The 72,089-nt window shown below is 40.8% G+C and overlaps 3 protein-coding genes and 1 pseudogene across 3 annotated transcripts; 2 read left to right on the top strand and 2 right to left on the bottom strand.

The window, feature by feature from the left end:
• Positions 1-26,056: 26,056 nt before the first annotated feature.
• Positions 26,057-27,004, top strand: LOC127694886 (olfactory receptor 3A1). The gene has a single exon (XM_052196638.1). It carries the CDS (start codon positions 26,057-26,059, stop codon positions 27,002-27,004), a length of 948 nt encoding a protein of 315 aa, XP_052052598.1.
• Positions 27,005-48,930: 21,926 nt separating this feature from the next.
• On the bottom strand, positions 48,931-54,829 carry LOC127694379 (zinc finger protein 120-like; annotated as a pseudogene).
• Positions 54,830-59,896: 5,067 nt separating this feature from the next.
• LOC127695251 (olfactory receptor 1A1) lies at positions 59,897-60,835 on the top strand. Its single transcript, XM_052197258.1, has one exon. It carries the CDS (start codon positions 59,897-59,899, stop codon positions 60,833-60,835), a length of 939 nt encoding a protein of 312 aa, XP_052053218.1.
• Positions 60,836-70,282: 9,447 nt separating this feature from the next.
• On the bottom strand, positions 70,283-71,221 carry LOC127695167 (olfactory receptor 1A1-like). Its single transcript, XM_052197104.1, has one exon. The coding sequence runs from the start codon at positions 71,219-71,221 to the stop codon at positions 70,283-70,285; it is 939 nt and encodes a 312-aa protein (XP_052053064.1).
• Positions 71,222-72,089: the final 868 nt, after the last annotated feature.

Genomic DNA, 72,089 nt, shown 5'->3' with positions numbered 1-72,089 from the left:
GTGAGAATGGTCAGCATGCAAGTGTAGACTTTGAATACATAAAGGTACATGTGAATATAGACTGCACTGCAGGTTTCTGGAGAGAAGCATGAGGTTTGATGTGTAAGGGAAATGGCCCTGTCTGCCAAGTAGAAATTGTTTTACAGGTGTCTTAAGAGTGCTGTTCCCTCTATACTCTAACTTGAGCTGAAACAAGACTGTTAATTTGAGGTTATATACTCTCTTTGGGGAATTGGGTTAACTTTAGACAATCATCTAGCTTTGTGGGGAGTAAGGTGGCTGCCCTTTGATTCATTGTTTACCTTTTTAAATTTTACTAGCCAGAAGCTGGAAAGAACCCAGATGTCCCTCAACGGAGGCATGGATACAAAAAATGTGGTATATTAACACTATGAAATACTACTCAGCTATTAAAAACAATGAATGAAATTCTTAGGCAAGTAGGTAGAACTGGAGAATGTTATCCTGAGTGAGGTCACTCAGTCACAAAAGAACACTCCTGGTCTGCACTCACTGATAAGTGGATATTAACCAGAAGCTTGGAATACCCAAGAAACAATTCACATATCAAATGATGCCCAAGAAGAAGGAAGAAGAGGCCCCTGGTCCTGGCAAGGCTCAGTGCAACAGTGTAGGGGAATACCAGGACAGGGAAGTGGGAAGGAGTGAATTGGGGAACAGGGGGAAGGAAGAGGGCTTATGGGACTTTTCAGGAGGGGTGATCCAGGAAAGGGGAAATCATTTGAAATGTAAATAAAGAATATATCGAATAAAAAAATTACTTCCTTCATTATTAATTAAATGAAATTTATCTGGTAAGTAAAACGTACATATTCATGGGCCAGCATTCTTTAATACCTATACACATTGAATAACTTTGACAATGATTAAGAGACTGACAAACACAGAGGTGGATGCTCACAGCCAACCATTGGACTGAGCACGGGGTCCCCAGTGGAGGAGTGGGAGAAGGGACTGAAGGACCTGTGTGGGGAGAAACAGTGAGAACTGGCCAGACCCCCCAGGGTTCCCTGGGACTAGACCACCAACCAAAAAGAACACATGGAGGAACCCATGGCTCCAGCCATGTATGTGGCAGAGGATGGCCTTGTTGGACATCAGTGGGAGGAGCAGCCTTTGGTCCTGTGGAGGTTTGATGGCTCAGTGTAGGAGAATGCCAGGGAAGGAAGGAGGGAGTCGGTCAGGGAGTACCCTCATAGAGGCATGGGGTGGGGGCATGGGATAGGGGTTTTCCAGAGGGGACCTGGAGAGGGGATAACATTTACAATGTAAATAAAGAAAATATCCAATAAAAGAAAAAAATACCATTCATGTTTCAAGATGACATATCTGCCCTATACCACACACACATAATTTCCAATTCCCTACTGTGTTTAAATTTTAGAGCCCCCCACTACTCAAATGAAGTTTCACATTTTCAGGAAATTCATCTTGTTTTATGTCAAGTTCATAGTAAAAGAGATTTTCCATTTAAACATTGTATCAATATTGTATTAGTCAGTGCTATCTTTAATACTTTAGTATTCCCAGGTTTCTCTTCAAGCTAAGTAACTGGCATACTTGGTGCTTATTTGTATGTGTGCTCTAACTTTGATCTCCATTGATTACATCTCTTCCATCACAGAAAGAAAATTTACCCTTGTTCACCTAGAAAATGTGTGTGATGAACAGCAAAAGACAAAATACTAAGCAATATACAAGCTATCATCCCAGAGAGACTTTTAGTCAAAAGATATTTGCCTGATAATCAACATGTACTAGAAAAACAAACAAACCTTGTAGGAATTCTACAACTCAGTGGTGCCAGATGGAAACATTGTTCCTCTTACAATTCTAAAAGGAAGCCAAAACAGGGAGTTCAGATAGGCAAAAGAGGCCAACAGATACTTTACAGAGGAAGACATACAAATACAGGATAGATAAGTAACACAATCAGCCCTCAGAAGAAAGCAAACCAAAGCCACTCGGCCACTGGTGCTGAACATCTGGAAGATTCGGTTTCCTTCAGCTTTTAGTCCATTTCTTCACTTCATAGAAAACTTAAGCAATGATCCCTCTGGTTCCACATGAGCTCTCTGCTCCCGGAGCCTTCTGGTTCCTACCTGAGTGTTCCTCTAGTGGTCTACTGTCATCCTGCCTGAGCTTCTAAACATACTTCAGTGATTCATTTGGAACAACTCTTAGCATTTTTGCAAGGAGACCCAGTTCTGAAGTAGGAAAGTGCTCTCATATCAGGTAAATCTCTGTTATCACAACCATGCTCACTCCTTGGCCATAACTTGTTCTTGAAATCCTTCCAGGAAATAGAGGAATTCTCAAGTCTGGACAAAATAGCTAGAGAGTGAGGCACCTCCCTACTGCTACTGAAACACACTTCTATATATCAAATGCCTTAAAAACCACAGAAATCTATTATTTCATCTTTCTAGAGACCAAAAGTCTGAAATAAGTCCAATAAAACTAATGTAAAGGCATTAGCAGTTACACATCTTCCTTGAGGCTCTAAGGGAGAAACTATTCCGTGTCTGTAGTTCTGTTGGCTCCTGGCATCCCTTGACTTCCTGACACACACTTCCATCTCTCATTTCCAATTACGTCCATCAGCATGTTGCCTTCTCTTTCTACAATAATGTCTTTCAGGTAGTCAGACTGGTTACTGCTGGACCACACAAATCTTATTTTTTTTCAGACATAAAAGTTTTCCTTATTAAAATAATAATAAATAAAATAAATAAAGGAAATCCAATGCTTGTAAGCAAAGAAATATTGAACAATTTACAAAATGAAATACTACATTATTATTCTTTTAAATCTTAAGAAATTATTATCTGTTGGTGTTTTTTTACCACTTTTTAAAATCTATTTGTAACATTGAACATGATAGAAGTAGGAAAAAAATCTCTTGTGAAATCCTCTATGAAAGGAAATTGTGACAAGTTCCTGATTAGACAGAAACCATTCCAACTCTGAAGGGGAATACACAGAATTCCTATAGAATTCTGCACTAAACCCAACTGGTCCTGGACTTTTGGGGGGGGGGGGAGACTTTTAATAACTGCTTCAATTTCTTTAACTTTGGCACCTGGTTATCTGTCTAGAAAACTGTCCGTTTCATCCAGATTTTCCACTTTTATTGAATATAGGGTTTTTTAGTAGGATCTGATGATTCTTTTTAATTTTCTCAGTTTCTGTTGTTATATCTATTTTTCATTTCTAATTTTATTAGTTTGGATACTGTCTCTGTGCCCTCTGGTTAGTCTGGCTAAGGGTTTATCTATCTTGTTGATTTTTATCTATCTTGTTGATTTTTATCTATCTTGTTGATTTTCTAAAAAAAAAAAAAAAAAAAAAAAAAAAAACCCAGCTCCTGGTTTGGTTGATGCTTTGTATAGTTGTCTTTGTTTCTACTTGGTTGATTTCAGCTCTGAGTTTGATTATTTGCTGCCTTCTACTCCTTTTGGGGGTATTTGCTTCATTTTGTTCTAGAGCTTTCAGGTGTGCTGTTAAACTCTTTGGGTGTGCTCTTTCCAGTTTCTTTTTGGAGGCACTCAGAGCTGTGAGTTTTCCTCTTAGCACTGCTTAATTGTGTCCCATAAGTTTGGGTATGTTATGCCTTTATTTTCGTTCTAATTCAAATTTCTTTCTTTATTTCATCCTTGATCAAGTTGTCATTAAGTAGGGCTTTGTTCAGCTTCCACGTATATGTGGGCTTTCTGCTGTTTTTGTTGCTTTTGAAGACCAGCTTTAGTTCATGATGATCTAATAGGATGCATGGGATTATTTCCATCATCTTGTATCTGTTGAAGCCTGTTTTGTGACTGATTATAAGGTCAGTTTTGAAGAAGGTACCATGAGGTGCTGTGAAGAAGGTATATTCTTTTGCTTTAGGAAGAAATGTTCTATAGATATCTGTTAAATCCATTTGGTCCATAACTTATGTTAGTTTCAATGTGTGTCTGTTAGTTTGTGTTTACATAATCAGTACACTGATGAGCATGGGGTGTTGGGAAGTCTCCCAGTATCATTGTGGGAGTTGCAATGTGTGCTTTGAGCTTTAGTAACATTTTTTTTTAAATGTGGGTGCCCTTGCATTTGGAGCATAGAAATTCAGAATTTAGAGTTCTTGTTGGTAAATTTTTCCTTTGATGAGTATGAAGTGTCCTTCCTTATCTTTTCTGATAATTTCTGGTTGAAAGGTAATTTTATTTGCTATTAAAATGGCTACTCTGGCTTGTTTCTTGGAACCATTTGCTTGGAAAATTGTTTTCCAGCCCTTTAATCTGAGATAGTGTCTGTCTTTGTCACTGAGCTGCGTTTCCTGTATGCAGCAAAATTCTGGGTCCTGTTTAGATATCCAGTCTGTTATTCTATGTCTTTTTATTGGAGAATTGAGTCCATTGATGTTAAGAGATATTAAAGAAAAGTGATTGTAGCTTTCTGTTATTTTTTATGTTATTTTTATGTTTGTGTGGCTATGTTCATTTGGGTATAGTAGCCTCAGCTGGCATTTGTGTTCCCTTAAGGCCTGTATAATAGCTGCCCAATCTTCTACCTTTCTTTTTTTTAATTATATATTTTTATTTTCTATATTCTTTGTTTACATTCCAAATGATTTCCCCTTTCCCAGTTACCCCCTCCCCGTATGTCCCATAAACCTTCTCTCCACTCATTCTCCAATCACCTCTCTCCTTTTTCTCTGTCCTGATACTCCTGTCCAATGCTAGATCAAGACTTTCCAGGATCAGGACCCTCTCCTTACTTCTTCATGGGAGTCATTTGCTATGCTAATTGTGCCTTGGGTATTCAGAGCTTCTGGGCTAATTAATATCCACTTATCAGAAATTGCATTCTATGTGTATTCTTTTGTGATTGGGTTGCCTCACTTTGGATGATATTTTCCAGATCCAACCATTTGCCTAAAAATTTTGTGAATTCATTGTTTTTAATTGCTCAGTAGTATTCCATTGTGTAAATATACCACATTTTCTGTATCCATTCCTCCATTGAGGGACATCTGGGTTCTTTGCAGCTTCTGGCTATTATAAATAAGGCTGCTATGAACATAATGGAGCATGTGTCTTTATTGCATGCCGGGGAATCCTTTGGGTATATGCCCAGGAGAGGTATAGCAGGGTCCTCTGGAAGTGTCATGTCCAGTTTTCTGAGGAACTGCCAGACTGATTTCCAGAGTGGTTGTACCATCTTAAAACCCCACCAGCAGTGGAGGAGTGTTCCTCTTTCTCCACATCCTCGCCAACTCCTGCTGTCTCCTGAGTTTTTAATCTTAGCCATTCTGACTGGTGTGAGGTGAAATCTCAGGGTTGTTTTGATTTGCATTACACTAATGATTAATGATGTTGAGCATTTCTTCTCTGTACCCTATTTTTTAATAGGGTTATTTGGTTTTCTGGGGTGTAACTTCTTGAGTTCTTTGTATATATTGGATATTAGCCCTCTATCAGATGTAAGGTTGGTGAAAATCTTTTCCCAATTTGTTGGTTGCCGACTTGTCCTTTTGACAGTGTTCTTTGCCTTACAGAAACTTTGTAATTTTATGAGGTCCCATTTGTTAATTCTTGATCTTAGAGCATAAGCTATTGGTGTTCTGTTCAGGAACTTTCCCTCTGGGCCAATGTCCTCAAGGGTTTTCCCCAGTTTATTTTCTATTAGTTTCAGTGTGTCTGGTTTTATGTGGAGGTCCTTGATCCATTTGGAGTAGAGTTTAGTACAAGGAGATAAGAATGGATCAATTTGCATTCTTCTGCATGCTGACCTCCAGTTGAGCCAGCACCATTTGTTGAAAAGACTATCTTTTTTCCACTGGATGTTTTCAGCTCCTTTGTCAAAGATCAAGTGACCATAGGTGTGTGGATTCATTTCTGGGTCTTCAATTCTATTATATTGGTCCACTTGCCTGTCACTGTGCAAATACCATGCAGTTTTTAACACTACTGTTCTGTAGTATTGCTTGAGGTCTGGTATACTGAATCCCCCAGAATTTCTTTTACTGTTGAGAATAGTTTTAGCTATCCTGGGTTTTTTGTTATTCCAGATGAATTTGAGAATTGCTTTTTCTAACTCTGTGAAAAACTGAGTTGGGATTTTGATGGGAATTGCGTTGAATCTGTAGATTGCTTTTGGCAAGATGTCCATTTTAACTATATTAATCCTGCCAATCCACAAACATGGAAGATTTTTCCATTTCCTGAGGTCTTCTTCAATTTCCTTCTTCAGAGACCTGAAGTTCTTGTCATATAGATCTTTCACTTGTTTGGTTAGAGTCACACCAAGATACTTTATATTGTTTGTGCCTATTGTGAAGGGTGTCATTTCCCTAACTTCCTTCTCATCCTGCTTATCCTTTGAGTATAGGAAGGCAACTGATTTGCTTGAGTTGATTTTATAACCAGCCACTTTGCTGAAGTTGTTTATCAGCTGTAGGAGTTCTCTGGTGGAGTTTTTTGGGTCACTTAGGTATACTAGCATATCATCTGCAAATAGTGATAATTTGACTTCTTCCTTTCCAATTTGTATCCCTTAGACGTCCTTATGTTGTCTAATTGATCTAGCTAGAACTTCAAGTACTATATTGAAAAAGTATGGAGAGAGCAGCCTTGTCTAGTCCCTGATTTTAGTGGGATTGCTTCAAGTTTCTCTCCATTTAGTTTGATGTTGGCTACTGGTTTGCTGTATATTGCTTTAACTATGTTTAGGTATGGGCTTGAATTCCTGTTCTTTCTAAGACTTTTAGCATGAAAGGATGATGAATTTTGTCAAATGATTTTTCTGCATCTAATGAGATGATCATATGGTTTTTTACTTTGAGTTTGTTTATATAGTGGATTGCATTGATGGATTTCCATATTGAACCATCCCTGCATCCCTGGGATGAAGCCTACTTGATCATGGTGGATGATCGTTTTGATGTGTTCTTGGATTCAGTTGGCAAGAATTTTATTAAGTATTTTTGCATCGATATTCATAAGGGAAATTGGCCTGAAGTTCTCTTTCTTTGTTGGATCTTTGTGTGGTTTTGGTATCAGCGTAATTGTGGCTTCATGGAAGGAGTTGGGTAGTGTTCCTTCTGTTTCTATTTTGTGGAATACTTTGAAGAGTATTGGTGTTAGGTCTTCTATGAAGGTCTGATAGAATTCTGCACTGAAGCCATCTGGTCCCGTGCTTTTTTTGGTTGGGAGACTTTCTATGACCCCTTTTATTTCTTTAGGGGTTATGGGACTGTTTAGATGATCTATTTGATCCTGATTTAATTTTGGTGTCTGATATCTGTCTAGGAAACTGTCCATTTCCTCCAGATTCTCCAGTTGTGTTGAGTATAGGCTTTTGTAGTAGGATCTAATGATTTTTTGAATTTCTTCAGTTTCTGTTTTTATATCTCCCTTTTCATTTCTAAGTTTATTAATCTGTATACTGTCTCTGTGCCCTTTGGTTAGTCTAGCCAAAGAACCACCTCCTGGTTTTGTTGATTCTTTGTATTGTTCTCTTTGTTTCTACTTGATTGATTTCAGCCCTGAGTTTGATGATTTCCTGCGTTCTACTCCTCCTGGGTGAAATAGCTTCTTTTTGTTCCAGGGCTTTCAGGTATGCCATTAATCTGCTAGTGTATGCTCTCTCCATTTTCTTTTTGGAGGCACTCAGGGCTATAAGTTTTCCTCTTAGCACTGCTTTCATTGTGTCCTATAGATTTGGTTGTGTTGTGTCTTCATTTTCATTAAATTCTAAAAAGTCTTTGATTTCTTTCTTTATTTCTTCCTTGACCAAGGTATCATTGAGTAGAATATTGGTCAGTTTCCATGTGTATGTGGGCTTTCTGTTGTTTTTGTTGCTATTGAAGACCACTTTTACTCCATAGTGATCTGATAGGAGGCATGGGATTATTTCGATCTTTTTATATTTGTTGAGGTCTGTCTTGTGGCCAGTTATATGATTGATTTTGGAGAAGGTACCATGAGGTGCTGAGAAAAAGGTATATTCTTTTGCTTTAGAATAAAATGTTTTATATATATATATATATATATATATATATATATATATATATATATATATATATATATATATATATATATATATATATTAAATCTAATTGGTCTAAAGCTTCAATTAGTTTCATGGTGTCCCTGTTCAGTTTCTGTTTTCCTGATTGGTCCATTGAGGAAAGTGCAGTGTTGAAGTCACCCACATTATTGTGTTAGGTGCAATGTGTGCTTTGAGCTTTAGTAAAGTTTCTTTTATGAATGAGGGTGCCCTTGCAATTGGAACATAGATGTTCAGGATTGAGTGTCCTTCTTGGTGTATTTTTTCTTTGATCAGAAAGAAATGTCCCTCAGAGTCTCTTTTGATGACTTTAGGTTGAAAGTCAGTTTTATCTCATATTAGAATGGCTACTCCAGCTTGTTTCCTGAGACCATTTGCTTGTAAAATTGTTTTCTAGACTTTTACTCTAAGGTAGTGTTTGTCTTTGACACTGAGGTGTGTTTCCTGTATGCAGCAAAATGTAGAGTCCTGTTTACATATCCAGTCTGTTAGTCTATATCTTTTTATAGGGGCATGGAGCCCATTGATGTTAAGAGATATTAAAGAATAGTGTTTATTATTTCCTGACATTTTGATGTTATTTTTTAAATTTGATTGGTTATCTTCTTTTGGGTTTGGTGAAAGAAGGTTACTATCTTGCTTTTTCCAGGGTGAAGTTTCCCTCCTTGTATTGGTGTTTTCCTCCTATTATCCTTTGTAGGGCTGGGTTTGTGGAAAGATATTAGGTAAACTTTGTTTTGTCATGAAGTATCTTACTTTCTCCATCTATGGTGATTGAGAGCTTTGCTGGGTATAGTAGTTTTGGCTGGCATTTGTGTTCTCTTAGAGTCTGCATGAGATCTGCCCAGGATCTTCTAGCTTTCATAGTCTCTGGTGAGAAATCTGGTGTGATTCTGATAGGTCTTCCTTTATATGTTACTTGGCCTTTTTCTCTTACTGCCTTTAATATTCTTTCTTTGTTTAGTACATTTGGGGTTTTGATTATGATGTGACCGGAGGTATTTCTGTTCTGGTCCAGTCTGTTTGGAGTTCTGTAGGTTTCTTGTATATTCATGGGCATCTCTCTCTTTAGGTTAGGGAAGTTTTCTTCCATAATTTTTTTATTCGATATAATTTATTTACATTTCAAATGATTTCCCCTTTTCTAGCCCCCCCACTCCCCGAAAGTCCCGCAAGCCCCCTTCTCTTCCCCTGTCCTCCCACCCACCCCTTCCCACTTCCCCGTTCTGGTTTTGCTGAATACTGTTTCACTGAGTCTTTCCAGAACCAGGGGCCACTCCTCGTTTCTTCTTGTACCTCATTTGATGTGTGGATTATGTTTTGGGTATTCCAGTTTTCTAGGTTAATATCCACTTATTAGTGAGTGCATACCATGATTCACCTTTTGAGTCTGGGTTACCTCACTTAGTATGATATTCTCTAGCTCCATCCATTTGCCTAAGAATTTCATGAATTCATTGTTTCTAATGGCTGAATAGTACTCCATTGTGTAGATATACCACATTTTTTGCATCCACTCTTCTGTTGAGGGATACCTGGGTTCTTTCCAGCATCTGGCAATTACAAATAGGGCTGCTATGAACATAGTAGAATATGTATCCTTATTACATGGTGGGGAGTCTTCTGGGTATATGCCCAGGAGTGGTATAACAGGATCTTCTGGAAGTGAGGTGCCCAGTTTTCGGAGGAACCGCCAGACTGATTTCCAGAGTGGTTGTACCAATTTGCAACCCCACCAGCAGTGGAGGAGTGTTCCTCTTTCTCCACACCCTCTCCAACACCTGCTGTCTCCTGAATTTTTTTTTGTATTCTTTTTTTTATTATTATTATTCGATATAATTTATTTACATTTCAAATGATTTCCCCTTTTCTAGCCCCCCCACTCCCCGAAAGTCCCGCAAGCCCCCTTCTCTTCCCCTGTCCTCCCACCCACCCCTTTCCCACTTCCCCGTTCTGGTTTTGCTGAATACTGTTTCACTGAGTCTTTCCAGAACCAGGGGCCACTCCTCCTTTCTTCTTGTACCTCATTTGATGTGTGGATTATGTTTTGGGTATTCCAGTTTTCTAGGTTAATATCCACTTATTAGTGAGTGCATACCATGATTCACCTTTTGAGTCTGGGTTACCTCACTTAGTATGATATTCTCTAGCTCCATCCATTTGCCTAAGAATTTCATGAATTCATTGCTTCTAATGGCTGAATAGTACTCCATTGTGTAGATATACCACATTTTTTGCATCCACTCTTCTGTTGAGGGATACCTGGGTTCTTTCCAGCATCTGGCAATTACAAATAGGGCTGCTATGAACATAGTAGAACATGTATCCTTATTACATGGTGGGGAGTCTTCTGGGTATATGCCCAGGAATGGTATAGCAGGATCTTCTGGAAGTAAGGTGCTCAGTTTTCGGAGGAACCGCTAGACTGATTTCCAGAGTGGTTGTACCAATTTGCAACCCCACCAGCAGTGGAGGAGTGTTCCTCTTTCTCCACACCCTCTCCAACACCTGCTGTCTCCTGAATTTTTAATCTTAGCCATTCTGACTGGTGTAAGATGAAATCTTAGGGTTGTTTTGATTTGCATTACCCTAATGACTAATGAAGTTGAGCATTTTTTAAGATGCTTCTCTGCCATCCGAAGTTCTTCAGGTGAGAATTCTTTGTTTAACTCTGTACCCCATTTTTTAATAGGGTTGTTTGGTTTTCTGGAGTCTAACTTCTTGAGTTCTTTATATATATTGGATATTAGCCCTCTATCTGATGTAGGATTGGTGAAGATCTTTTCCCAATTTGTTGGTTGCCGATTTGTCCTCTTGATGGTGTCCTTTGCCTTACAGAAACTTTGTAATTTTATGAGGTCCCATTTGTCAATTCTTGCTCTTAGAGCATACGCTATTGGTGTTCTGTTGAGAAACTTTCTCCCTGTACCGATGTCCTCAAGGGTCTTCCCCAGTTTTTTTTCTATTAGCTTCAGAGTGTCTGGCTTTATGTGGAGGTCCTTGATCCATTTGGATTTTAGCTTAGTACAAGGAGACAAGGATGGATCAATTCACATTCTTCTGCATGCTGACCTCCAGTTGAACCAGCACCATTTGTTGAAAAGGCTATCTTTTTTCCATTGGATGTTTTCAGCCTCTTTGTCGAGGATCAAGTGGCCATAGGTGTGTGGGTTCATTTCTGGATCTTCAATCCTGTTCCATTGATCCTCCTGCCTGTCACTGTACCAATACCATGCAGTTTTTAACACTATTGCTCTGTAGTATTGCTTGAGGTCAGGGATACTGATTCCCCCAGATTTCCTTTTGTTGCTGAGAATAGTTTTAGCTATCCTGGGTTTTTTGTTGTTCCAGATGAATTTGATAATTGCTCTTTCTAACTCTGTGAAGAATTGAGTTGGGATTTTGATGGGTATTGCATTGAATCTGTATAGTGCTTTAGGCAAAATGGCCATTTTAACTATATTGATTCTGCCGATCCATGAGCATGGGAGGTTTTCCCATTTTTTGAGGTCTTCTTCCATTTCCTTCTTCAGAGTCTTGAAGTTCTTGTCATACAGATCTTTCACATGTTTGGTAAGAGTCACCCCAAGATACTTTATACTGTTTGTGGCTATTGTGAAGGGGGTCATTTCCCTAATTTCTTTCTCAGCCTGCTTATCCTTTGAGTATAGGAAGGCCACTGATTTGCTTGAGTTGATTTTATAACCTGCCACTTTACTGAAGTTGTTTATCAGCTGTAGGAGCTCTCTAGTGGAGTTCTTTGGGTCACATAGGTAGACGATCATGTCGTCTGCAAATAATGATAGTTTGACTTCTTCCTTTCCAATTTGTATCCCTTTGACCTCCTTATGTTGTCGAATTGCCCGAGCTAGTACCTCAAGTACAATATTGAAAAGATAAGGAGAAAGGGGGCAGCCTTGTCTGGTCCCTGATTTCAGTAGGATTGCTTCAAGTTTCTCTCCATTTAGTTTGATGCTGGCTACCGGTTTGCTGTATATTGCTTTTACTATGTTTAGGTATGGGCCTTGAATTCCTGTTCTCTCCAAGACTTTAAGCATGAAGGGATGCTGAATTTTGTCAAATGCTTTTTCAGCATCCAATGAAATGACCATGTGGTTTTGTTCTTTGAGTTTGTTTATGTAGTGGATTGTATTGATGGATTTCCGTATATTGAACCAACCCTGCATTCCCGGGATAAAGCCTACTTGATCATGGTGGATGATCGTTTTGATGTGTTCTTGGATTCGGTTGGCAAGAATTTTATTGAGTATTTTTGCATCGATGTTCATAAGGGAAATTGGTCTGAAGTTCTCTTTCTTTGTTGGATCTTTGCATGGCTTTGGTATCAGCGTAATTGTGGCTTCGTAGAAGGAATTGGGTAGTGTTCCTTCTGTTTCTATTTTGTGGAATAGTTTGAAGAGTATTGGTGTTAACTCTTCTTTGAAGGTCTGGTAGAATTCTGCACTGAAGCCATCTGGTCCTGTGCTTTTTTTGGTTGGAAGACTCTCTATGACTCCGTCTATTTCTTTAGGCATTATGGGACTGTTTAGATGGTCTAGTTGGTCCTGAGTTAATTTTGGTATTTGGTATCTGTCAAGGAAAATGTCCATTTCCTCCAGATTCTCCAGTTGTGTTGAGTATAGGCTCTTGTAGTAGGATCTGATGATTTTTTGGATTTCCTCAGTTTCCGTTGTTATATCTCCCTTTTCATTTCTAAGTTTGTTAATTTGGATACTTTCTCTGTGCCCTTTGGTCAGTCTGGCTAAGGGTTTATCTATCTTGTTGATTTTCTCAAAGAACCAGCTCCTGGTATTGTTGATTTTTTGTATGGTTCTCTTTGTTTCTACTTGATTGATTTCGGCCCTGAGTTTGATGATTTCCTGCCTTCTACTCCTCCTGGGCGAAATAGCTTCTTTTTGTTCCAGGGCTTTCAGGTGTGTCATTAAGCTGGTAATGTATGCTCTCTCCATTTTCTTTTTGGAGGCACTCAGGGCTATGAGTTTTCCTCTTAGCACTGCTTTCATTGTGTCCCATAGATTTGGGTATGTTGTGTTTTCATTTTCATTGTGTTCTAAAAAGTCTTTAATTTCTTTCTTTATTTCTTCCTTGACCAAGGTATCATTGAGTAGAGTATTGTTCAGTTTCCACGTGTATGTGGGCTTTCTGTTGTTTCTGTTGCTATTGAAGACCACTTTTACTCCATAGTGATCAGATAGGAGGCATGGGATTAGTTCGATCTTCTTATATTTGTTGAGGTCTGTCTTGTGACCAATTATATGGTCAATTTTGGAGAAGGTACCATGAGGTGCTGAGAAAAAGGTATATTCTTTTGTTTTAGGATAGAATGTTCTATATATATCTGTTAAATCTAATTGGTCCAAAGCTTCAATTAGTTTCATTGTGTCCCTGTTTAGTTTCTGTTTTCCTGATCGGTCCATTGAGGAAAGTGCAGTGTTGAAGTCACCCACAATTATTGTGTTAGGTGCAATGTGTGCTTTTAGTTTTAATAAAGTTTCTTTTACGAAAGAGGGTGCCCTTGCATTTGGGGCATAGATGTTCAGGATTGACAGTTCTTCTTTTTGTATTTTTCCTTTGACCAGCAAGAAGTGTCCCTCAGGGTCTCTTTTGATGACTTTGGGTTGAAAGTCAATTTTATCTGATATTAAAATGGCTACTCCAGCTTGTTTCCTGAGACCATTTGCTTGTAAAATTGTCTTCCAGCCTTTTACTCTAAGGTAGTGTTTGTCTTTGACCCTGAGGTGTGTTTCCTGTAAGCAGCAAAATGTAGGGTCCTGTTTACGTATCCATTCAGTTAGTCTGTGTCTTTTTATTGGGGCATTAAGTCCATTGATGTTAAGAGATATTAAGGAATAGTGATTGTTACTTCCTATCATTTTTGACGTTATTTTTTAAATTTGAATGCTTAACTTCTTTTGGGTTTGATGAAAGGTTACTATCTTGCTTTTTCCAGGGTGAAGTTTCCCTCCTTGTATTGGTGTTGTCCTCCTATTATCCTTTTTAGGGCCGGGTTTGTGGATAGATATTGGGTAAACTTGGTTTTGTCATGAAATATCTTAGTTTCTCCATCTATGGTGATTGAGAGTTTTGCTGGATATAGTAGTTTTGGTTGGCATTTGTGTTCTCTTAGAGTCTGCATGAGATCTGCCCAGGACCTTCTAGCCTTCATAGTCTCAGGTGAAAAGTCTGCTGTGATTCTGATAGGTCTTCCTTTATATGTTACTTGGCCTTTTTCTCTTACTGCCTTTAGTATTCTTTCTTTGTTTAGAACATTTGGTGTTTTGATTTATATGTGACGGGAAGTATTTCTGTTCTGGTCCAGTCTGTTTGGAGTTCTGTAGGCTTCTTGTATATTCCTGGACATCTCTCTCTTTAGGTTGGGAAGTTTTCTTCCATAATTTTATTGAAGATATTTGCTGGCCCTTTAAGTTGTAAATCTTCACTCTCATCTATGCCTATAATCCTTACGTTTGGTCTTCTCATTGTGTCCTGGATTTCCTGGATATTTTGGGTTACAAGCTTTTTGCATTTTGCATTTTCTTTGACTGTTGAGTCCATGGTTTCTATGGAATCTTCAGCATCTGAGATTCTTTCTTCTATCTCTTGTATTCTGTTGTTGATATTTGTATCTCTGTCCCCTGATTTCTTCCCAAGGCTTTCTATCTCCAAAGTTGTCTCCCTTTGAGTTTTCTTAGTTGTTTCTACTTCTGATTTTAGATCCTGGATGGTTTTGCTTAGCTCCTTCACTTGCATGTTTGTGTTTTCCTGTAATTCTTTAAGAGATTTTTGTGTTTCCTCTTTCATGAGCTCAGCCTGTTGACCAAAGTTCTCCTGTATTTCTTTAAGAGATTTTTGTGTTTCGTCTTTCATGACCTCAGCCTGTTGATCAAAGTTCTCCTGTATTTCTTTAAGTGTTTTTTGCATTTCCTCCTTGTTGGCTTTTGTATTCTCCTGGATTTCTTTCAATGATTTTTGTGTTTCCCTTGCAAGGGCTTCTAACTTTTGATCCATTTTCTCCTGAATTTCTTTATGTATGACCTTCATGTGTTCCTGTACCAGCATCATGACCAGTGATTTTAAATCCAAATCTTGTTTTACTGGTGTGATGGGGTATCCAGGACATGTTGGTAGAGGAGAATTGGGTTCAGATGTTGCCATATTGCCTTGATTTCTGTTAGTGACGTTCCTGCGTTTGCCTTTTGCCATCTAAATCTCACTGGTGTTAGTTTATCTTGTCAGTGCTGGACTCACCAGTGTAAGCTGCCCCTTCCCAGTTGGCCTCTGGTGCACAGCTTACCTCCTGCACTGCTTGTAGACAGTGTGCTGCTGCCCAGGCTGTTCCGATCCCAAAGCAGGCACCCGAAGGCTCCCGCTGGGGCCCGCTGGATTCACTGGAGCACACTGACTTCTCCCCGCTGGCCGCCCGGAAGCCCAGCTAGCCACTTGCAGGACTTGGAGATGTAATGCTGCCGCCCAGACTGATCTGGATCCGGAAGCGGAGAGAGTAGAGCTAAGGGCTTCTGGCTGAGGCCTTGCCCCAGATTGTGTCTGTGGAGCAGATGGAGCCCGTGTGCACCCCCAGGGAGTGCCGACGGTGTATGCTACTGTGACCTCCCCTGTGTTCCGCTCACTCCGCTGGGCAGCCGATCTGCCAACCGGGCTGTCGCACACAAGGTTAGCCTGGCCGCCCAGTCCCTGAGTCCAGGCAAAAGCCTGGGAGGCCAAGGTCCGAGCAAAGTTCCCCTAGGGCTATGACTGTTAATTGGGTTTGCCAGGTGACTAGGATGTCGGGCGTGCGCGCCCGCGCTCCCTGAAAGCGCCGGGAGAGTCTGCTTTGCTAACAATCACCTGGGCGGGTTGACTCACAGATGGCCCACCAAGCCGCCCAGTTCTTGGGGTCAGTCCTGTGCCTTTTGGGGCCTGGACCCCCGCTTTGTTAGCCTTAGGCTATGCCTGTTACAGGTCTGCCCGCCTGAGCTCTCTGTCGTCCTGCAGGCAAAATGGCGGTGGCGCGCTCGCAGGCCTGGGCAAAAAACCTCCTGGTTGGGTTGGCACCCCTATGGCCCCCCGACCCGCCCAGGGCCTGGGTGCAGGGCAACGCCCGTCGGGCTCAGACCACCGCGGTGTTGGCCTCGGATTATGTTTGTGTACCTCAGTCTGTCCGATTCCTGGAGTACGGAACCAAGATGGATGCTCCTCTCCTGACTGGTGGGAGGCCGAGTTCTGAAGTGGCCTCCGTGCAGGAAAGGCGCCGCACAACTGCAGCTGCTTGCTGCCCGGCTGGTCAGCGAAGGTCAGTGGTCGTGGGCGCAGGGCCTAACTGGTCCATGTGACGCCTTGGTTCCACTGCTGATGGCCCTTCAGCTGGAGCAGCCACTGCTGCCGCTGCCGCTGCCGCCGCCGCCGCCGCCCATAATTTTATTGAAGATATTTGCTGGCCCTTTAAGTTGTAAATCTTCACTCTCATCTATGCCTATAATCCTTAGGTTTGGTGTTCTCATTGTGTCCTAGATTTCCTGGATGTTTGGGGTTACAAGCTTTTTGAAATTTGCATTTTCTTTAACTGTTGAGTCCATGGTTTCTATGGTATCTTCAGCATATGAGATTCTTTCTTCTATCTCTTGTATTCTGTTGTTGATATTTGCATCTATGGCCCCTGATTTCTTCCCAAGGTTTTCTATCTCCAAAGTTGTCTCCCTTTGAGATTTCTTAGTTGTTTCTACTTCTGATTTTAGATCCTAGATGGTTTTGCTTAGCTCCTTCACTTGCTTGTTTGTGTTTTCCTGTAATTCTTTAAGAGAGTTTAGTGTTTCCTCTTTCATGACCTCAGCCTGTTGATCAAAGTTCTCCTGTATTTCTTTAAGTGATTTTTGCATTTCCTCCTTATTGGCTTCTGAATTCTCCTGAATTTCTTTCAGTGATTTTTGTGTTTCCCTTTTAAGGGCTTCTAACTTTTGATCCATTTTCTCCTGAATTTCTTTAAGAGATTTATTTATGTCCTTCATGTGATCCTGTAACAGCATCATGACCAGTGATTTTAAATCCAAATCTTGTTTTTCTGGAGTGTTGGTGTATCCAGGACATGCTGCTAATGAAGAATTTGGTTCAGATGCTGCCATATTGCCTTGATTTCTGTTAGTAACATTCCTACGTTTGCCTTTTGCCATCTAGTTCTCACTGGTGTTAGTTGGTCTTGTTGTCAATGCTGGACTCAGCAGTGCAAGCTTCCTCTTTGCAGCTGCACTCCGGGTATACAGTTGACCTCCTGCACTGCCTGGAGACTGGGTGCAGTGGCCCAGCCTGTTCCCGATCCAGAAGTGGAGGCCTGAAGGCTCCTGCCAGAGGCCTCAGGGCTGGATCCTCCCCTCTGCAGGGCTGGACTCACCAGAGCATGCTGCTTGCTCCCAGCAGGCCTCTGGGTGTACTGCTGGCCTCTTGCACTTTCTGGAGACGAGGTGCTGTGTCCCAGGCTGCTCCTGATCCCTAAGCGGAGGCCTGAAGGCTCCCGCCAGAGGCCTCAGGGCATCTTCTAGCTTTCATAATTGCTGGTGAGAAGTCTGGTGTAATTCTGATAGATCTGCCCTAATATGTTACTTGACCATTTTGCCTTACTGCTTTTAATATTCTTTCTCTGTTTTGTACATTTGGTGTTTTGACTATTATGTGACAGGAGGAATTTCTTTTCTAGTCCAATCTATTTTGAGTTCTGTAGGCTTCTTGTATGTATATGGGCATCTCTTTCTTTAGGTTAGGGAGGTTTTCTTCTATAATTTTGTTGAAGATGTTTGCTGACCCTTTAAATTGGGAATCTTTACTCTCTTCCATACCTATTATCTTTAGGTTTTGTCTTCTCATTGTGTCCTGGATTTCCTGCATGATTTGGGTTAGGAGCTTTTGGAATTTTGCATTTTCTGTAACTGTTGTGTCCTTCTGCACCTGAGATTCTTCTCTTTCCTAGTTTTCCTATCTCCAGGGTTGTCTCCCTTTGTGATTTCTTGTTTTGTTTTGTTTTAGGTTTATTTTTGGTTTGGGTTGGGGTTTGGTTTTCTGTTTTGTTTTGTTTTGTTTTGTTGTTTTGGTTTTTTGAGACAGGGTTCTCTGTGTAGCCCTGGCTGTCCTGGAACTCACTCTGTAGACTAGGCTGGCCTCAAACTCAGAAATCTGCCTGCCTCTGCCTCCCAAGTGCTGGGATTAAAGGTGTGTGCCACCACTGCCCGACTATGTGATTTCTTTACTGATTCTATTTCCATTTTTACATCCTGGATTGTTTTGTTCAATCCCTTCACATGTTTGGTTATGTTTTTCTACAATTCTTTAAAGGGATTTTTTTTTGTGTGTGTTTCCTCTTTAAGGGCTTCTAGCTGTTTACCTGTGTTTTCCTCTATTTCTTTAAGGGAGTTATTTATGTCCTTCTTAAAGTCCTCTAACATCATCATGAGATGTGATTTTAAATCAGAGTCTTGCTTTTCTGGTGTATTGGGGTATCTAGAGCTCACTGTGGTGGGAGAACTGGGTTCTGATGATGCCAAGTAGCCTTGGTTTCTGTTGCTTATGTTTTTTACTTTGCCCCTTGCCATGTTGCTATCTCTGGTGTTAGCTGGTCTTGCTGTCTCTGACTATGGCTTGTCCCTCCTGCAAGCCTGTGTGTCAGCACTCCTGGGAGACCACTTCTCTCCAGGAAGAATTTGGGTATGGAGAGCTGTGGTACAGGCTCCGCTCTTTGGTGCAAATGGAAACCGAAAGGATTCTGTCCCCAACTGTTCCTTGGTTCCTGTGAAAGGGAAAACCCACTTAAGGGAAGAGCCAATACAGTGGCATAGAGTCGCTGGCTCCTTTTCTGTTCCTCTTTCCCCTGACCTCTTCTTTCTTATGAAGCCTGTTCCCTGTAGTGCTTAAGAGTATGAGTGGATTGGCTAAGCATAGGTCACTGCCCAGTCTACCTCCTCTGCATCAGACACCCTAGAAGCTTCCCTCATTGAACTTTCCACCACTGAGAGTAAGAAAGGACTTTCACCTTTGGGAATTCCAAGGAGGAGCTTAGATCAGCTTCATCAGCGGGCTCATAGTGGAGCTCATGTGACTCTGTGAGATGCTGAAGGCATTTCTCGTGAACCAAAAGTCATTTCAAAATCCCCCGGCATCATGTTAGCTCAATGTTCAGCAGTGCCGCAGGAGCCATCTTGTTCCTTTTCTTACACTCATCTATAAGGTGATCCTTCCCAATGCAGACTGTCTGGAGGCAGTCTGTGGTGGATGTTGGCATATAGATTATTTGCTACAGACCAGACAGTCTCATGAACATAAAGGAGTCCTTGCAACAACTCTGAATGTGGAACTTACCCTCCAATTCCATTAAATCATACTAATCCACAGCAGTCTCTCCCAAGTTTCTAGTGTTTTCAGCAACTGTTTCAGATCCTGACGTGTTCACAGTGATGCCTTCTCTTTCTTTTGAATCTTATACATATTTTAACCACCTGCTTTTTAGTTTAAGGAATATGGTACCTGGTGTACGTAAAGTAATACAGTGAGATTTGCTATTGACAAAATCAATCTTATAGTTACGAGGGAAGCTCTATGGCAGGATTGCAGACTGACCCCTGTTACTCAACATCATAACCCCAATAATATTCTAGTGATGCTGCCTAGTGGACTACCAGAGGATGTACATATCTATTTCACTGAAGAACAACTATGAGACTTTATCTTTTGTTGAAGGGACAAGTATTTGCACAAGACTCCCCAAGACCAAGTTCTCAGCACAGAGAAGACAGACACCATATGGGTCTTTTGGTATCTGGAGTATGTACAGACTCTCCTCCAAAAGAATCCCCAAGTCTCCCATCTCAGTGAGCAAAAGGCAGTGAAGGACTATGGGATGGGAGTCAAGGGGAATCACCCTAGCGTGTGAGCACTTGACTGAAGACACTTCTTCAAAGAATACTGCTTTGTTCCAACAGTGAGCATGAGGCTCAATATAGCAAAGATGTAGATCAACTGAGGCAGTTGAAAGACTAGGAACTTGCATTGCACACCACTGCATAGTTACCCCATTCCTTGTCAAAGAGTCCCATGACCATCCCAGAAGCCCCCGTTCCCATACCCTCACCCTCTGCTTCTATGAGGGTGTTCCCCCACCAGCCCACCCACTCCCTCCTTCCTGCCCTGGCATTCCCCTACACTGGGGCATCAAGCCTTCGCAGGACCAAGATCCTCACCTCTCATTGATGCCCAACAAGGTCATCCTCTGCAATGTATGCAGCTGGAGCCATGGGTCCCTCCATGTGTATTCCTTGGTTGGTGATTTAGGCCCTGGGAGCACTTGGAGGTCTGGTTAGTTGATATTGTTGTTCTTCCTATGGGGTTGCAAACCCCTTCAGCTCCTTTACCCCTTTCTCTAACTCCTCCATTGGGGACCCTGTGCTCAATCCAATGGTTGGCAGCAAACATCTGCCTCTGCATTTGTCAGGCTCTGGCAGAGCCTCTCAGGAGACAGCTATATCAGGCTCCTGTTAGCAAGCACTTCTTGGCATCCACAATAGTGCCTGGGTTTGGTGACTGTATATAGGATGGATTTCCAGGTAAGGCAGTCTCTAGATGGCCTTTCCTTCAGTCTCTGCTCCACAATTTGTTTCTGTATTTGCTCCCGTGAATATTTTCATTCCCCTTTCTAAGAAGGACCAAAGCACCCACACTTTGGTCTTTCTTCTTCCAGACCACTGAGGGGATTTATGCCTAGAATTTATGCATATGAAACAAGGTTGGTAAGGTCATGAACTCTAGAGGAGAGCCTACTATTGCCCAATTCCTAAATCAGTATAATTTGCAATAGCATTTAAAATTGTTAACCTTATATCCACCCTCATCAAAGAAGCTTCCCTCTGAAGCAGACAGAGATCATCACAGAAATACAACTTACATATCACAGAAATCCATAGTTGATCAAACTGTAGAAAACAACTGACTTTAGGATGACAATCTCTGTTGATACCTCTACAATACAACTCCTACATTTAAAGCTCATGAAGCATCAAAAAAGAGAATCAGAAAGACTATAAGATATAGAGGACCAGGATGTTTGTTGTGAGGCAGTGTCTTCTAGGAAGGAGAACTAACTGGTTATCCAATCCCAGGTGGTCAGCTGTAAACACATATATACATAAGCAACACTAAATTGGCTCTGTAAGTTTTATATATATATATATATATATATAAAACCATAATTAAAGAATAGGTCATGAATTTCAGAAAATATGGGAAGACACATACAGGAAGGGGAACCTGTAGTGAGAATAGTATAAACAGAGGACTTGTATTTGAAAGTTTCCAAGAATAAATATTAAATGAAGTAAACATAAAAATACAGAGCTGCACACAAAAGTAGATCCAAATGTCCACTGTGTGGTAGGTGGGTCTCATACAAGAAAATACAATGAGAGCCTACAGAATAGATGTTGAGATTTAGATGGTCCTTGGAATGTTACAAATGCATATTTAAACTCTAGTACTCTGATTACTGTGTGGCTATAAGAAATTACTGAATCACTTTGAAATTTAATTCATTAATCTGTAAAACATGAAGAATATAGGTACAAGAGAATCATTGGAAGGACTGATAAGAATTCAATCAATTCCCTGTAAAGTTCTTTGTAAATGAATAACACAAATATGATAAAAGCTATTCATTGTTACTGTTACTGAAAGTACTAGTCATTCCCTAAAAGACGACATGATCGTCTACCTAAGTGACCCAAAGAACTCCACTAGAGAGCTCCTACAGCTGATAAACAACTTCAGCAAAGTGGCAGGTTACAAAATCAACTCAAGCAAATCAGTGGCCTTCCTATACTCAAAGGATAAGCAGGCTGAGAAAGAAATTAGGGAAATGACCCCCTTCACAATAGCCACAAACAGTATAAAGTATCTTGGGGTGACTCTTACCAAACATGCGAAAGATCTGTATGGCAAGAACTTCAAGACTCTGAAGAAGGAAATGGAAGAAGACCTCAAAAAATGGGAAAACCTCCCATGCTCATGGATCGGTAGAATCAATATAGTTAAAATGGCCATTTTGCCTAAAGCACTATACAGATTCAATGCAATACCCATCAAAATCCCAACTCAATTCTTCACAGAGTTAGAAAGAGCAATTATCAAATTCATCTGGAACAACAAAAAACCCAGGATAGCTAAAACTATTCTCAGCAACAAAAGAAAATCTGGGGGAATCAGTATCCCTGACCTCAAGCAATACTACAGAGCAATAGTGTTAAAAACTGCATGGTATTGGTACAGTGACAGGCAGGAGGATCAATGGAACAGGATTGAAGATCCAGAAATGAACCCACACACCTATGGCCACTTGATCCTCGACAAAGAGGCTGAAAACATCCAATGGAAAAAAGATAGCCTTTTCAACAAATGGTGCTGGTTCAACTGGAGGTCAGCATGCAGAAGAATGCGAATTGATCCATCCTTGTCTCCTTGTACTAAGCTCAAATCCAAATGGATCAAGGACCTCCACATAAAGCCAGACACTCTGAAGCTAATAGAAAAGAAACTGGGGAAGACCCTTGAGGACATCGGTACAGGGAGAAAGTTTCTGAACAGAACGCCAATAGCGTATGCTCTAAGAGCAAGAATTGACAAATGGGACCTCATAAGGTTACAGAGTTTCTGTAAGGCAAAGGACACCATCAAGAGGACAGATCGGCAACCAACAAATTGGGAAAAGATCTTCACCAATCCTACATCAGATAGAGGGCTAATATCCAATATATATAAAGAACTCAAGAAGTTAGACTCCAGAAAACCGAACAACCCTATTAAAAAATGGGGTACAGAGTTAAACAAAGAATTCTCACCTGAAGAACTTCGGATGGCGGAGAAGCATCTTAAAAAATGCTCCACTTCATTAGTCATTAGGGAAATGCAAATCAAAACAACCCTAAGATTTCATCTTACACCAGTCAGAATGGCTAAGATTAAAAATTCAGGAGACAGCAGGTGTTGGAGAGGATGCGGAGAAAGAGGAACACTCCTCCACTGCTGGTGGGGTTGCAAATTGGTACAACCACTCTGGAAAGCAGTCTGGCGGTTCCTCCGAAAACTGGGCACCTCACTTCCAGAAGATCCTGCTATACCACTCCTGGGCATATACCCAGAGGATTCCCCACCATGTAATAAGGATACATGCTCTACTATGTTCATAGCAGCCCTATTTATAATTGCCAGATGCTGGAAAGAACCCAGGTATCCCTCAACAGAAGAGTGGATGCAAAAAATGTGGTATATCTACACAATGGAGTACTATTCAGCCATTAGAAACAATGAATTCATGAAATTCTTAGGCAAATGGATGGAGCTAGAGAACATCATACTAAGTGAGGTAACCCAGACTCAAAAGGTGAATCATGGTATGCACTCACTAATAAGTGGTTATTAACCTAGAAAACTGGAATACCCAAAACATAATCCACACATCAAATGAGATACAAGAAGAAAGCAGGAGTGGTCCCTGGTTCTGGAAAGACTCAATGAAACAGTATTTGGCAAAACCAGAACGGGGAACTGGGAAGGGGTGGGAGGGAGGACAGGGGAAGAGAAGGGGGCTTACGGGACTTTCGGGGAGTGGGGGGGGGCTAGAAAAGGGGAAATCATTTGAAATGTAAATAAATTATATCAAATAAAAAAAAAGACAAAAAAAAAAAAAAAAAAAAAAGGAAGTCTGTGGAGATTGTTGAATGTAATTCCCTAAAAGGAAGTCTGTGGGCATTGTTGAATGTAATTCTCACAGAAAACCTAAAAAAGGATATAATGTAAAAAACAAAACAAAAACAAAACAAAACAAAACAAAACAAAAACCCTGAGGGCCAATGGGGATAAGCAGTTGTAAAGAAAGGAAAACAAGTCTCTCCATCTCACAGACAGCATCTTACCTCTGGGGTTTGAATAGATAATCAGTTGACTGACACACTGAAGAGTATTAAGGTTGTAGTGCACAGCTGCTCCAGGTCTTTCTTTCATCATCTCTGTTGCTAAGGCTACCAACCTCAAGGGCATGGCCCAAAACCCTCAGTAGGGAGCAACTTTGCCCCTCTCAACTTCCTGTTTTGTCAAGCACAGTGCTTCCATGGCTCTCCTAGGATCATTACACAAATCTCAAGACACAATCCCTCTGGTACTCCCTAACAAGGTTCTAGGTGGGAACACATTTTATCTGAGGATTTGCTGTGGTTACAATGGCCTCTTCTGACTTGCCTTATTTCTTGGGTTTCTCCTTCATTACCAGGCCTAAAGCAACTTCTCTCCTCAACCACAAGCTTAGAAATCAGTCTGGTTCACTTCTCAAATCCTGTTTATAGTAGACATGTAAAGGAGCTATATTCTCAGCCTCAAGACCCTGTTCATACCTGGCCCTACCTATAGTTCCCTGAGTGACTTTGGGACAGCATATACCCCTTAGGTCCCTGTCAGTTACATTGAGTGTGTGTCTTATCTTCTCTATGTGCCTATAGATAATGTAAGGGTTAGAACAAAGAAAAAATTCTGGATCCGTACTATGATGTGAAGATCCACCAGCCTCAAAATGGTGATGTTTATCAGGTCTTGTTTCTTTGACATGACCTTGTCAGTTCCCAACCCACCCCTCATTTCTTGTGACTAATTTTGAAGTCCCAAGAGGGGACAAGTATTATGGAAAATCATTAGGACAGAGATGCCTCAGCCTCTCTTTGCCTTGCTGACCTCTATATACACATATAGCACATTGTTGCCATGCCTAAAGCTGAATGAGTTTGTGTGTTCCTTATTTCCTCACATCACTTCTCTGAAACCACAGTGATTCCTGTGGATTACCAGGTGAGTATTCATGAGCTATCCTTTAACCTTAAGTCACCAGATGGGGCTTCAGCTGCTTCTCTGACCTTGTTCTTATAGATATGTTGATCAGTGTGTCATTAGTAAAACATAGAATTGCAGCAAATGGTAAGTCTTCCCCAAGTGACGGTGAGATGAGGCTCAGCATCACCGATGGTCCTCACCACTGATTGTCCTCTCAAGATCCCATTAACCACAGATGTCTTGGATGGTGCTGGTAGGTGACTTGACACATGCCTATTCTCTTGTTGGTTGAGATCAAGGTAATAGCTATCATTCTGTGCCACAGTGTGACTTTTAAAAGGAAAATTGTTATATTATAAAAATGAATTATTGAGTTCATATTGAAAAGTATTTGTGAGCATGTGTGTCTCTAGAGCTTCATGCTCTACCTAGAGTCATCCCAACCGCATGAAAATGTGTGTTTTTCACTCAGTTGTACCACGCTCGCTTCAAGCCCTTCAATATCTAGCTGGTCCCAATTCATAGTGGCCCCATATAAATTATCTTTTGATAATTCTTGCTAACCACCTATGCATGGTTTGGCATTTTGGGGTTTAGATTTTGTTGTTTATTTCTATTTTTATTTAGAATTTGGATTTGTCAATAAGTTCAGCCATCCATTTATTTGTGTTGTAGTGCTGATATAGGGAGTCCGCTAATACAGGTCCCAATAATGTTGCCATGCTTCTCAGTTCTCATCCTCCCAGGAGAAACATGTTGTACTCTAGCAAATAGTAATATGCCATGGGAGCCAAAACTGGAGTATTTTTCTTTAGAAATAAGAAGGTGTTGTATCCATAAACTTGTTTATTAAACAATTGTCCTGTTACACATTGCCAACATATTGATAGTCAAACACTTCCAGTTCCTTTAAGTGTTATACCACAACAATACTGCACACTTCTTAAATTATTTGTTTTATTTTTGAGATTATTATATAATTATATCATTTGTATGGAGGAACTGAAAAGGAGGGTTGAAATAAATTCCAATTTTAAGAGTTCAAATAGCTGTGATTTAAATGTCTTCAATTCACTGAGAGGTCCTGTGGTTTTCCTCCTTGTATGTTTCTTTAAAGGAACTCATGCACCCAAAGCCTAGAACCAATGGAACCTCTGTTACTGAATTCATTCTGCTGGGTTTGGTGGAGACACCAGAGCTGTGGCCAGTTGTCTTCATACTCTTCCTCTTGGCTTATATGACTACAGTTGGGGGTAACCTCAGCATCCTGGCAGCTGTCTTAGTGGAACCCAAACTGCACACCCCCATGTACTTCTTCCTGGGGAATCTGTCAGTGATGGATGTGGGCTGCATCAGTGTCACTATTCCCTCCATGTTGGGTCGTCTCTTGTCCCACAAGCGTACAGTTCCATATGGAGCCTGCCTCACACAGCTCTTCTTCTTCCATCTGCTGGCTGGGATTGACTGCTTCCTGTTGACAGCCATGGCTTATGACCGCTTCCTGGCCATCTGCCGGCCCCTCACCTATAGCACTCGAATGAACCACACAGTCCAGAGGATCTTGGTGGCCACGTCCTGGGCTTGTGCCTTCAGCAATGCATTGACCCACACTGTGGCCATATCCACACTTCACTTCTGTGGCCCCAATGTGATCAATCACTTCTACTGTGACCTGCCTCAGCTCTTCCAGCTGTCCTGCTCCAGTACCCAGCTCAATGAGCTACTGCTCTTTGGAGTGGGTTTCATAATGGCAGGAACCCCCATGGCACTCATTTTCACCTCTTACATCCATGTGGCAACTGCTGTTCTGCGAATCCGCTCTGCTGAAGGCAGGAAGAAAGCCTTCTCCACCTGCAGCTCTCACCTCACTGTGGTTGCCATGTTCTATGGCACAGGCATGTTTAACTACATGAGACTCGGTTCCACCAAACTTTCAGATAAGGACAAAGCTATTGGGATTTTCAACACTGTCATCAACCCTATGCTGAACCCACTCATCTACAGTCTCAGGAACCCTGATGTGCAGGCTGCCCTCTGGAGGGTCCTCACAGGCAGGCGACCAGCAGCTTGAAAGGTCTCCAGGCCTCTTCCACATATTTCACTTAAAGCTACAGCGGAGAATAGGAGTCTCCTCTAGTTTCAAATGCTAGAACAATTCTTCAGAACTCTTTCATTTTAGAGCTTAATTAAAGGAATGATAATTATTGTTGCCCAAAGAGATCATACCTGTGTATAGAAGATGTTGTGTAGATAGGTTCTTCTAGGTCTACTCTTTGATGTGTTCTACCTTTACATAGTGTGTTTTTCCTTTGGCTGGAGTTCCCAGAGTGACTCAGAAAATGTTCCCCCCGAGAGTCTTATTTCTTTTTCAAGTTTGGATACAGTTGGCCTGTGTATGCAACCTACCACTTGAGGAGAAATGACTCATTTCTCTTATACAACTCTATATGATTTGGAGGAAATAAGAGAAATCTTGTTCTCTGCTTTCACATTCCCTAGTAACTGGTATCTATGTGCAGCTCACAGACTTGACTGTACATGTCAAACTCCACTCACATAAGATAGATATTATGATGGAAAAAGAGCTTCCCTCAATTATCATCCTCACATTTATCAATTTTTGAAAGATAAAAATTTATAATCTAAACATTTAAAAACTTTAAACTCCATAGTACTCAATATTAGATTTTTCTGTAAATTCTCACTCTTCTCCTCTAATCCCCAAAGTTGTAAATCTAGGTGTCAATGCAGATCATACTGTTGTGGTTCATCTTGTCAATGAAAGAGTGCAGCTCTACTCTAGAATGTTCTCAATCCCATTTTCTGTTAACTGGCCACCAATCTAGTCATCGCTTAAGTGCATCTTCCTCCTCACAGGTTTTTTAGAACTAATCATCTTGACAGTGCTACTGTCTCATTAATATGCCTTTAATCCATAAATCCATCTAACACTCTCATCTGATCTGAGTCTATGAATTAACTTCTCCATGGTATATGATGTGGGTGGGGAGACTGGAAGGATGGGCTAAGATAGAGATTGAAAGATGACATAAAAGAATGTAGAACATAGAGGATTTGTGGGGAAATGCAGATAAATCATGTGGACATAAGGAGAGATTGAAATCAAGGATCAAGGAGTTGAAAAGAAATAACAGAAGTATTACAGAGGCTGGCATGGGTTCCAAGGATAGAATAGCAGATGAGAAAGAATGCGGAAAAAACAGGTAAGATGCCAAGAGGATGTTAAAAGATCTTAGAAGGATAAAATGTATATGTCAGAGATGGATGCTTTGGGTATCCTATTCTGTATGATCCAGCAATAACTGGTTTTTGACAATCCTGAAGCCATTATTATTAGTCTATCCTCTCTCCTAAGAAAACAGTATCTCAAGTTTTGCTGATTGTGTTGGAGTGCCTGAGGGCTCATTTGTCATTTCTCTAGCCAGAGAGGCACCTATAAAATCAGGAAGAAGGTCTGCCAGATGAGGAAATACATCAGGGTTAGGGAATGTCCTGGGTATGTGTCCAACAAAGATTCTCCCTAATGCCTGGATCACATTCCTGCCTTCTGATTCCTGCCTACTAATGCGGTCCAAAGACAGAGGAAAGAAGGGTCTTTCTTGATTGTGTTTCATTCGTCAGACATACTTCAGGATACACACAATGAGCTTCCTACAAGGATCTAGAAAAATATTCTCAGATTCTCTGCTGCTCACAATGTTCTTGACCTCACAATATTTTTTTACCCTCTTTTGACCTGTACTAGGCAAAATGAACAAAGAAGGCTCTCTCACAACTAATGTTTTTTATTCTGTTAGTCTACATATCTAGAAAGATTCGCATTCTATTAGTGCTGGGAATGGCCACTTCTTCCACCATCACTTCTCAGCATTTAACACTGCAGCAAAACATATCCCATTTGACTCAAAGACCACTGGGCTTCAGCCTTTCACCATCTTGGCATTCATGCCATGCATCAAGAGATAACTTGCCTAGTGACTCACCATGGCACCATCAGTGAGGTAAAACAGATCAAAGGGCATCAGTATCACAAAGAAGCACTTCTGGCATTGAACCCAATTCTCTGTTTACCAAAAAAAATTGTGGGGTTTCTTGAACAATTTGGAAGCCTCCTTTTCCTTTGAAATCTGTGTTCTGTTTACTTTTATTCCAAACTAGAAATCTCTTCACAATTTAAATTTGTCAATAGCCATGAAATATGTTCTGTTGTAACAGCTCAAATGGTGCAGAATGTCACTACTGCCTTTCTACACCAGAGGACAACAATGTGACATACACACCAACTCACACACACACATTCTAACACCACATAGGTTTGCAAAGAACTTCCCTCTTTTGCATTATACAGTTCTCGAAACCAACATACAAGTCCATCTTTTCCATTTTTAAATTTACAAAATACTCTATATATTAACTGTGATCTACTTTACCAATTCATTTATAGTTTTCCTTTTGTACATGTAATAATTCTAAGATAATATTTATCTGTATTTTCATGTATATGCAACTATCTCCAGTGGTAAAATTCCTACAGGTAATGTATAAGTATGGTTGCCCCCAGCACATATGTAGCAGAAGACTGCCTTGTCAGGCCACAGTTGGAGAGGATCTGCCTAATCCTGTAGAGAGTTGATGCCCCAGGGAAGAAGACTTCCCCTGGGACACCCTCTCAGAAGCAAAGGGAAGGGGGGGGGATGGAATGAACAATTCCAAGAGGGGGAGAAACATCTGGAATATAAATAAATAAAATAATTAATAATTATTAAATTTTTTAAAACAAAGGCAAATATAAACTTTGATAAGTATTTTGTCTTTCTTTTTGTCCCCCCACAAAAACATATGCAGCATTTTCCATCTTAGTTGGCAGTGTAAGAGAATGCTTGTTGCCACACATCTTTCATGTCACTGCATATGATAATATATCTTTTGTCTTTAACAAATAAATACATTATTTTATTCTCATGTGTATCTATAAGGAGGACAAATATGCAAGGGGAGGGAAGCATGTGAACTGGAGCAGCCTGCAAGTTTAGAGCAAAGGAAGAAGTGAGAAGGGCCAGCATGCTAGTGTGGACTTTAAAATGCATAAGAAGTACCTGGGAATAGGGACTGTGTATCTAGAAACTAGCATGGACTTTGATGTGTAAGGGAAATGGCCCTGTCTGGCAAGCATAACCCATTTCATAGGTTTCTGAGGAATGCTCCTTTCTCTATTGCCCAACTTGAGCTGAACAAAAACTATCACTTTGGGGTTATCCACTGCTTTGGGGTGAAATGGGGTTCCCTTTAGACCTGACATTAGATTTTGGAGAGTAGGGTGGTTACCCCTTTGGTTAGTTTAACTTTTAAAGTTTTACTCCCTTCATTATTAATTAAATGAAACTTATCTGATAGGTAAAAACTGTACATATCTGTGGCCTAGCATGCTTTAATATCCATATACATTATATAAATTTTGCAGTGTACCACACACACATAATGCCTAATTCCCTATCTGTATTCAACTGTTTGAGCCTTCATTGCCCAAATTGAGTTTCATATTTTCATGAAACTCATTTTGTTTTTTGTCAAGCCATCAAAGGAAGACAAAAGCCACAAGGCCACTAACACCAAGCTTCCAAAGATTCTGTTCCCTTCAGCCTCTAGTCCATTTCCTCTCTACAGGAATATCCTCTGGAGCCTCTCAGAAAACTTAAGCAATGGTCGAGCTGGTACCACATAATGACTCTGCTCCCTGAGCCTTTCAGCTCCTTCCTGAGTGCTCATCTAATGTGTCAACCATCATCCTGCCTGAGCTTACACACCAATCTCAGTGCTTCACTAGGACCAACTTCAAGCATTTATGCAAGGAGATCCAGTTCTGGCATGGAGAAAGTTTTCTTACATTGGGTAAATCTGTTATCATGCACGAGCTTACTCCTCTGCCATAACTTAAAGTTCTTTCACTCCCTCTAGGAAATAAAGAAATTCTCATATCCCAACAAGATGCCTATATGGTAAGTCAACTCCCTACTGCTACTGAAACACATATCTAATACAGCCAATGCCTTAAAAAGAAATCTATTATTTCATTTCTCTAAAGACCAAAAGTCTGAAATAAGTACAATAAAACTAATGTAAAGGCATTATCAGGGACAGTTGTTCCTGGAGGTTCTAGGGGAGAAACTGTTCCATGTCTGTAGTTCTATTGGCTCCTGGCCTTCCTTGACTTGCTGACACATCCTTCCAATGCTCATTTCCCATGACTTCCATCAGCATGTTGTTGCCTTGTCTTCTACAATAATGTCTTTGGGGCCGTAAGAACTGGTTATTGCTAAACCACATACAATGAGAAACCCAATTCTATCTCTAGTGTATTAACTTTATCCCTCCCAAAATCGTCAGCACATTGCCCTCCAGTAAACACACCCTACCACTTCCAAAGCAACCCAGCACTTCCAGAACAATTTTCAGATTCCAAGCCACCATCCCAGTGGTCTGCTCTGAAAAGGCTCCTGGAAGAAACTACTACATTCCTGTGGACTTATTAGGGAGCTGAGACTGAAGAAGACTTCCCTCTACTCCTCTTCCCTCCCAGGGTCTCTTCTTGTTCTCGGGTTCAAGTTAAGTCTGAAAATGGACTCTTCTCTACTCAAAAGCCCTGGGCTAACATGTGGGAATGAAAACATCTCCTTGGGAAACCCCATTCCAGTGCCCAACTGTACTTCTTTCATCCAGAGAAACCAATAAAGACGTTGTCACATGCTCTGGGTCGCAGTGACCCTGTTCTTCAGCGGACTCGCATCATCTGCCCTCACTCCTTCATTAGGATGGTGCATGAGAAAACCTCAACATCAGAGAGTGTGTCTGTTAAGGACTAGGATGCTTCCTTCTAGAGCTCTCTCCTAATCCTTCTGCTTTATACAGGAGGCCTAACTTCTGAATCCCCAGACAATGACACTGCTATGACAAAGGAGACACCCTCTTGCTTTGTCTTCACTTATATCTCATTTGAGCAGCCCCTCTCTTGCTCTCTGGTTGGACATCAGAGTCTGTGCAGCTCCTCATTCTCTTTTGTGAAACCTCACTGGTTTAATGTCTGATCCAGTAAGGTATCAGGTTCTTCCTCAGCTCTTATAAAAGAGGAAAAGATGTTTTCCAACATCACCTCCAACCTGGCATCCTACATAGTGTAACAATAATCCTAGAAGGTTAAATCCCCTTAAATAAGAGTCATGACAGTGGCTTAGAGGCCCTGACTCCTTTTCTCTTCCCCTTTCCTCTGACCTCTTCTTTCTTATGAAGCCTGTTCTCTGTGGTGCTTAAGAGTATGAGTGGATTGGCTAAGCATAGTTCACTGCCCAGTCTACCTCTTCTGCATCAGACACCCTAGAAGCTTCCCTCCTTGAACATTCCATCACTGAGAGTAAGAAGGAACTTTCACCTTTGGGAGTTCTAAGGGGGAGCTGTCACTGCTTAGAGGAGCTTCTCAGGAGGGCTCCTAGTGAGATTCACGTGACTCTGTGAGATGCCAAAGGTATCTCGGGTGAGTCAAAAGTCATTTCAGAATCCCCCTGGCATCGTGCAAGCTGAATGTTCAGCAGTGCCTCAGGAGCCATCTTGTTGCTTTTCTTACACTCGTCTGTAAGGTGATCCTTCCCAGTAGAGACTCTGTCTGGAGGCAGTCTGTGGAGGATGTTGTTAAACTGATTGCTACAGACCAAATAGTCACATGAACACAAAGCAGTTCCTGAAACAACGCTGTACCAGGAACTCACTCTCAACATCCCTAAAATCATGATAACCTATGAGTCTAGCCCATTTTTTCAATATGTTCAGAAAGTACTTCAGGTCCAGTCTTTCTTTAGAATTCAATGCATGTTTTAACCATCTGCTTTTTTGTTTAAGGAATATGAGGTAGATGGTGTGTGTAAAGTAATGCAGCAAGTTTTGCTATTGACAAAACCAAATCTATAGTTCCCAGGGAAGCCCTATACATACCTTGTGGCAAAGCTTCAGATTGAGCCACGTTCTTCAACATTAGTACCCCAATAATACCCTAGTGTTGCAGCCTGATTACCAGAGGATTTATCTATTTATTTCCCAGAAGAACCACTGTAAGACTTTATCTTTTAATGAAGGGACCGATACTGGCACAAGACACCCCAAGATCAAGTTCTCAGCACAGAGATTTATTTGTGCCAGAGGGGCAAAGGGCAGGGAATAAGAGACAAAAATCAGAAGATAGGGAATGAGGGAGAAGGGGAATGGAACAAGGTGGATGGGGAAAGGAACATTTCCCAGGATGAGCAAAGCACTGCCTCTGGGTAGAGAAGAGACAGATGTGGTTCACAGGTGAATGGCAGTTTATAAAGGGAAAGGGGGAAACCCACTATTGGGATGAAGTATTCAGTTTGACTGTGCATGTTAATTAGGTGAGCCAAGTGGGTGCTTTTGCTTGATGGTCTTCAATACTTTGATAGCTGGACCTTGGTAGTCAGCCTCAATAGGAAGAAGTGGCTAAATAAAAAATAGACACTGGTGGCTAATTTTAAGAATGTAATGTAATGGTTTTTAGCAAGGCTGAGGGAGTGGGGGAGAAGGGCAAATCCTGCCCAGAGCCATGTTTGCCATGATCGGACTCTAGAAACCCTTTATTCTCACCACTTTGTTTTAGTACTGAGTTGCTAAGTTTTGGGTAAGTAGTCATTGTTCTCTCTGGATGCTTCCTGCTGACACTGAGGTATCATATTAGGCATCCTATGATGCTGGGCTATTGTTCGCAGAGAGATTTGGACAGAGGTAAAAAGTTAAGGAGTTTTAGGAAAAAGCTTTTTTTTATCTTGGATGTACATTTTAAATGTTTAGGTTTATGGTCCTGGTAGTTGGGAAGTCGAACCCCAAGGCCAGGGAACTGGGGAGGGCACACCCTAGTAATAGGCTATGAGCAGGAAATCTTAAGCTGTTGGTTGGCAGGAGTACTTGTTTGGAGTCTGAGAGTTTTTGAGAGGAGCCAGAGAAATTTAGATTAGCTATATAAGGATAACTGGGAAACAGCTATAATCTGAAAGCAGGGTCTGGTTGAGTTGGAGAGAATACAAACTGAGAAGCTTCTGTCACATCAGAATAGTCTTCCTTGAGGTGTTCAGGTGGGTTCTGAAATTGAAATATTTTAGGAATGTGGATCATTGGGGAGGCCTTTACCAAATTGTAAGAGGAGCCATCTCTAACAGGATTTTTGGGGTTGGTGTGGAAAGGTTGAGAGAACTCGGCTTTGGTTTCCAAAGGGGGAGTTGGATTGTCAGCAGAAAAAGTACTCGATAGTGGGAATAGGACACTAGTAAATGGGGTGTCAGTGGCAAGAGGGACTGTGGCTAACAGATGGTGTTGGAGAGAGATGCAGAGGAAGCAACAGGTGGCACTAAAGGAGGGATCAATGAAATTAAGGATGACCTTGACCCAAATGAGGATTTGGCCATGAGCCTGTGTGTGCCAAAGAGGGCATGACTTGGGTTTAGTCATGTATTATTGTTGCAAGAAATATTAAAAGAGAACTCCCGCCAACTCTCCTGTCCCTCTAGGCCACGGTCCTACTCTGGTATTGGCACTGGCAGTTATAACACTATTTTCCTGGCAGGGTCCCGCTCTGAGTGACCCCCAGCTCCCTGGCCAGGCTACCTCAAGTTTATCTCGCTTTTATGCAAATCCCACACACCCCACAGACCACCAGCTCTCCACCAGCCATTAGTGGGCCCACATTCCAGTAACCAAGTAACTCAAAACTCTCAAGGCTTAATTAACCAATCAGATTTATGTATCAATATAAACACAATTACAAGATGCCAATTCAGTAAAGAAAGGTCTTATCCCAATATTTCTAACCTTTAAAAAAATACCAGAAAAACGTCTGAAGCCATTCTGGTTCTGCATCCTGTACCCCTCTGGCCAGCACCCACACGCCTTTTCCCCCTCTCCCTAGCTCTGCCCCTTATTTTCCCATCCAATCACAGACCCTCTCTGTACTGATGAAATTGGACAAGAAAATTCTTGCAACATCTTAAAATTGGGATGTAGTATTTGTTCCAAGTGTTTGATATCTGGGGATGTCTGGACAGTAATTGAATTTAGGGGAGTCAGTTGGCAATGGATGTTTGGCAATCATTTAGGCAGAAGAAAAGTCAGAGTGTGAGAAGAGAGATGAGATTTATGGGGAACAGGTTATCTGGAGAGAATAGGAACTGGAGCGTATGAATGACTACAGTAAGCAGAGGTTCCGAGTACCCTGTGCTGATGCTGGGCTGGGTAAGTTGTCAACTGGGTTATATAGTAGGGGAGTCTGGAAGGAAGTGGGGTGAGTTGTAAAAGTGAGGTGGGTCATAAGAGATGAAAGCACCTTGATGGGCAATCGTGTCAGCACAATTATTGCCTTTGCTGATAATGGAGGGGTCAGTCAAGTATGGCCACCTGACAGGAAGGAGCTGCCACCCACATTAAAAGGATAGGAGTTGTTTGAGCACCCTCTTGTGTTTGACAGGGATCTCTCAGGGGGGCTTGGCAGCTTTTTAACAGGAGTGTGGGGGACCAGGGGTACATTTGGCAAAGGAATTTGTATAGAGAGACCGAGAGGAAGCCAGGTAAGATATGTGAATAAAGAGGTTTTTTTTTTCTCTTTTTACAAGTCTTGTTGCGAGATGATACAGTTTTCTTGCTTTTTTCCAATTTTTTTATTGAATATATTCTTCATTTGCATTTCAAATGCTAAAACCTTTCCCGGTTTTCCCCCTCCCCCAAAACTCCCAACCCTTCCTCCCACCCCCTGCCTCCTAGTATATGCCCCTCCACACAACCCACTCCTACCTTCCACCACCACCCCTCCCCTCGATTTCCCTTTGCTGGAGCATCTATTGATCCTTCACAGGACCAAGGACCTCTCCTCCCACAAATGCTGGATAAGGCATTCCTCTGCCATACTTTTGGCTGGAACCATGTGTATCCCTTGGTTGATGGCTTAGTCCCTGGGAGTCCTGGAGCATCTGGGTGGCCAACATCGTTGTTCTTCCCATGGGGCAGCTCTTTCAGTCCAGCCTCCAACTGCTCCATTGGGGACCGCCCCCCATGCCCAGTCCAATGGTTGACTGCTAGCATCTGCCACTGTATCTGTAAGGCTCTGGCGGGGCTCCTCCAGAGACAAACATGACAGGCTCCTTTCAGTATGCACTTCTTGTTATCCATAATAGTGTCAGGGTTTGGTAACTGTTATAGGATGAATCCCCAGGTAGAGCAGTCTCTGGGTGGCCTTTCCTTCAGCCTCTACTCCTTTGTCTCCTTAGTTGCTCCTGTGAGAATTTTGTTCCCTTTCTCAGAGAAGCCAAAGCACCCCCACTTCAGTGTTTCTTCTTCTTGAGCTTCCTGTGGTCTATGAATTGTAATTTGTTTATTTTGAGCTTTTGGGCTAATATCCACTTATCAGTGAGTTCATACCATGTGTATTGTCTTTTGTGATTGGGTTACCTCACTCAGGTGACACTTTCTAGTTCCATCCATTTGCCTAAGAACTTCATGAATTCATTGTTTTCTATTGCTGAATAGTACTCCATTGTGTACCACAGTTTCTGTATCCATTCCTCTTTTGAAGGACATCTGGATTCTTTCCAGCTTCTGGCTATGATAAATAAGGCTGCTATGAACATAGTGGAGCATGTGTCCTTATGACATGTTGGAGCATCTTCTGAGTATATGCCCAGTACTATGTCTAATTTTCTAAGGAAACACCAAACTGATTTCCAGAGTGGTTTCACCAGCTTGCAATCCCAACAGCAATGGAGAAGTGTTCCTCTTTCTCCACATCCTCTCCAGAATCTGCTATCCCCTGAGTATTTCATCCTAGCCATTCTGACTGGTGTGAGGTGGAATCTCAGTGTTGTTTTGATTTGCATTTCCCTGATAACTAAGGATGCTGAACATTTCTTTAGGTGCTTCAGAGCCATTCAACTTTCCTCTGTTGAGAATTCTCTGTTTAGCTCTGTACCTCATCTTTTAAATTTTTTTATTTGATATATTTTTTATTTAAATTTCAGATGATTTCCCCTTTTCTGGCCCCCCCACTCCCCAAAAGTCCCATAAGCCCTCTTCCCTCCCCCTGTTCTCCCATTTACCCCTTCCCACTTCCCTGTTCTGGTTTTGCCCTATACTGCTACACTGAGTCTTTCCAGAACCAGGGGCCACTCGTCTGTTCTTCTTGTACATCATTTAATGTGTAGATTATGTTTTGGGTATTCCAATTTTCTAGGCTAATATCACTTATTAGTGAGTGCATACCATGACTGATCTTTTGAGACTGGGTTACCTCACTTAGTATGATGATCTCCAGCTCCATCCATTTGTCTAAGAATTTCATGAATTCAATGTTTTCTAATGGCATGAATACTCCAATGTGTATATATACCACATTTTTTGCATCCATTCTTCTGTTGAGGGACACCTGGATTCTTTCCAGCTTCTGGCTATTATAAATAGAGCTGCTATGAACATAGTGGAGCACGTATTCTTATTACCTGCTGGGGAATCCTCTGGGTATATACCCAGGAGTGGTATAGCAAGATCCTCCTGAAGTGATGTGCCCATGCCTCCTATCTTTACCCCATTTTTAATTGGGTTATTTGACTCTCTGAAGTCTAACTTCTTGAGTTCTTTGTATACATTGGATCCAGTGGAAAAAAGAACATTTTTAACAAATGGTGCTGGATCAACGGGAGGTCAGCATGCAGAAAAATGCAAATTGGCCAATTCTTATCTCCTACACATAAAACCAGATACACTGAAGCTTATAGAGGAGAAAGTAGGAAAGAACCTTGAACACATGGGCACAGGGGGAAATTTCCTGAATAAAACATCAATGGTGTATGCTCTAAGAACAAGAATCGACAAATGAGACCTCATAAAACTACAAAGCTTCTGTAAGGCAAAATACACTGTCAATAGGACAAAACTGCAACCAACAGATTGGGAAAAGATCTATACCAATCCTACATCGGAGTAATGAGTTGTCAATAAGAGAAGTTTGAAGGGATTGAATCTCAAACATTGAAGGGATTGGAGTTCTTTGTAAGTTAGGAATAGAGAGAAATAGAGAGAGAGATTGGTGGGAATAGATTGTGAGAGTGGATCAATAGATGGTTTTTTAGATTTAGAGGTGAGCAGATGGGCTGTGGCAAGAGGTTATAGACAAAGAGACCCACCATGGGTGGTGTTATAGAGAGTTTTAGAGAGATAAGGAACTGGGGCAAAGGTCAGTCCAAGAAGGTGTTTATGTTTTGGAAGTGTATGGATGGAAGGGCTTAGAGAGGTGGATTTTGGAGGCAGAGAGCTAGAGTAGGAAGTTTAAGTAGATGTTTGTGGATGGGAGGAAGGGGGAAGTCCAGAAGCAGCTTGGTATAGGGAATGTATCAGAGGGATTTATGGATCCATAAGTGGGGGGAGTTAGGCATGAGAGTGGGCAAGATGTTCTAAAGTGGGGTGTCTATGGATTGGCATGAGACAGAATCCAAGATAGATGACTTGGGGAAGGTAGGGTTGAGCTTTGCAAGATGAGACCTGGTAACCTCTGGATCTGAGAAAACTGAAGAATGGGGCAGCGTCAGACCAGCTATCAGAGAGGAAATGACTGAAAAGGAGGAGGTCATGTGTATCCCGAAGCAGGCAGGAGGAAAAATGAGATGGAAGACCAAGTCCATAGGAGTCTGGCCAAAATTATGGGGACCATCTCTGAATCCATTGAGAAGGACAGTAAGGGTCAGATGCCATGATTATTGAGTATCAAAATCCATCTCTGTGAAGACAAAATGTGCTTGAGAGTAGACATCCAGTAGTATTGAAGACAAAGTGTCTTTGAGATTTAGGATGAAAAAGTGATGTTGCTAGGGATAAAGGAGAGGACAGCCTAAGGGTAACCCACTGGTGGGATTTATTAATCAATTATTTCAACAACCATCATCTTCTTCAGAGTAGAATGGAATACTGTCAGGAGCTGGCATGTCTCTCTGTCAGAAAAGCTTTTTCTTATTAAAACATGCTAAATGCTAGACTCTGTAAGTCTCTCTGAAGTATTTGAGGACCACCTATCTATCTAAAGTACATACAAATAGACAAACTTTGTTTGCTTCTAATTAACTTTGCAAACATATATAGGAGGCTAAACAAAGCTTATTTCTGCAATTAACTAAACTAGTACATACCATGACTACAAGTTTATTTATAAGTGACTGACTACTAACTTGCATTTCATAATTATCCTTAACAGTTTACAAATGTAGCTTTTATAAGACTGGGCTATACATTGTATTTTAAATGAGTTGCATATGCACATATACCTTAAACAAGAACTGAATAATGTTTACAGCATTTATGACAAATATAATTTTTAATTTATACCATCATACAAAAATCCATAGCAGTCTAAAGTATTTGAGACTTGTTACTTTCTAGTCTGAAGAGATATAAAATAACCCACCCTTCTTTTCCTTGTCAAGGTGATGCACTAATCTATTTTTGCCCTTACATCCCTTCTCCCTTTTGTTTGTCTTTTCATCCCCCTTCTCCTCTTTCCCCCTTAACACTAGATAGGAGAGGAAAGGGGTGTGTAGGGAAGAAGGAGAAGAAAGAAAGAAAGAAAGAAAGAAAGAAAGAAAGAAAGAAAGAAAGAAAGAAAGAAAGAAAGAAAGAAAGAAAGAAAGAAAGAAAGAAAGAAAGAAAGAAAGAAAGAAGGGAGGGAGGGAGGGAGGGAAGGAGGGAGGGAGGGAAGAAAGGAAGAAGGGAGGGAGGGAAGAAAGGAAGGAAGGAAGGAAGGAAGAAAGAAAGAAAGAAAGAAAGAAAGAAAGAAAGAAAGAAAGAAAGAAAGAAAGAAAGAAAGAAAGAAAGAAAGAAAGAAAGAAAGAAAGAAAGAAAGAAGGAAAGAAGGAAAGAAGGAAAGAAAAAAGGGAGGGAGGGAAGAAAGGAAGGAAGGGAGAAAGAAAGAAAGGAGGGAAGGAGGGAGGGAAGGAAGAAAGGAAGGAAGGAAGGAAGGAAGAAAGAAAGAAAGAAAGAAAGAAAGAAAGAAAGAAAGAAAGAAAGAAAGAAAGAAAGAAAGAAAGAAAGAAAGAAAGAAAGAAAGAAAGAAAGAAATAGAATCAATATTCCAGATGAACTTGAGCATTGCTCTTTCTAGCTCTATGAAGAACTGGGTTGGGATTTTGATGGGGATTGCATTGAATCTGTAGTTTGCCTTTGGCAATGTGGCCATTTTAACTATATTAATCCTGCCAATCCATGAGCATGGAAGATTTTTCCATTTTCTGAGATCTTCTTCAATTTCCTTCTTCAGAGATCTGAAGTTCTTGTTATATAGGTCTTTCACTTGTTTGGTTAGAGTCACCCCAAGATACTTTATGCTGTTTGTGGCTATTGTGAAGGGTGTCATTCCCCTAATTTCTTTCTCAGTCTGCTTATCCTTTGAGTATATAAAGGCTACTGATTTGCTTGAGTTGATTTTGTAGCCAGCCACTTTGCTGAAGTTGTTTATCAGCTGTAGGAGTTCTCTAGTACAGTTTTTTGGGTCACTTAAGTATACTATCATATCATCTGCAAATAGTGATAGTTTGACTTCTTCCTTTCCAATTTGTATCCCTTTGACTTCCTTATGTTGTCTAATTGCTTTAGCTAGGACTTTAAAAACTATATTGAAAAGATATGGAGAGAGCGTGCAGCTTCGTCTAGTCCCTGATTTTAGTGGGATTGCTTCAAGTTTCTTTCCATTTAGTTTGATGTTGGCTACCAGTTTGCTGTATATTGCTTTTACTATGTTTAGATATGGGCCTTGAATTCCTGTCCTTTCCAAGACTTTTAGCATGAAGAGATTCTGAATTTTGTCAAATGCCTTTTCAGCACCTAATGAAATGATCATGTGGTTTTTTTCTTTGAGTTTGTTTATGTAGTAGATTGCATTTATGGATTTCCTTATATTGAACCATCCCTGCATCCATGGGATGAAGCCTACTTGATCCTGGTGGATGATTGTTTTGACGTGTTCTTAAATTCAGCGGCAAGAATTTTATTGAGTATTTTTGCATCGATATTCATAAGGGAAATTGGCCTGAAATTCTCTTTCTTAGTTGGATCTTTGTGGGGTTTTGGTATCAGGGTAATTGTGGCGTCGTAGAAGGAGTTGGGTAGTATTCCTTCTGTTTCTATTTGGTGGAATAGTTTGAAGAATATTGGTGTTAAGTCTTCTTTGAAGGTCTGATAGAATTCTGCACTGAAACCATCTGGTCCTGTGCTTTTTTTGGTTGGAAGGCTATCTATGACACCTTCTATTTCTTTAGGGGTTATGGGTCTGTTTAGATGATCTATTTGATCCTGGTTTAATTTTGGTATTTGGTATCTGTCTAAGAAATTGTCCATTTCCTCCAGATTCTCCAGTTGTGTTGAGTACAGGCTTTTGTAGTAGGATCTGATGATCTTTTGAATTTCCTCAGTTTCTGTTGTAGTATCTCCCTTTTCATTTCTAATTTTGTGGATTTGGATACTTTCTCTGTGCCCTTTGGTTAGTCTGGCTAAGGGTTTATCTATCTTGTTGATTTTTTTTAAAGAACCAGCTCCTGGTTTTGTTGATTCTTTGTATGGTTCTCTTGGTTTCTACTTGATTTCAGTTCTGAGTTTGATGATTTCCTGTCTTATACTCCTCCTGGGTGAATTAGCTTCTTTTTGTTCCAGGGCTTTCAGTTGTTCCATTAATCTTCTAGTGTATGCTCTCTTGAATTTCTTTTTGGAGGCACTCAAAGCTATGAATTTTCCTCTTAGCACTGCTTTCATTGTGTCCCATAGATTTGTGTATGTTGTGCCTTCAATTTCGTTAAATTCTAAAAGATCTTTGATTTCTTTATTTATTTCTTCCTTTTACCAAGATATCATTGAGTAGAGTATTGTTCAGTTTCCATGTATATGTGGGCTTTCTGTTGTTTTTATTGTTATTAAATACCACTTTTACTCCATAGTGATCTGATAGGAGGCATGGGATTATTTCAATCTTCTTATATTTGTTGAGGTCTGTCTTGTGACCAACTATATGATCTATTTTGGAGAAGGGACCATGAGGTGCTGAAAAAAAGGTATATTCTTTTGCTTTGGGATGAAAAGTTCTATATATATGTCTGTTAAATCCAATTGGTCCAAAGCTTCAATTAGTTTCACTGTCTCCCTGTTTAGTTTCTATTATCCTGATCGGTCCATTGATGAGAGTGGAGTGTTGAAGTCACCCACAATTATTGTGTTAGGTGCAATGTGTGCTTTGAGCTTTAGTAAAGTTTCTTTTATGAATGAGGCCGCCCTTGTATTTGGAGCATAGATGTTCAGGATTGAGAGTCTTCTTGTTGGATTTTTCCTTTGACCAGCAAGAAGTGACCTTCCATGTCTCTTTTGATGACATTAGGTTGAAAGTCAATTTTATCTGATATTAGAATTGCAACTCTGGCTTGTTTCCTGAGACCATTTGCTTGTAGAATTGTCTTCCAGCCTTTTACTCTAAGGTAGTTTTTGTCTTTGACACTGAGGTTTGTTTCCTGTATGCAGCAAAATGTAGGGTCCTGCTTATGTAACCATTCTTTTAGTCTGTCTTTTTATTGGGGAATTGAGTCCATTGATATTAAGAGATATTAAGGAGTAGTGGTTATTGCTTCCCATCATTTTTTATGTTAATTTTATACTTGTGTGGTTATCTTCTTTTGGGTTTGATGAAAGAAGCTTAATATCCTGCTTTTTCCAGGGTATAGTTTCCCTCACTGTATTGGTGTTTTCCCCCTATTATCCTTTGTAGGGCTGGGTTTGTGGAAAGATATTGTGTAAATTTGGCTTTGTCATGGAATAGCTTGGTTTCTCCATCTATAGTGATTGAGAGTTTCGCTGGGTATAGTAGTCTTGGCTGGCATTTGTGTTCTCTTAGAGTCTGCATGAGCTCCACCCAGGATCTTCTAGCTTTCATGTTCTCTGGTGAGAAGTCTGGTGTAATTCTGATAGGTCTTCTTTTATATGTTACTTGCCCTTTTTCTCTTACTGCCCTAAGTATTCTCTCTTTGTTTAGTACATTTGGGGTTTTGATTATTATGTGATGGGAGGTATTTCTGTTCTGTTCCAGTCTGTTTGTTTCTTGTATATTCATGGGCATCTCTCTCTCTTTAGGTTATGGAAGTTTTCTTCCATAATTTTGTTGAAGATATTTGCTGGCCCTTTAAGTTGTAAATCTTCACTCTCATCAATGCCTATAATCCTTAGATTTGGCTTTCTAGTTGTTTCCTGGATTTCCTGGATGTTTTGGGTTACAAGCTTTTTGCATTTTGCATTTTCTTTGACTGTTGAGTCCATGGTTTCTATGGTATCTTCGGCATCTGAGATTCTTTCTTCTATCTCTTGTAATCTGTTGTTATTTGCATCTATGGTCCCTGATTTCTTCCCAAGGTTTTCTATCTCTAAAGTTGTCTTCCTTTGTGCTTTCTTAGTTGTTTCTACTTCTGTTTTCAGATCCTGGAAGTTTTTGCTCAGTTCTGTCATTTTCTTGTTTGTGTTTTCCTCTAATTCTTTGAGAGATGTTTGTGTTTCCTCTTCCATGACTTATGCCTGTTGATCAAAGTTCTCCTTTATTTTTTTAAGTGACTTTTGCATTTCCTCCTTATTGGCTACAAACTTCTAACCCATATTGTCCTGAATTTCTTTAAGTGATTTTTGTGTTTCCTTTGTAAGGGCTTCTAGCTTTTGATCATTTTTCTCCTGAATTTCTTTAAGAGATTTACTTATGTCCTTCATGTGTTCCTCTAACAGCATCCTTACCAGTGCTTTTAAATCCAACTCTTGTTTTTCTGGTGTGTTGGGGTGTCCAGGACTTGCTATTGTTGGAGAATTGGGTTCAGATGCTGCCATAATGCCTTGGTTTCTGTTAGTAACGTTCCTACGTTTGCCTTTAGCCATCTAGTTCTCACTGGTGTTAGATGGTCTTATTGTCACTGGCTGGTGCCACAACCTATTGTGGATCTTTAGGGCTATTTCCGCAACACTGGATGACTGGGTTTCCTCTGGCACAGATTACTGATATGCTGCCTTCCTCTTTTGTGCCTTTGGTGACCTGCTCAGTCTTGCCTCAAGAAATGTTATACTTGGGTTGTCAAGGTGAACCAGGTGTTCTCAGACTGCTCTGTTATGGAGCAAAGATGGTGAGTGGGGGATCACTCCCTCTGTTGATTCTCATGTAGGATACAGGCCCCACGACTGACCGGCTTGCAGATAAACCACCTATGTTCTCAGGTCCTGAGCACAGGTAGACCCCTGGAGATTTGCACCCCCAGAGATCTTAAGCTCAGGATAATACAGTACCTAGTGATGTTTTTCTGCCCTGGCAGGCCACAAAGATGGCCACAGGAGTTGCTTCCTCTGCTGTTCTCCGCGAAGGATACAGGCCCCACAACCTATCAGCTGGGAGATGAACCACCTGTGTGCTCAGGTCCTGGGCACAGGCAGACCTCTGGCAGTTTGCACCCCCAGAGATCTAAAGCTCGGTGATACAGTACCTAGTGATGCTCTTCTGCTCTGGCAGGCAGCAAATATGGCCGCAGGGATTCTCTCCCTCTGCTGGTCTCCAGGCAAGACACAGGCCCACGCCCGGCAGACTGGCAGACAAACTGCCTATGTGCTCTGATCTTGGGTGGAGGCAGACCCCTGGTGATTTGCACCCCCAGAGATCTAAACCTTGGGGTGATACAGTACCTAGTGAAGCTCTTCTGCCCAGGCCGGCAGCAAATATGGCTGTGGGGATTCTCTCCCTTTGCTGGTCTCCAGGCAGGACACAGGCCCCACGCCCAGAGGTCTGGCAGATGAATCGCCTATGTGCTTAGTTCCTGAGCACAGGCAGACCCCTGGCGGTTTGCACCCCCAGAGATCTAAAGCTCGGGGTGATACAGTACCTAGTGATGCTCTTCTGCTCTGGCAGGCTGCGAATATGGCCGCAGGGATTTTCTCCCTCTGCTGGTCTCCAGGCAGGACACAGGCCCCACGCCCAGTGGACTGGCCTATGAACCACCTATGTGCTCACTTCCTGAGTGCAGGCAAACCCCTGGCGGTTTGCACCCCCAGGGATCTAAAGCTCAGGTGCTAGAGTACCTAGTGATGCTCTTCTGCCCAAACAGGCTGCAAATATGGCCGCAGGGATTCTCTCCCTCTGCTGGTCTCCAGGCAGGACACATGTTTTCCATTTTTTAACATGGAAAGTTTTGTTGTTGTTGTTGTTTGGGGGGTTTTTTGTTGCTTTTTTTGGTTTGTTTTACTGATCATTCCATTTGTTTACATCTCAAATGATATGATATACTCCTTTCTGGTTACCACTCCACAACTCCCCCATCCCACATCAGTCCTCTCCCCTTTGCCCCTATGAGGGTGCTCCCCCACCCACCCACTACACTGGGACATCAAACCTCCATGGAACCAAGGGCCTCCCTTCCCACTGCTGTTAGGCAAGGCCATTCTTTGTTACATATGTATCTGGAGCCATGGCTCCCTCCCTGTACACTCTTGGTTGGTGGTCTAGAGAGATGGCTCAGTAGTTTAGAGCACTGACTACTCTTCCAGGGGTCCTGAGTTCAATTCCCAGCAACTACATGGTGGCTTGCAATCATCTAAAATAGAATCTGATGTCCTCTCTGGTGTGTCTGAAGACAGCTACAGTGTACTCACATATATAGAATAGACAAATAAATCTTTTTATTAAAAAAAATGTATTTTCTTTTTTAACCTTTCTCTTGTCTTTGTTTTGAGATTTCACTTTGTTATTTAAATTTAATATTTCTTTCTATAGCTGTCCACATGTGGTTTCTTTCCTTTCTTCAGTGTCTATGTACATATATATAAAACATTTTTACCTATTTCTCTTTCTCTCCTTCCTATGGATATTTAATATCCAAACTTGAACACTTATTTCTGTACCTGACTTTCTCTACACTCTGTCCTCAGAGAATTACTTGCTCCAGCATACATTACTAGTTCAGAAGTCTTCTGCTGGTGTCTTTGCTCAAGATGTATTGGCTTTTGCCTCCTGTGTACCTGCAGCTCACATTAAGCCCCAACAGCCAGCCATAGGGCCTGCCAGAGAGAGATACTGCAGCATGAGTGCACTGAGGCTCTGGCACCTGCCCACTGTGCTGGCTGTTCACAGGTATCACTCTCCCATGGGCATTGCCTGTGGCCATCAGGTTCTTGGCTTCCTTGAGGTCTCTGCTACCCATCACTCCATGTCTAAGTGCTCTTGTCCAGCTCCCATGTCTGGAACTTGGGCCATAACCTTGGGTTTCTGTCTAAATTTGGATATGGTGCTCCATGTTAGTATGCTTAGGGCTTCTGTGGGGCAGCCTCTCAGATAGCTCATCTAGCTTAGCTTGAGAATCTAACCTATGACCCACCACACGACTAACTCTACCCCTTTCTCTGCTCTGCTCTGAGAATCTAGCCTATGACTCACCGCATGACTAACTCTACCCCTCTCTCTGCTCTGCTCTGATCCATGTCTGTTCCTTTCTGTGTTCCTCTCTGAACCTCCCACTTCTGCTTTCTTCTCCTTGGGTCACTCTCTTCCCCAGAAATTTTGCCCCCCTCCTTTCTGCCCTAGATTTTGGCCATCAGATTTTATTACAACTGATTAGCAGCAAGACATCTGATTCACTTCTAAATTGCCTTTAGATGATGAGGAAAGATGGATACTCACAAAATAAAAAACCCAGTGATGGACCATAGAAATGACAATGCCAAAAATCCTGTCAACACTTAGCTCTCTGCAAGTACAGAATTAGTAATTGAAAATACAGAGGCACACTTTCTCACAATGTGATGAATTGTTACCCCAGCAGAGACTTAGTCATTTGAGGCTTATGTATGTCATTACAGAAGTAGTTGGTCTTCAAAGGTCACCCAAGAGAAGCAATTAATCTTCAGTTGTTCTATACAGCAGTGGACAGTCAGCTATCCGACTCACATCTGAGGAATTTTTCCTGTGGTGGAAGAACTTGGGGAAAATGAGGTTGCTTTGATGTGGCTGAATACACCAGTCATTCCAAAAGTGTCCAACTTTTGTGTAGGTTCCCAGTGGCAGGTGCAGAATGGGGCAGTTTTCCAACGGTCAGTGTTACCACATCCAGATGAATCCTATCTGTCTTCTTTGGAAAAAAACTTCTTAAAGTTTTTTGTTAGGATATATGATGACACTGTGAACCCCAAGTGTTATTTACTGGCAAAATCTATTTTGGGTTTGTAGTGTAACTCACCTTGGCACTCACCTTTCATCCAAGAGATTTCTGTTTGAATATTGTAAACAGGATTAAATAAAGTCAACTGTAGATTAAGAGGTGGAGCAAGTAACTAGGTGACAAGAAGTGAGCATAGGATTATTAAGAATAAAACCATAGAGAGTAAGTGTGAGTCAGGAGGAAGGATAGAGTGATCCACAGGAAATAGAAAGTGGAGGGTGGACATTCAGATTGAAGGATTTTTTTTGAGACAGTGTGAAAAAGAGGATTTATGCTGGGACATTGGCTGAGAAGGAAGGTCAGCTGACTGCTTCCTCTGCCACTCTGAGCTAGCAGGCTTTCACCCCAGCATCTAGTTCCCAAGTCTTTGTGGGAAAATTAAGTGATTGAGATTTTGTTAAAGGGAAGTTTCTTATTGAACACATTAAATGTTATATGCAGCAAATCTCTGAGGAGTTTGAGGACCAAATATTTATTAAGCATACTTGATTAACACCTGTCCAACCTTGGAAATATACAGAGAAGCAAAATAAGCTTATTTCTGTAAATCATGAATGTAGTGAACTTTTGCCATTACAGAATATGCAAAATATAACAGGTTTGCTTTTGGTTTTTGTTTTTTTTATCTGTATGAATTCATTAACAATTTGGTTTAATTGTAAAGAACAATCTGTTCTTAGCATAATATTATTTTGTTTACATGCAAAGGTGTTCCCCTTCATTATGGATTGTTTTACATCTTTGAAGATTCATGGAATGGGGAGAGTATTGATCACCTGGCTCACGTTTATAGCATACTTTTTCTATACAAAAACAGGAAGAGCTCAGAGCTTTTCCATACTGGTTGCATTCATAAATTTTGTTATCATGAGAGTAATACTACATTTGGAACATGGACCAATGCAAACAGAAAAATTTTACTTCTCTAATTCTCATAAAGATGTTCAGCAGTTTAGTTGGTAAATTTCCCCAATAATGTTGGGATACTAATTATTTATAAACTTATAGCACATTTAAAATGTCTACTCGGAGTGGGGTGTACTGCATATCTTCTAATTGTTCTGGAAAAGATAAAGGTGTGTTGCTTCTTTCAGTATCCCTATGCTCGCAGGGCTTGTATCCATCATAAGCTATGACATCCATATTAAAAGAACAATAACACCTGAAAGGATTCCACATTACATTCACACAGTTTTACTTATTCCTCATAGAGATGTGGTACACAGATTAAGGTTTCTCCACAAAACCATTCTTGAATCTCATAATCTGTCCATCTCATTAAATTTAGCATCATTATTACAAGCACATCATTAAGCACAGATTTGCTATGGATTATTTGCTTATTGCAAATTTTTGGACATATACTTATCACCTAAACAAAGTGTTTCCCTTTTCCACAACCTAAGTGGTCTGAGACTGAACAGACTGGCACTTCTACAGCATGGCTCTACTGGGCTTGATCCAAACAGTGACATATCTGTTAAGCCATTGTTTCTGTGTCTTTGAACTTAAAGGAATGCCTTGCAAACAAAAACTTGATACCTGCCATAGACATACATGGTTTTGTGAGATTTAATAATCACCCATAACTGAAAGGACTGCGTATTTTACCCTATTGGTTTTCTTTACAACTTGTAGCACAAATTAAACTTCCTTCACAGGCATTTTCTCATCAGCTTGCACAGGAAAATTACCTTCCATGACTTCTAGAACTTTGATAATGGGCTTCAAATGTATGTTCTTCCCAAATATAGCCTATAGCTCTGAGATCCCTAGAGGTCTCTAGCATCACAACTTTGTGGAGACTCTTCTGAGAAGGATCCAGCGAAGCCCACTCTTCCTGAGTGAAGTTCACATGTATGTCATCATAGGTCACTACATCTATGTCTGTAGTTCTGAGCTTGACAAGCTCCCCTCACAGCACCCAGAAGAGATACTTAGAACATATCACACAGAAACACCGTTTTTTTGTTTTGTCTTGGTTTGTTTGTTTTTTGTTTTTTAATTTGGCTTGGTTTATTTTTTTAAGATTAGATTTCAGCTGAAAGCACTATAAGGACATGGAATGGGTATGTTGGAAAAAAGTTGCTGAGTAATAAGGTTGAGAGATGACAGGGTTGTAAAGTAATCAAAAGTAGAGAAGTTGGCTTCTGGAAGAGAACAGAAAGAGATGCAGAGGATGGCCTCAGCCTTAACAGTTTCAGCAGAGCCAGGCTGACATAAAGAAACCATATCTCAAAACAAACAAACAAGAAAGATGTGAATTATGGAAAAAATGTATCTGTGTATAGGGTGAAGGACAAATAATCTGACCCAGTGGCCCCAAGTTCATTTCAGGGATACTGATGTGAGCTTTAGTTTAAAAAGATGAAGAACTGAGGTAGAAAAAAAAGAGGAAGAAGAGGTTGTGTAATTTAGCAATCCTGGAGAAGGGGTGGTTTTACTCTTCACTTGCTCGGCCCTGGTTTTCCATGGTGATGCAATAAAGGGTGTGTCTGCTGTCCTTACCCAAGAGGAGCAGTTTTGTTCTTGTAAGATTATCTTTTATCTTCATGCCACTATTAATAACATCAAGAATAAAACAATAACTTAAGTCTTCTTCATGGACCATGAGAAATGGGATGTGTGTTTCATGGATGGAGAGATAGCCCAGTCAATAAAGTACTGACCAGGCAATCATGAAGTCCTGAGTTCATTCCACAAAACAGACATTTTTTCAAAAACCAAGGATAGTCACACATTCTGAAGTTTGCAAGCCAGCAAGCTTAGCCTATGTGATAAGGTCAAGGTCAGTGAGAGGCCTTGTCTCTAAAGACAGGGTGGACACCTCTGGTCAGAAGATGCAGAGAAGTCAAGCCACAGATGAGGTGTGGACTTCTTTCCTGCTAACTATCCCTTACACAGAACAAAACCTGCTCTCTGCTGGAGAACTGTCATCAACAGCCTCACTCTGGTGTGAAACCTAGAGAGGAAGAGGAGGAAGATGAGCAGGAGTAGGGACAGGGGACAAGAAGGTAATGGAGGTGAGCATGTGACTAGCAAGGCAAGATGCATTCACTGGGGAAATGGTGGAACAACTGTTGTGAGGGTAAGCAACAACTGTTTTACTGCTTATAAAGCCCATTCTACTGAAGAGTAGTCACACTGGTACTGTAGGTAGGTCAATGCCCATGGCTGGGGAGACTGTGGGCCATAGCAGGCAAGCTACTACTGCTGTTCTGCTAAATGGACAAAATCTCTAGGTCCATTTGCTTTCAAAATGATCATGTTTGTGCTCACACATTATTAGTGTTGCTATCTTGGCCATAGAAGCTTTCCCTGGCATGGGCAGCAAAACTGCAGACATTCATTACTGATCAAAGTGGTGTGTGTGTGTGTGTGTGTGTGTGTGTGTGTGTGTGTGTGTGTGTATACATATATATGATAATGCTCAAAGTGATATATATAAACATATATATATATATATATATATATATATATTATAATGCTCAGCCATAAGTGGGATATCTTCATCAGCCCCTTAAAGGCATCACAGAAGAGAGATGGAAAGAATATGAGTGCTATAAGAAGGAGCACTCTCCACAGCTAGAAGTATCTGCACAATATTAAGATCATCACCCTGCTACAGAGGGGAGAGAGACTCTTGAAGCCCCATCCCTCCCTGAGGATCTATCTTCAGCTATCATCACTAAGGGATGGAAAGAAACATTTTTCAGTGGTATAGTGATAAGATGTCCATGCTCCTGGAAGTGACCCCAGACCATGTTCTGTCAGCAACTTTAATGAAACTCATTGAGTCTCCAAGAGGAGACAAGAAGGAGGAGGACTAGTCAGGAAGAGGAGGGAGATGAGCAGGAGTGGGACAGGGGTCAAGAAGGTAACGGAGGGTGAGCATGATAAATGCATGCTGTATGCATACATGCGTGGAATGTCATTTTTGACACAGGGCCAGAGTGAGACCTTTATCAAAAAATAATAATAAACAATAAAAATAAACTAAAACTCATTACTGTGTGGTTGCTGTATGAAAATAAACATTTTACAGAGAACCGAGTTGGATGGCTCCTGAGGAACAAAGAGCAGATGGCCAAGCCTGGCCCATGAGACTTCCTCAAAACAAGGCCTTTGCACTAAGTCTGGTGACACGCAAAGAACACTGAGGCTTTAAACTATCAACACAGACTTTTAGTCTCTATAATGTTATTCTACTCTCAGCTTGTTACTGGGTTCTTCTCTGTGGATCTACTGTTCTTTTAAAGCTGCATTTTCCCTCTCAGCATTTCTTGGTGAGAGTCTCTGTTTCTTATTATTCCTTTCAGAAATACATCTGAAGTCTATCTTGTGTGTTCATTTATTTTTTGGAGTATAAATTCTAACCACATTACTGGTTTAAGCCATTACTATGCTTATTAAAGGCTTTCTGCTGTTTGCAGATTGATTTCATTTTCATTTATATTTCTTCATCATGTCACTTTTCTTTTCAAGGTCAGATCATTTCTTTGTTGCTCTTGGAAACTTATTTTTTGACTGGACTCAAAGAGTTCGAAGTAGAAACTCTCAGGGAGGAGAGCCTCCATCTTTTACAACCTGTTTCTGGCAGTACATTTTCTGGCTTCCTTCATTCTCTTGGCCCAAAGTTTAGCATATTCGGTAGTTTCCTCTTGTCTTTCTCAGTATGTTTTTGTCTTCAGAGTACCAGGTTAACATTTGTGTTGCAGGATGCATGCAGTTATGAGACAGTGATTCTTGGGTGCTTTAGTCCTGGGCTTCTTAAAGCCTTCTTTGTTAGTGTTTTCTGAAAACATGCTGATGTACATCATCTTCTTTTAGAGATATTAAAAAGCTTTCTGATCTGCTACCTCCTTTAGGTCCCAACCAAAAAGGCACATTAGTATCTGTCAGGCCATAATATCCTTCTCTTCTCTTCTCTTTTCTAAACAATAAGCAAGATGATAACACTCAAATTAGCATACAGAATGGATCTGTGAACAGATTTGTGCTTCCTCCCTCCAGTTCTCCTTGGTCTTTAACAATAATGCCTCTTACTCAATAGCAGGTACATTCTGCCACAGGTCAAAATGCCCTTATTCACGGAAAAACCTTGTCATTCCCACCACTGATTCAAAGCTTTGTTTCTTTTAATAAGACTAAGCCTGTCTTGTCCTTACCATGGGACCTGTTCTCTCCCAGCCTTCTCCTTCTGCTCTCTGCAATGTCTTCTTTTTTCCTCTTTCCCTCTGCATCCTGCACATTGTTCTCTTAGTTATTTTATGTTACCTATAGTTTCTAAGTTATTCCACTCTGCATTCTCCTTCTAATCTTGTTCTCTTCTGACTAAAAACTTCTCAGTTCAGTTCCTCTCTCAGCTCAGTTCCTCTCACCTCAGTTCCTCAGTTCTGACTCTTCCCTTTGTCCTCAGCCCTTAAACATCTTTCAGAATACATGATCACACACAATATCAAGTCACAAATTGAAATAGAAGCTTACAACAGACAATGTTTACATGCATATCCATCAGGAGTAATTATCTACTTAAAAGTTCATTACCTGTCATGGCTCCACAGGTTCATAGAGAGTTTAAAACCATAACTAAGTTATAAGTGAAGTTTTGTATAGATAAACCCTGTCAATATTTTATCTTCTTTGCTAGCACCTATAATAAATCATTAGTTCCCTTTTATGACCTTTGGTTAATTGTTTTACAACCTCTTGGAATTTGCTCTGAGTAGGAGAAAGTCTTGTTGCCATCTAAGAGCAATTAATTTGTGACACTTAGGAGACTGGCAGAGTTCTCATTGCAGTTTTGACTATTAGAAAAGGACCTAATAGCAGTCCACTATAAAAGAACATAATAATAACAAATACAATTTTAGAAATTCTTGTAGAATCATCATTAAAACTTAAGTCATCTATTTGTCTTCATAGCATCACTATAAGACAGTGCATCTTTGTGAATCTGTGGAGATCGGCTCTAAAGAGGAAGATCTTATTGATTATTATATATGTTTAACTTAACAGGAAAAGTATATTAATAGCAGTAGTCTTTCCTAAAATTAGCAAGACTTCTGAAAGACTTGCTTAATGAAGGCTCACCTGTTGCAGATTATATGATAATCCAAAGCAGGCCATTTCAGGATGATCACCTGCAAGTACATTAGCTTGTCCCATTATGCCTCCTGACAATATATCTAAAAAAAATACCATTCAAAATGTTTCAGTATTGATTATATACACAGTTTGATAAAGGATATAGAGATCTGTCACATAGCAATCAGTAAAATAGGAGGTGAATACATAGTAAATGCTATATAGATTTATATAAAAAATTAATAGAATAAAAAGGGAGTTGGGAATTTGGCTCAGTGTTAGAGTACTTCTCCAACAGGCACAAGGCCTCCAGTTCAGTCCTGACTTCTGAAAAAAAAATACAAGTGGTAAAATGAATTAATATATCCTGTTAACTATGTGCCATTCACTATGTCAAGAATACATATAATTTAAAAATATATACTATTTTTAAGAATTTCATACAATTCATTCAATCATTTTAACTTCATGAGGATGTCTTTGTTCTTATTAGTGCTTCCATTTTCATGGTATATAAAATAAGTAAGCAAATATTGGTCCAAGATAGTTATAAACAATATGCATAAAGTCAGCACTGGGTGAGCCAGTCTGGGCTCACAGCATTCACCACCACTTTCTGTAGAAGGCAGTGAGCTCTCTGCCACAGGAGGTACTAAATCACAGGGCAACATCCATCATTAGGGATACTATAAAGGTGACACATGCATACAATGCTCTGATGTCTGTTGACTCTTTCCATCTCTCAGAATTTAGAAAATCTGGAGACCTGCTCTCAGCATGCTACATTTAAAAAAGCATAGCTTGCACTCTAATGCTTCTCTGGTCAAATTCTAGTGAAAATAGGCATTGATGTTCTCTTTCCTTGAGCCACTAAACAGCAGAAAAACTTCTGTATAGGCTTGCAGAAGAGCTCAGTCATGCCAGGGTCCTTGCAACTCCCAAGTGGTGATTCCTAATAGAGTCTGAACAACAGAGGTAAGGAGATCCCAACAGAGAGGATGGAATAGGTCAACCTAGAGCTTGAACCTTGGAGACAAGCTCTCCAGGAAACTCCAAATCACTCTTGAGAGCCACTGTGTTCCCTAAAGGCACATAGAAAGAATTTCCATGAGTAGCAACAATTACTGTGACTTGGATCTGAATGAAGACCTGGGAGAATGATGTTTCAAGAGACTATATAACCTGCAGGCAAATTCCCAATCTTCTCTCCTCTAAGATCTAGACAGCTGTAGTTTGAGAGATCCCTTCTTCTCAGGCTCTAGCCAGGACATCACTTTTTGTTCCTTCTGTTCATGGGCCAGAAACTAGAACCCATCTAAAACGCAGCACCAATATGCTACTCTGCATCATGCCTCTCCCCCTAAAGGGATGCTAGTAGGTGTTAGATCAGCTGTCTGTGCACTTTACAGTAATACCTGATCAGGTAGAACTAAGTACTCTGAAAATCGTGTCTGTGACTGTGCCTTTAAGCAACAGAGAACCAATGACTGCCTTACCATCATCGTTTCCTATTACCCCCACAAAGTCCCCACGAGGTAAGTTAAATTCTCACATATTTTTTCTATCAGAGGTCTGTCATCAGGTGAAATGAAGCGCCAAAGTCATAGAGTAGCAAGCATCAAAACTGGGGCACAAATATCACACACACACACACACACACACAAATATCACAGAGAGGGGAAGTACACGCACGTAGACAAGAAAGAGGGGGAATTTTAAATTAAATATACAAAAAAGTAACAGAAGAAGATGTTTAAAACAAAAGCAGACAAACAACAACAAAATCTTCCTGGAATTAAAACAAAAAAAAAAAGGAAGCTAAGTCAGGTGTGGCAAGAGTCACCTTTATTCTCAGCACTGGGGAGACAGAGGCAAGTCCTCTTTGGAGCTCCTGAGCACTGGGATTCCAGGCATGGACCAGCACCCTCACTTCAGGGAGTACTGAAAGGATGGCGCCTAGGGCTATCAGCCTCACCCTAGAATCTGCATTCTCAAGACTTGACTGACAAAAGGCTTTGTGAGAGAATCCCATCTGACCATTCTTTTCCTGGGTTTAGCCATTCATCTGGGACCAAGGAAGAGCATTTGTGTGGCTGGAAGTAGTACTGTGTGTTATATGTCATGTGCATCGGCACTCACACAAGCATAGAATGTCAGGGAAGAGCTACAAAGACACCTTCTGCCCCCACACATCACAGAGAGGATATTGAAAATAGAGGGCAGCTTTCAGAAGTCAGCTCTCTTTCTACCATGCGGATCTGGGACTGACTCAGGTTATAAGGCTTGGAAGCAGACACCTTTACCAATTGACCCATCTCACTAGCACTTCCCTAGATCTATCTATGGGGTTAATTAGATAGAATCTACTTCTCCTTTTTTCTTCTTTTATTTTATATATTTCAATTATATGTTTGTGTGAAGGTGTCAGATCCCCTGGAACTGGAGTTACAGAGAGTTGTGAGTTGCCATGTAGATCCTGGAAATTGAACTCTGGTCCTCTGGAAGAGCAGCTAGTGCCCTTAACCAGTGAGCTGTCTCTCCAGCTCCTCAAACTTAATTTTTTATTGTAACTGATTGCAAATCAGAGAAAGATTGGAGAGATTGAGACTGATGGACATATGACATGCAGCTAATCAATACCTTAATTTCATACAAATATTTTATGTATTTTTTCACATTTTACCATTCACTATTATTCCTTTATGGATTATCTCTAAATTTTACTTTTAATATCTTGGTAATAAAGGTTTTGTGATTAGTTGCATGTCATATGCCCATCAATCTCAATCTGTCCAATCTGTCCAATCTGTCCAATCTCTCTAATCTCTCTCTCTCTCTCTCTCTCTCTCTCTCTCTCTCTCTCTCTCTCTCTCTCTCTCTCTCTGTCTCTCTGGCATTTCTGTTGTCATCTCTCTGTCAATACTCATCCAATGAGTTGGAAGAGGACCCAGTAGTACTCTTAACTGCAGAGCTATGTCTCCAGTCTACAAGAGAGTTTCTTTATGAGCCAAGCATGAGAGCCATGGTCAGGAAACATAGATTTAGGCAGCCACAAATAACGTATTTCACCATAGAAAAAGCTACATGAACTTGTATTAGTTACAGAACAAAAAAAATATCATAAGTTAATGCATTTACCAAGTGAACTGATGGAGAGTGTAAGTAAGCACCTTGCAGCAAAGCATCAAAAATCCTGTTCTAGGTTTCACATGACACTCTTAGCTTTTGAATTCATGGAAATGAGTCTCCTAAGAATGCATTTCTAATGTGGTATTTTTATTTTAAAAAATTATGTCAGACATAGGAGTGAACAATGGATGGTTATTCAGAGGACAAGAGCTGGTGTAAGATAGGTTGGCTATAGATATGCAATACTCCAGCTCTGCACATAACTGAAGTTCTGATTACTCCTCAGCTTTGTAGAAACTCCAGTGCAGTGTGACCTTTTATTGAATTCACATTATGAATCATGGCGTTATGTCATTTCATTCTTCATCCCCTTCTCCCTCCCTCCCTCTGTTCCTCCCTCTTTCTCTCCCTCCCTTCCTATCCTCCTGCCTCCTGTTATCTTGATTATTTTTTCTTGACTTGCTATCATCATACCTCAGTTTTTATCGGCTTTTAAAATTCTGTCTTCTCAGAACACCCTTCTGTGACTGTTTAAATTGTAATTGCACTAAATTCACTGACAAACTAAACAGAAAAGATATTTTTGAATGGGACTTTGCACTCTTTTCACCTCCCTACTTTCTTTTTTAATCTGTATTAAATTGTATTAATTCTTCAGCAAGTTTTAAAAGTTTTTGTTGCAATAGCTTCTCAATTCCCCAACATTATCCATGACTCTTTTGGATGAAGAATTTTTCTTGAAACTATATTTTCCAATATATTTTTGTAGAAGTATAAAAACAAGATTTTTAAGTATCCATTTAGAACAAACCAACAAACAAAAACACTAAATGTGATGTCTTACACTGCAAGAGTTTCCTTGGGTCCTCTTGGTAAACAATCATTGTTTTCTGTGGGTTTTATCCTTTTGATATTTTATTCCTAACCTCATGCCTACATAGACAAATTCTTGTTCTCTTTTCATACTTAGGGTATTATTTCAAGTGTTTAAGGCATAGACAATGAATCCCCATGCTTCATGTGGATCTTAGGACATATCTTCTGAACCTAAGAACATAAAGACCTACATCTCAGCCAACAGGTCCAACCCTGTTCATGACCGGGATTCCAAAAGGCCAATGCTGCACAGACAACAGCTTAAAGTTTTGTTCTGAGCACTCTTTCGGTTATCACATTAAGGTATTCCCGTTCTTCTTTGAAATGATGCCCCATGCATTTTAATGTACTTTGTGTTTTTATAATAGTTTATAACGTCTGTATGCTTTCATGGAAATGATACAGGTCAACACCAACTTAGTCTACCATGTTACCCAAGCCTCCCTCTAAAGTCTGACCCTTCCATGCCATATGAGCTACCCACAGACTCAGGCCTCTGTGTTCACTGAACCTTTTAAAACATGAGGTATCATGAAGAAGAGGAAGAGAACCTTAAGAGATCAAACTAAGCTGCTTTTGGTGCAGTGATAAAAAGGAACATTGTCATTAGCTATGAAAAGAATGATTAGACCTACATCCCCATGTCTGCTCTATAATTCATGTAATAAATACTGAAAATTGGTGATTGAATTAATCACATATTCAATTAATTTTAATAAAAATCACTTTAGAAAGATTAGTGAATTACATATGTCTCGATTACTAAAACAAACTGATCATAATCTACCAATTACTTTAACAGACATAAAAGAATAAAAGACAATGTTCCACAAGATAATGTACAAGAGAATATTTTTGTTTGGAGTGTCTTTCCTGTATGTGGGAAGCTCTTGATATAGGCTCATCCCACAGCATGACCCCATTATTCCATTCAATTTCTTCAACATTTCTAGTTATCAATAGAGTATGATGGAAGCCCACACCTAGAATACCTAATTGGATTGACTAGAACTCAGTCACATAGCCACACCTACCTGAAACAGAGACTGGGATATGTAGTTTAAATTTGTTGTTCAAGAAGACCAAAGTATCACACTTGTCTAAGCAGTTAGTAGAATTAATCATAATTAGTTTGACTGAGAGCACAAGATAGGGAAGAGGGGAGGAGGCTAGAGAAGCAGCTAAAAAAAAATATTGTAACCTCTCAGCTACTAAACCATGGTGGTCTGACCTACTAAAGCATTGAGATAGAAAGCAGAAAGGCTGAGTTGTGCAATAACTTTCTATATAAACAATCAACACAACACTATCACATGTACATTCAAGAGAAGATGTACTGGACACTTGCAAGAAATGAAACACTAGTCAGCTAAGCAAACATGGACTGTGAGTTGATTGCTGTACACTATGAACAACAATCTATTAGAGGTGAGAATAAACAATGTGGGGCTGGAGAGATGCCTCAGCAGATAAAAGCAGTTGTGAAAGCATGAGAACCTTATTCTAAGTGTTCAGCACCCACATACTCAGCTGGGCAGGGCTGCACATACCTGTAACTCCAACACTGGTGGACAGAGACAAGCAGATTATGGGAGTTTGTTGACCACCATCCTAATCCAGTCAACGTGCTACAGACTCAGTAAAATACCTCATACACACGTGCCTCACACACTGAACTACATGCAGTTCTCCCCAAACTATGGCTATTTCTTCAAGGCCTGAGTATATGTTAAAGAAAGTTTAGCCAGCCACGTGGGCAACCTGGAAATATGGCAGAAAATTGAAACCTCTGTAAATAAACCTAAGAGTTAACTAAGCAGCAGATATAACCATGATATAGTTCTATGAGTCTTCAAATGAAATAAGAACAGAAAAGACTGGAGAAAGACATGTCAAGGTTGTGTATACATGAGCATTTGTCACCAAGAAAAAGACTATGAAATCTATTTTTGTCAGTGAGGATCCTGAGAACATTCACTGGATTAATTACAGTGACTGTCATGGTTAAAAGCCTCCAGTGTCCACTGCAGATACTGTTACCTCCTGGACATTAAGGTAGTGTATAGTCCGTGTTCAGTGCAACAATTTCACATTTCCAGGCCAGCATTAATGCTGGCAGATTGTTTGTGCTGGAGTAGTTGTTAATTACCTCAAAAGGTAAGTGGTCCTGACCTGTATACTAAATGTTTAGTTCAGAACTCTCCACAAAAGGAAAAACAGCTTTACATGAAGAATGAACAATTAATATTTCCCCTTAACTATGATGTGAGGCAATGAAATGTACATTTTAATTATGAAATGATCAAATCTTGGATGGATATGTCAAGGTGTTGATGGGAAAACAGAGTCAGAGGTGCTCACTTGTGACTTAGATGTGTGTTCAGAAGTAAATGACTACTTTTGTCATGGACCAACAGGAAATTGTCCCAATTATATGGTCCTAAATTTCATAAATCTTGGTGTAGATAGAGCTGGTCTCTTGAGAAAACTGTTGGATATGGTAACATAAATCATAATTGCACTAATGGTGCCGGGTTCATGTTTGATTTCATGTTGAAGGAACCATGAGAGAAGAAAACGAGTCTTCTACCACAGATTTCACTCTCCTGGGAGTTACCAGGAAGCAGGAGCAGGAAAATTTCTTCTTCATCCTCTTCCTGTTCATTTACCCCATCACAGTGATCGGGAACATGCTCATCATCCTAGCCATCCACTCTGACATTCGCCTTCATAACCCCATGTACTTTTTCCTGGCCAACCTCTCCCTTGTTGACATCTTCTTCTCCTCTGTAACTATCCCCAAGATGTTGTCCAACCATCTCCTGGGTAGCAAGACCATCTCCTTTGGGGGATGTATGGCACAGATGTACTTCATGATATCACTGGGAAACACAGACAGTTATATCCTAGCTGCAATGGCCTATGACCGAGCTGTGGCCATCAGCCGCCCACTTCATTATGCAACAATTATGAGTCCACGACCTTGTGTCCTGCTGGTTGCTGGGTCCTGGGTGATTGGGCATACCAATGCACTGCCCCATACCCTACTCACAGCCAAATTGTCCTTCTGTGGCAATAAGGATGTGGCCAATTTCTACTGTGACATTACGCCTTTGCTGCAGCTGTCCTGTTCTGACATTCGCTTCAATGTGAAGATGATGTACCTTGGGGTGGGCGTCTTCTCTGTTCCACTGCTGTGCATCATCATCTCCTATGTCCGGGTCTTTTCCACAGTCTTGCGGGTTCCATCCACCAAGGGCTTCCTCAAGGCCTTGTCCACCTGTGGCTCTCACCTGACAGTGGTGTCTTTGTATTATGGGACAGTCATGGGCATGTATTTCCGGCCCCTGACCAGTTACAGTCTGAAGCATGCATTGATAACTGTGATGTACACGGCCGTGACCCCAATGCTGAACCCTTTCATCTACAGCCTGAGGAACCGGGACATGAAGGCTGCTCTGAGGAAACTCTTCCACTGTACCTCCTCCTCATCCCCCATGTGAGGCCATGCACAGCAGACACTGTGGTCCTTAGCCAGAAGCACTAGGAAACTCAGCTTCTATGTCACCCTGCAAGGAGTTGCTTGTCATCTTTCCAGCCAGAAATCTCTTTCCTTGGGAGCCTTCTGATGGTTTGTGGCAGAAACTTATGGAATTCACTGATTTCAACACACATGTTTGCTCCCTTGGGCAGAGCACAGCACATGGCTCTGGATTCAGTTCTCACCAGCCTGCTGAGCAGCTTTGACTTTAATGTGTCAAAACCAGACGAATAACATATGTGCTGCCTGTCTCACACGGTGTGATCATAGTAGCACATGCTTCAAAGACTATAGTTCACTATATGCTGATTTTTTCTAACAACTATATTTATCACAACTGCTAGCCTGCAAGCCTGTGTGTGCAAGACCTATCCTAACATCTGGCTGTTTCTTCACAATCTTAATCATTTAACCTGCATCAAAAAATGTTTATAGGAGTGGTATGAGTTAATTAAAATATTAAATTCTGAAGTTTAATCTACTAATGATCAGAAATTACCAGATTGGACACAGTTTACTTACCTTGTGTCTTTTTGTTTTGTGTCTTGAGGCATGGGCTCACAAGTAACAGGCTGGATTTGAACTCTCAGTATTCTTCTCCCATCTGTTAATTGATAAGACTGCAAAAAATTTCCATTTTATCAAGTTCTCCATCCTTAAATACTTCAAGAAACTTTTTAGGGGTGCATTTCTATGCTACCTTCATGTTGAGCTAAAGCAGACTGTCTCTAAGAAAACTCTTATCAAAGTCTCACTCAGATGATGCTAACTAATAGAATTGTTATCATTTAAGCAACAAAATTTTTACATGATTAAGATAACAAAATGCTAGTTTAATTCAGAATAATATGAAATGGAGTGAGCAAACACTTGGGTTCAATATAAAGAAGGAAACAAAAACAATACAGAAAACAATATGGCCTCCAATGTGGCCCAGAGAAGGTGGGGCTGTGATTCTACTATCTGTCCTGATCACATTAGATGTTCCTCCAGGAATAGGGGAGTTTATTCAGAGGTCACTGGAGAACCATGGTGGAACCCACTGTGCCATCAATTGATGCTCCTTTTGAGAAAATTGGGATTTTTTTTTTCAAAATATTAGTAACTATCATCAGTCTCATCTCCAAACATGGTGACACCATAAGGAAATAGAGTACATCTTCTGATAGCACACAAGCTTCTTTGCTAATCATGCAAAAACATGAACTGTCATCTTCTGTAGGTGATTCACCCTATCAAAACCGTGTTTGTGAATAAAGAAAAATGTTGTTTCTCATGTTTTCAGGACTCTAATGTACTGAAGTCAGGAGTTTCCACAGTGGCCTAACGATACAGTTATGAATGACTACAAATGTGAGTGAATGACCAACTGATGGGAAAGGAAAGGGATTTTATTTCGAGAATTCCAGAACATGGCAATGAAAATGCTTCACAAGTAGGAGGGTCTTCATTTGGATCCTCAGCATTCACGTAAAAAAGCTAGGTATATATCCACATTCTTCTGTAATGCCAGAAGTGAGAAGCTGTGGGCTGCCAGCGTCCCTAGGAATGGCTGGCCAATCAGTCTAGCAAATTGGTGAGCTCCGGGTTGAATGAGAGAGCTTGTCTTAGAAAATAAGATAGAGTGATTAAAGAAATCATGAGACTTTGACCTCTGGTCTCCACATACACTCACATGTGATTAAGTATGTACCTAAATTCAAGTGCAGACATACACACATAAACCCCCACAATTATATTTTCAAAACATTTCAAAGTTTTTAATTGTTTTATTTATTTACATTCCAATGTTGCCCCCTCCTTCCCATTGCCCACCCTTACAGAGTTCTTCCCCCATCTCTCCTTCCCTTTGCCTGTGAGAGGGTGTCCCCAGGTATACCCCTTCCCTGGAGCATCAGGTCTCTACATGATTAGGTGCATCCTCTCCAACTGAGGCCATCCAACGGAGTCCTCTGCTACATATGTGCTGGGGCATCAGACTACCTTATGTATGCTCTTTGGTTGGTGATTTAGTCTCTGAGAGCTCCCAGGAGTCTGGGTTAGTTGATATTGTTGTTCTTCCTATGGAATTGCTATCCCCTTCAATCCTTCCCCCAACTCTTCCATAGGGGTCCCTGACCTCAATCCAGTGGTTGACTATAAGTATCTGCTTCTGCCACAGTCAGCTTCTGGTAGACCCGCTCAGACAACAGCCATGATAGGATCCTGTCTACAAGAAAAACATGGCATCAGTAATAGTGTCAGGGTTTGGTGCCCACCCATGGGATGGATCCCAAACTGGGCTGGTCACTGCGTGGCCTTTCCTTTAATTTCTGCTCCATCTTTACCCCAGTATTTCTTTTATACAGGAACAATTCTGGGTCAAAATTTTTGAAGGTAATTTGGTGACTCCATCCCTTCCACTGTGACCCCAGTCTATCTACTGAAGGTGGTCCCTTCAAATTCCATCTCCACACTGTTGGACACTTTGGCTTGGTCATCTCCATTGAGTCCTGGGTGCTTCTCACATCCCAGGTCTCGGGGACTTTCTAGAGGTTCACCTTGCCCCCTGCTCCCCACCTCCCACAGCTGCATATTTTCATTCATTCTCCTGGCCCTCTGAGCTTCTCTCCTGTCTCTGCCCCCATACCTGATCCTGCCCCACTTTTTCCCTCCCCCTTCCCTCTCCCACTCAGATCCCTCCCTCCCTTTGCCTCCTATGATTATTTTGTTCCCCCTTCTAAGTGGGATTGAAGCAACCTCACTTGGTCCTTCCTTCTTGTTAAACTTAAGGAAGTATTTTGTTTTCCTGCCTTGTCATCCAAGGCTTTTTCTAATACATGAATCTTTTATCAAATTTTGTATTTTGTACCCAATGTTGGATGCCATTGTAACCATGGGGTTTTCCACCTATGCCCCAGTTCCCCCAAATACTGACTCTGAGACTTCATTATATATGAATATCTGCCTAGGCCAGAAGCTTGGGCTGTTCCCCAACTAGCTCGTAACTTAACCCACTCATTCTAGTCTATAAGTTCCATATGGCTAGTTATCTCTTCTCATTTAATAATTTGTTTCCTCTTCCTGTGCACCACTCTATCCCAGAATTCTTCTGTTGGTACTGGAACTCCCACCTCCTATTTTCTGCCTCAGCTCATTGGCCAGTCAGCTTTTTATTGACAGGTGACAGTTCCATACAATACACAAGAAATTATCTCTACATTAACCAGATGTACATTCTGATTCTGTCATCTCTATTAACTGCTGCTTGAGGAGAGAGAGGGAGAAAGGGGGTTGGGGAAGAGAACGGAAGGCATGAGGAAGGGAGGGGAGATGGGAGGGGAGATGTGAGTAGAGGGGAAGGGAAGGGAGGCATGATGAGGAAGGGAGGGAAGGGGAGATGGTAGGAGAGGGGAGAGGAGAAATGGGAGGGGAGGGAAGGGGAGGGGAAGAAGAGGGGAAGGGAGGCATGAGGAGAGGAAGAGAGGGGAAGGGAGGGAAGAAGAGAAGAGAAGAGAAAGAAGAGAACAGAAGAGAACAGAAGAGAAGAGTCCTTAATAAGGCCTGATGTAACAAGAAAGTCCCCAGAATTGGGACAATTGTATTTTGTGTCTTTACAACTCCACCTCTAGGTCTTAGCACCATCTTCCTCGAAACTTCATGCCATGAGAGCAACGTGGCAGAAGAAGAGAATGCGCAGGCTGAAGCGCAAGAGAAGAAAGAAAAGACAGAGATCCAAGTAAACCAGCTTGTGAACCCACAAAGCCTACAGGAGAAGAAAGGGATGCTGAAGGGATGCTGTTGGACTGTATACTGCTATCGGCAGTAAGTCTCAGTGGATCTGGAACATCACCTCGCTGAGATCACCTGGGAAAATGACTGCCTTTCTTACAACCAAAGCAGTTCTACTGGCCCTCTGCCCTGGACCTTAGGCATTTTGTATTAGTTCTGTTCTCTCTTGTGGTGAAGTGGAACTTCTGTACAATAAATCCTCTTGCTGTCAACTGAGGAAAAAGAGGCCCTTGTCTGTTGGCATATGTTTTTACTATTTTATTGGGTCCTTATACCTCTATCTCCCTTACAACATTTATTTTACCCTAATCTCCCCCAATACTAGGTAAGAGAGAAAAAGGAGGGAAGAGTAGAGGGAAATGGATACGTAGACCTCTGTAGGCTGCTTTCTGCTGATCAGGGGCATTAGGTTGCTTGGGGGAAGTCTAGTCTTCATTGTCAGAATATCCAGCAGTCCAGCAAACCAGAAATAGCAAATTCAGCAGCAAAACATCAGCAGGGTGAAGCAGCAGCAGCTGAGACAGCAGCAGAGGGGAGCAGCAGCTGCCACAGGCCCTCTCAGGACCCTCACATTTATACTTTCTCCAGAATCCCCAGAATTAATCTGTATTTGGTAAAAAGAAAATCACACCCCTGCTATTGCACAAGGCAAATCATAATCACTTACTGTGAAGCAGTCTCTTATCCCATACCTGGGATTAAAACAAAAACATATTCATATAACATGTCTGGTTTTTTAAAGAAACCAAAATTTTCACTACACCTGTCTTCCCTCTTAGCAGCAATTCTCATATTGTCAAAGGAAACTATTGCTACAAGTTGCTTTAAACTTTTTCTTTTTAAATTCAAGTTTTGTCTAGTACTTTTTCTTGGTGGTCTTGAATTCCATAACAACATAAAAGTTAAAAATATTTTTTAAAGTGAATTTCAAATCATTATCACCAATACCCTTTTTATAAGGCTACATACAACTAAAACAACAAAAGTATATACTTTTCAGAAATATACAAAAAATAATATTTAAGTATTAACTGTTGTTTTCAAAAAAACAGTTTCCTTGGATATTGAAGCATTCCATCTTACAGGGAAGTGCCTTAAATAGGAAGGTAAACTGTGGGAACAAGAGGGAGGATGGGAGTGAGATGCGATGGAGTCACATGACAGATTCCAGGAAATCCAACACCGGAGACCAGCATCAGGGTGCAGATCTGAGTTTATTGCCCAATGTATACGTTTATATACAGTGTTTGAGACAATCCCAAGCCTCTAAATCCTTGGCCAATCATATCTAGCCACACCATCACCATGCTTCAATGAAAGCCCTGCCTGATGAGGTATCTCAGGAGCTGGTGGGGTGGAGGGAGTATCATCACCTGTAAAGACAGGAGACCTGGCCTTGGTTCCTTTTTGCTGTGTCACCAGTGTTCTGGGAGCCATCTTAGATCTAATACCATGTATGGCAGATCAAGATTCTTTAAGGAGTTGCAGAAGCCTGTGACACCGGATTCTCCTTCCCACGTACTCCTTCACAAGGATGACTTCCACATCCCCCACAGGAAACAATTCAAAAAGACTCTGGAAGTTCCTGAAATGGACTAGATTCACTAGACCCCACCTACCAGAGTAAGTAATAAATGTTGAGAGCCACTTTCTGACTAGAAACGCTGTAAAGAAAACTCAAAGAGTCAAACTTCAAAGAAGTTTCTGAGATCAGACCAACTGCCTGGAAAAAATCAGAAACCAGACAAGCTGCCTAGAAATTTAAACCAGAATCACTTGAAAATCATACTCTCCAACCTGTTGAACTGCCTACAGGCTGGGCAGCATGCTCCTGATTCCCATATTTTGTGATCTTGGGTGGGCTTTGGTGATGTAGCTGTCTTTCAATCATTTCTGATCGTCTAAGTGACTCCTCACCCATATTCCTGTAAGTAACCCCAAAAAATTCATTGGTTCACCAACTTGGACTTTGGTGATATCCATATTTTGGTCTGTCACAAGTCCCCTCTCTAGGGTAAGTAGATATATTCCATAACCATCCAAAATAGTGCCACCAGTTGGAGACAAAAAGTTCAAACACATGCACCTGAGGGGGCATTTCACACCTAAATTTCATACCACTCAATCCTGTAGTTCTGCATGTAGCCATCATCTACATCTAACTAAGCACCCACAGCTTTATTTCCTTGGATATCTCTCCCTCTTTTTAAGTACCTCTCCTCTGAGCTCTCCTACTACATGGGCCTTAAGTCCAATTAGATGGCTATTAGTTACCATTGGTAATCTTTCAGAGTCAGTTGGTGGTGGTAGGCTTTACAGCTGGTTAGGATTACTGATTGCTTTCCTCCCTTGCAGCTAGCTTATATAACACCATCCCATAATATGAGAGCTGGTACTCAGAAGGATTTATAGTCACTATACATTTCACGTGAAAAAGGAAAGAAGTTCAAATTTATAATGATAAATTATGGAGATTAGAATGAGTGAGAGCAAAGTACAATAGCACATATGTATGAAAATGGCATAATGAAACACATTAGTTTATATGAGAATCTAAATTAACTTTAAAAATAAAATTTACGTAAAACATAAACACTTTAGGAGGTATGTTTAATCTGATTTAAACTTTATTCAATATATAGATATAGCAAATGATTACATGTTACTTTTGAAAGTATATGTTTCAGGATAAGATGTCAATGTCAGAAAATAAGGATTATCTAAAGACACATTCAAATTGACTCATATTTATCCCAGAAACACTTATGCCAGAAAATTGGAAATAAATACCAGAATAGTGTGTGTGTGTGTGTGTGTGTGTGTGTGTGTGTGTGTGTGTGTGTGTGTGTGCGTGTGCGCATGTGTACAAAAGCATTCATGGGTAGTACATACCCATGTGTACTCAAACATGTAGAGAAGAGATCAAAGCTATGATGTCTTCATCAGTCACTCTCCAACTTACTTTTTGAGACAGAGTCTCTCGCTGACCTTGGAACTCACTAACTTGGCTACATTGGCCAGTGAGTCCTGGAGAAATTTGTCCCCACCCCAGGTCTCAGGTTGCAGATACATACCACTACTCTTGGCTCTTTATGTGGCTGTTGGGGATCCAATCTCAGGCCCTCATGCTTGACCAGCAGACATTTTATTGACTGAGACTTCTCTCCACCCACATTATCAGATTATTAAGAGCAAATTCCTGAGCACAGCATTTGATACTTATCTGGGTATTTTCTTGACACAAATCTAAACAGTGTTAATAATCTATATTTTACATCTGAGAATAATTTGATGACGATCATGAATTTGAAGACTGTGAAACACTTTCTACTCTTAATACCACACAAAGAGAATTCCAGTCATAATTAGGTTCTTAATACTATAGAAAATATTTGTTTGTTCTTATTATTCATTTTTATTACTGTGTATTAATTGTAAAATGTTAGGGTCTAGTTAGGACTTTTCTATCCATGAATATAATGTACTTTGATCATATTAACCCTTTTAGCTACTCTTTCTCACTTATCTCTCTCCCTCACTCTTCCCTTTCCATCCCTGGTAGTTTCTCTCCTTAAAAAGTAAAGGGGGGTGGTGGTAGTGGTGGTGGTGGTGGTGATGGTGGTGGTGGTGGTGGTGGTGGTGGTGGTTGGTGGTGGTGGTGATTTTTTTCGTTGCTTTGGTTTGGTTTCTCACGTTTATTTATTAGGAAATTTGCATGTGAAGATCAGTTCTGTCCTTCTATCACATGGATTCTGGGAAGGGATCAAACTCATCAGACTCAGCAGCTAACACCTCTACCCACTGAATCATCATTTGGGCCACAAAGAAAAATTATTTGAGCATGACCATTCTACTAGTGAACTAGATAGCCACTAGCTGAGTTTTTTAAAGTGTATGTTACTATACCATACCAAATAAACTGATGCATATGATGGTATAGAAAAAATAAAGACCTATGTAGTTTTAATTTTGAGGAAATTTTCCAGCATCAAATTGTAATTTTTCTTTTAAATATAAATAGTGCTATTTTGAATGCAATGGGACCTTTAGGAGATGGAGCCCCACTGTAAAAGTATGGGTACTTCTCTGAATATTTGGCCCATCTCTTGTTTCAGCCTGTTTCTCTGCTTCCTCTTCCATATCAGTGAGCTACCCCACATATTCCCAGGCACTGATGGAGCCACACCCTGCTATTACACATTATGAAGCCATGAGCTAAAGTTTTTCCTCCATAATTTATTCTGTCAGGGGTTTTGCCATGGCAGTGAGGAAAGTAACTAACAGACTTAGTAGGTCTAGTCTTCTATTTCTACCACCCCTAAGTTCTAGAAAGCTATCCACATAGACTCAACAATAGGCTGATTCACTGGCTTCTGTTTGGGCATAGTCAATGCAAAGTTCAAAAAAAAAAGCTTAAGCAGAGGGAAGAAAGTAAAGTAAATTCATTCTCTAATAATTACAGATTGCTTCACATTTAACTAAATTCTTATCTCTTGCCAGACAACAGGCACGGGACAGCAATCTATCACTGTCCATCCTTGTCTCTCTCCCTGGCTGTGTGCTTTAACTGTCCTCACGCCCAACCCAGTAGGTCCTAAGCCTAGGCTGCTAGCCTCAGAGCTGTGTCTGTATGGTATCCTTATATTTCCTTACATTCTAAGTTGTACAGTTTTAATGATTAATTGGCATTGGTTGTATATCTGCGTTTTTAAGATATGTTTTAAGTATCTTGGACTACCCCCACCCAAGTTATCAGTTTAGACTACACTGTTCTCCTTGTCTGACTTTAGAAGTGCCGAGGACAAAAGTATGTGCCACCACTTCAAGCTTTCTCATGTCTTACAAGACACCCAAGTCTTTAGTCATACTACCTTCCTTTAATGTTAAAACTAACCAAAATTTGCATAAAAGTAATTAAAACACATAATATTATTTAAAATAATATATCTGATTAATGTCATTTTAGTCATTTTTTATGGAGTCTGAAGAGCCTTAGAGATATATTAAAGGTAAAGTAGGCAGAAAAACACTTACCCAGGTTAGGTTCTTCAAAGATTTATTCAGATAGCTAAGAAATGCCTAGTCTAGTTATCTCGAACCATAATTACAAACTAGTATTTTCATCCACTTATTTCACATTTATTAAGTGTTACTGATGCACTTTTATGTCCAAATTTGTAAAACAAAAAATGCAACATGTAATCACATGAGTCTTACCCATACATGCTTATAAGCTAAACAGAGTGATCAACCATAACAAATAAAATGCTCATGCAAACAGTAATCTATAGTCTTTAAAGCATGAGGTACTGTGAGCACATCCTACAACATGGGTAAAACAGATAACAGTCCAACTTTCTACATGATGAAGTAAACAGTTAGACTCCCAACTCCACTCTTCTGGTCAGTCAGCTGGTAAGAACTGAACCCAGAGCCATGTGCTGTGTTCTGCCCAAGGGAGCAAAAATGTGTGTTGAAATCAGTGAATTCCATAAGTTTCCTCCACAAACCATCAGAAGGCTCCCAAGGAAAGAGATTTCTGGCTGGAAAGATGACAAGCAACTCCTTGCAGGGTGACATAGAAGCTGAGTTTCCTAGTGCTTCTGGCTAAGGACCACAGTGTCTGCTGTGCATGGCCTCACATGGGGGATGAGGAGGAGGTACAGTGGAAGAGTTTCCTCAGAGCAGCCTTCATGTCCCAGTTCCTCAGGCTGTAGATGAAAGGGTTCAGCATTGGGGTCACGGCCGTGTACATCACAGTTATCAATGCATGCTTCAGACTGTAACTGGTCAGGGGCCGGAAATACATGCCCATGACTGTCCCATAATACAAAGACACCACTGTCAGGTGAGAGCCACAGGTGGACAAGGCCTTGAGGAAGCCCTTGGTGGATGGAACCCGCAAGACTGTGGAAAAGACCCGGACATAGGAGATGATGATGCACAGCAGTGGAACAGAGAAGACGCCCACCCCAAGGTACATCATCTTCACATTGAAGCGAATGTCAGAACAGGACAGCTGCAGCAAAGGCGTAATGTCACAATAGAAATTGGCCACATCCTTATTGCCACAGAAGGACAATTTGGCTGTGAGTAGGGTATGGGGCAGTGCATTGGTATGCCCAATCACCCAGGACCCAGCAACCAGCAGGACACAAGGTCGTGGACTCATAATTGTTGCATAATGAAGTGGGCGGCTGATGGCCACAGCTCGGTCATAGGCCATTGCAGCTAGGATATAACTGTCTGTATTTGCCAAGCCTATCATGAAGTACATCTGTGCCATACATCCCCCAAAGGAGATGGTCTTGCTACCCAGGAGATGGTTGGACAACATCTTGGGGATAGTTACAGAGGAGAAGAAGATGTCAACAAGGGAGAGGTTGGCCAGGGAAAAGTACATGGGGTTATGAAGGCGAATGTCAGAGTGGATGACTAGGATGATAAGCATGTTCCCGATCACTGTGATGGGGTAAATGAACAGGAAGAGGATGAAGAAGAAATTTTCCTGCTCCCGCTGCCTTGTAACTCCCAGGAGAGTGAAATCTGTGGTAGAAGACTCGTTTTCTTCTCTCATGGTTCCTTCAACATGAAATCAAACATGAACCCGACACCATTAGTGCAATTATCATCTATAGATTACCAGTCCCCCCATCAGACAGTTGACTCCCTCTACACATGATTCCATCAAAATTCAGTCACATAATTTGAAGAAATCCCTGTTGATCAATAGTAGAGATGGTCGTTTATCTGTGAACACTAATCAAGTCTAAGAAATAAGGGCTCTGAAACAGCAATGTTCAGTTTCCCTACCAACACCACCATTTAATATTTCATTGTTTCATAATTAAAGTTCATATTGCATGATCTAGATTCATATTTTGACCTCAAAGAAAAATCACAAACAGGGGACAATTATGATTATTTCTTATTTGTTCAATTTATAGGACATAGTCTCTACTTCTAAGAGCCTAACAGTTTCAGGGAGAGGCCAGAATCACACTTGTCTCACTAACCCTCATACGGAAGGCAACCTTTTGGAATACTCTATCATTCACTCCAATTCAAATGTTCTCTGGAAAAAACTAATCAAGAATTTTTCATTGTTTCTTTAACCAAATAAAGAGTGATCTCATAGTATATAGAGTATATACAGTGAAATGGGAAGATTTTTAGTCATAATGATCACTGAATTCAAGTCCTACTAACAAAAGCCTGGTGAATGTTCTTCCCAGGTGTCCCATTCACAAAGCAGACATTTTCTGTCTCCTTCATGTTTCCCTTTGGTAGCCTTTCAATACACACAACATTGTGCTTTCTCTCATCTTCTCTTCCTATTCTTATTTATTTTGCTACCACCACTGCTTCATAATCTCTCCACTCTATTTCTGTTGTCTTAGTTTTCTTATAACATAAACTTCAGTAGACTAACCCATCATGCTTTT

Source organism: Apodemus sylvaticus, chromosome 10 (genome assembly GCF_947179515.1).
Source record: "Apodemus sylvaticus chromosome 10, mApoSyl1.1, whole genome shotgun sequence".
In the NCBI taxonomy this organism is placed as follows: domain Eukaryota; kingdom Metazoa; phylum Chordata; class Mammalia; order Rodentia; family Muridae; genus Apodemus; species Apodemus sylvaticus.
Note: the sequence above shows the minus strand (reverse complement) of the source record. Positions and strands in the feature narration are given on the sequence as shown.

Bases quoted from the DNA above. Each gene is read 5' to 3' on its own strand.
- LOC127695167 (XM_052197104.1), bottom strand. From the start codon at position 71,221: ATGAGAGAAGAAAACGAGTCTTCTACCACAGATTTCACTCTCCTGGGA.
- LOC127694886 (XM_052196638.1), top strand. From the start codon at position 26,057: ATGCACCCAAAGCCTAGAACCAATGGAACCTCTGTTACTGAATTCATT.
- LOC127695251 (XM_052197258.1), top strand. From the start codon at position 59,897: ATGAGAGAAGAAAACGAGTCTTCTACCACAGATTTCACTCTCCTGGGA.